The following is a 72089-nucleotide window of genomic DNA, read 5'->3' as shown; positions in this document are numbered from 1 at the left end:
TAGGCCATTTTGCAGGTAGCATAACGTCTTTTTCAATTCATAGAAGGGAGAGCCCAGTCTCTCCTGTGACATTGAGGTGGCAAATAGTTTTTAATAGCCTGTTCAACTTCGAAAAGCTTCACCCGATGCCAGTCACTGATCGCAATTTCAAATTTCGGGAAGCTTCGTTCAATCTTTTTAAGTTTTAAGTGCAGTAGGCCCCTATCTGCCCCCTTTGGAATTATATCTCGAACCTATTATAAGGTCTAGTGCGTTATGTCCTGGGATTCGGACGTGCTCAAAAAGAAAAGAAAAAACACTTTTTTTTATAGATGGTTATGAGGAGCAATATGAGTCTGAACTCCGTGTCATTCAGACTCAACCCTCTTGTTGCTTTGATATCTTTTTCGTTGTCGTTTGAACGTCGGCAAGCAGGCATGTTGCGGTTGCAATTTAAGTGAAATTTCTACAGTAGGCCTACAACATGCAACATGCTTGTTAGGCTGGGCTACTGTCTTGTACAGGTAAATGTTCAACAATTGCTGGTGTGCAGGCTATAATCAATTAGCTAAATCATTTGTCCAGCTGTTTTAAAAAAAAATTGTGCTACATTCAAACGCAAAAGGTGCTTTGATATCTTTTTCGTTTGAACGTCGGCAAATAGGCATGCTGCGGTTGCAATGAATGAGGATAATTGGTTCTATTTCGTTTCTCCTGTGCTTTCAGCACATGGATATTCATCACACGAACGTGCAGGTCGAGTATTAGTAACAACAAAGTCACCTGTGACCTGGGTGACGTCATCGATGTGCACCGGCACAAAAGAGAGGTCGACCCAGGAAGTGACCTCTTGAATCTTCTCGCGATTGAAGCAGGATTGCAGTTGGACTAACATGCTGAAGTTTCGCTACCCACAGAGGTTGGAGCTGTGACCAACTGGTTCACCCTCCTAGAGACTACGTTAGTCTACGTTATAATTCTTCAAACTGGTAAAGCCATTCGTTGATACTTTGCTTCGCGTCTGAGTGGCCTCGCTCGGGGAGCGTTGAGTTCTGCAAGGCGGTGTTTCTCGCCGCGGACTCGCGGGCGGAGGTTTTCAATGGCTAGCTCTCCGGTTCATCTAAGGTAAGTTATACGTTTATTACGACTTGTTGGTGATTTGTTTCGCTGCAGTCAACGGGTGTCGCCGGACGGTGTTTCTCGCCATAGACATTGTGTTTTTTTTTCTCAGTTGCCTGTTACAGGCGAGTCGTGGCAAAGTGCGCCATTTAAATTAAGTTGTGTTTATATATGTTTGGTATTGGCAGCGTGATATTCGCTCCAGAGAAGAGACAAAGCCAACATAATTTATAGATTGTTTAAGTTACACATCTTTGCAGAAATTGTTATTGTTTACAGCTGTATTAAGCTAGCTCTTAGCTTCCAAGACGAAGCTTAGGCAGTGGTACGGCGGTCTAGTCTGTCAGAGCCAGGGTGCACTCGCCGGTGGCTACAGCTTTATCTATTGATTGGCCTGGTGTTCTCCCGCCTAGCTACATAGGGCATTTTTCTGGACATGTACTCGTCCTGTGCCAGCTGTCGGGCCCCCCTTGAGCCAGAGGATGGCCACACGGAATGCCCCTCTTGCCTGGGGGTTGAACACCTGAGGCAGGGGCTGACGGAACAGGCATGCATGAATTGCATTTGCCTCAGTGTGGCAGCGCGGTCAGCTAGGCTGGCCCAGGTGGATCAGCAGCCCGGTACTTCCAAGGGCAATGGGGGGCAAGAGGTGGCGCCAGCCATGAGACCTGGCAAGCGCCAACACGGGGCTTCACACACAGCCTCTAGAGGTAAGAAGCAGAAGGCCGACTTAGCTTCTAAGGTGGAGAAGATGGCTGAGGAGTTTGAGCAGATCAAGACTCTGCTCACCGCCTTACGACCATCGGCGTTGAGTGTGCAGGGCAGCAGTGTTCTCGCTGAAACCCCTTTAGCCTGGCAGGATCAGCTATCTCCGCCGTCATTGTCACCCGTGGTCAGGGCCCAGGGCGAGGACGAGCTTTCTATCAGGGCTTCAGAGAGCTTAGAGTTGGGTGAACCTGAGCCGCACGAATCTGCCTCTCGTGACTCTCAGACCAGCTCCCACGCCGCCAGTCAGAGTACAGGGGCAGTGTCGGAGGCTGGTCGACCTTGAATTCAGCCAGCTTTAAAGGCAGCGTTAGCCCGTTTGGGACTGGATGCGGCGCCAGCGGCCGTGCCTAGGCAGAATGCCTTTTTTAGGGGCTCCACGCATCCCTCCACATTGGCGCTGCCGCCCTCGGCCCTGTATATTGAAGAGCTGCAGAGATGCTGGGCAGACCCTAGATGGCTTTCCCATCTCCCCAGGGACTGCAGGGCGCTAGCGACCATGCAGGGCGCACACGCCTATGGTCTGCAGAGCATGCCAAACATAGAGCCATCAATGGCAGCCCTGGTTCTGTCTCCCAATGAGGCTCTTAGACCTGTTGCCCGTTGCCCCCGGGCACAGTGCCGTGTCACGGATGACTTGATTGTCAGAAGCTATGACACGGCAGCACGTATGGGACGCATTGGAAATTCGATGTCCCACTTGATGCTGGCCCTCGCCCAGACGTCCCAGGGGGCCGACGAGACATCATCTCAGGAGCTGAGTGACGCGTCACTCCAGGCCCTCGCCTACATGACCAGAGAACTTGGGAGGCTAATGGCATATTTAACCCTCGCCCGCCGCCAAATATGGCTAGCCCAGTCTCCGCTAGCAGAGCCTGACAGAAGGGTGCTTCGCTCTCTCCCTGTCCTCCCTGGGGAGTTGTTTGGTCAGGCCGCACAGCAGGCCCTAGATAGGAGTGCACTGGTAGTACAGGCAAGACAGCAGTTTGCCAGTCTCCGTCGGGTGAGCCAGCCCAGGCACAGGGCTCCAACCTCAAGGGGGCCAGCGCCGGCGCTTGCACCATGGCCAGCTGCCCGCCAGGAGCCACAGCGCATGTATGACTTTCGTCGCTCCGCCACCTCCCGCACTCGCGGCCCTGCACAGGACACCAGAGCCGATGCACGTCGCCCCTCTAGAGACCAGAGGGGGCGGGCGGGCAGACGGTGACAGCTTCACACCGGCGGTCGGCAGTTTTTCCAGCCAGCAGCTCGAACGCTGGAAAACAATAACATCAGACCCCTGGATGCTGGCAACCTTGTCAGGGGGCTACAGCATCCAATTTCAACGCCGACCGCCAAGCTTCAGAGGGGTCAAGACCACCATCGTGAGCAACTCAGGGAAGGCCCTAGCCCTGAGACAGGAGATCAATGCTCTCTTAGAAAAGGGGGCCATTACGCCAGTCGACAGGCAGACACAGGAAGGTGGGTTTTACTCAACGTATTTCATTATTCCCAAGAAGGACGGCGGTCTCCACCCGATTCTAGACCTGAGATCTCTCAATGCCCACCTCAAGGTCCTGAAATTCCGTATGCTGCGCACTGTGGAAGTTCTCCAGAGCATTCAGGGGGGTGACTGGTTCACAACCATCGACCTGAAGGATGCATACTTTCATGTGCCGATTGCACCACATTACAGGCGTAATACAGGGTGTACCAGTTCTGCGTCCTACCTTTTGGCATTGCGCTAGCGCCTTGTGTGTTCACCAGGCCCTACCTTGACGATTGGCTGACCTGCGCCCAGTCGGAGGCTCAGGCCCACATAGATGCCGCTGCAGTGGTCGCGCATATCTCAGAGCTAGGGCTCAGGGTCAACCACCAGAAGAGCTCTTTGGTGCCCAGTCAGGAGACCGTGTTCTTGGGCATAGAGTTAGATTCACGGACAATGAGGGTAACCCCCTCAGTTGGTTGGCATGCTCACTGCTGCCTCATCCCTGGTCCCACTGGGCCTTTTATCGCTTCGCCCACTTCAAAGGTGGCTGAACAACCTCCACCTTCATCCGGCACAGCATGGGCACAGGCTAGTGAAGGTCACGCCCAGCTGCAGACAGCTCCTCTGCCCATGGAGGAGGAGGGGGTACCTGACACAGGGGGTTCCCTTAGGCTCTATCCCTTCCCGAAGGGAGGTCATCGCCACGGAAGGGTGGGGTGCAGTCTGGCAGTGCCGTACAGTCAGAGGCCGCTGGAGTCCACTGCAGCGGCAGCTGCACATAAATGTGCTAGAACTACAGGCGGTGTTGCTCGGCCTACAACACTTCCTCCCAGACGTGGCTGGCAGACACGTACTGGTGAGGACAGACAATACAACAGTGGTGTACTACGTCAACCATCAGGGAGGCACCAGGTCTCTGCAGTGCTTGGGAGTAGCCCAGCAGCTCTTGCTGTAGGCCCATCAACACCTTTTGAGTCTGCGGGCTATGTATCTGCCAGGCACTGCCAACAGAGCTGCAGATCTCTTGTCCCGTCAGAACCCCGACCCAGGGGAATGGAGGCTCCACCCAGCGGTAGTACAGACCATCTGGGAGCGTTATGGCAGGGCGGAGGTGGACCTCTTCGCCTGTCAGGAGTCAACACACTGCCCCCTCTGGTTCAGCCTCTCCGGCCCGAGTCCCTTGGGCCAGGACGCACTGGCACATGCATGTCCGAGACAACGGCTGTATGCATTCCCCCCTCTGCCGTTAATCCTGCCCACCCTGCACAGGATTACAGTGGAATACCACAAGCTGCTACTGATCACCCCTCGGTGGCCAGGGAGAGTTTGGTTTCCCAAGTTGCTGCAGCTACTCGATGGAGAACCCTGGGGCCTTCCAATGAGGAAGGACCTGCTGTCGCAGCTGGGTGGTCAGATCTGGCACCCAGATCCAGCTCGGCTGCAACCCTGGGTTTGGCCACTGAAGGACCCGACCCTCTGCTAGGGCTCTGTGAACCAGCAGTGGTCAGCACCATTAATAGCTCTCGGGCACCCTCCACCAATGCCCTCTACGCAAGCAGGTGGAGAATTTTTTCTGAATGGTGCCAAGCGCGGGGACAGGGGCCGACAGGCTGCCCTAGTGCTGGGCGGTATGACCAAAAATGTATATCACAGTATTTTTCTAAATTCTTACGGTTTCACGGTATATACACGCAGCGACCTCTCTCTGTCCCAACCGTACGGTGTTTTGTTCGTTTAAAAAGTGTTTGTCCGAAAGTTTTACGTGTTCGTCTCGTCTTACTACGTCGTACTACAAGTACAGCAGGCAGTTTTTAATTGACATCTGCAAAAGCAAGTTTTGCAGCGTTCTGGACTTTGCAACAGAGACGCTAAAGGAACTCGGACTACTCCGGCCTGCAACAACACCGGACTCGCCTGCTACTCCTCCCCCGGAAAGAAAGCGTCGGAAGCGGTGTGCGAGGAAGCAGAAGAGGGGCAAGCGCGGAGGCGTCCGGGCCAGGCTAGCGGCCAGCCCAACTCGCCCAGCCATACCATCCATTCTCCTGGCAAATGTACGATCACTGGACAACAAAATGGATCACATACGACTGCTGAGATCAACGAACCGGACAGTAAGTAACTGCTGTGTGCTCGTCTTCACTGAGACTTGGTTAAATGACAACATTCCGGACTCTGCTGTACAACTGGAGCAGCTAGCATGCTATCGAGCAGACAGGGCCATTGTAAAGGGAGGTAAATCACGAGGAGGAGGAATCTGTGTTTACATCCGTGACGAATGGTGCCGGGACACTGTAGTAGTATGCAAACACTGCTCACCACTGGCAGAGTTTATGATCATAAAGTGCCGTCCTTTTTACCTGCCAAGGGAAATTACTGCGATTCTGCTAGTCGCAGTATACATCCCGCCTACCAACAACAACAGTGATAAGAACGCGGCTCTTAGTGAACTGTACCAGGCTGTCAGTGAACAACAGACGGCACACCCAGACGGTTTCACCATCTTCACTGGAGATTTTAACCATGCTGATCTCAAAACTGTACTTCCAAAGCTACACCAGCATGTTGATTTTCCAACAAGAGGAGATAACATCCTGGACCTGGTCTACACTACACACAAAGGAGCATACAAAGCCACCCCCCTCCCCCACATTGGACTTTCAGACCATATCACTGTTATGCTAATGCCCGCATACAGACAAAGGGTAAAAGCGAACAAACCGGTTCGTAAGCAAGTAAAAGTGTGGCCTGAGGGAGCCTCCGATGCTCTTCAAGACTGCTTTGACACAACAGACTGGGAAATGTTTAAGCAGGCAGCCACTTACAACAACCGGACAGACATAGAGGAGTATACAGACACTGTAACCTCTTACATCACCAAGTGCATCGATGATGTGACCCACACAAAAGACATCATCACTCGGGCTAACTGGAAGCCATGGCTGACAGGGGATGTCCTCAGGCTGCTGAGGGCCAGAGACAAAGCCTACAGAGCTGGGGATGAAGCTGGCATGAAAACAGCGAGAGCCAACCTGTCCCGTGGCATCAAGGAAGCAAAAAAGGAATACACTCACAAGATAACCACCCACTTCAAAGACAGCAGGAACGCACAAAGCCTATGGCAGGGCATTCAGGCCCTCACGGACTACAAGCCCGCGCCACAGAGCTGTGAGAGCAACATCCCTCTGCTCAACAACCTGAACCGCTTCTTTGCTCGCTTTGAAGCACAAAACAGCACCTGCCCACAGAAGACCCATCCCCCTCTACATGAGCAGCCCCTGTGCCTCTCTGCCGACAGCGTGAAGAGGACACTTGCTGCTATCAACACCCGTAAGGCAACAGGTCCAGACAACATCCCAGGTCGTGCGCTGAAGGACTGCGCAGGGGAGCTTAAGGATGTCTTCACAGACATCTTTAACACTTCCCTGAAGCAAGCCATCGTCCCATCATGTTTCAAAGCTGCCACCATCATACCTGTGCCGAAGAAAACTGCTCCATCCTGCTTCAATGACTACCGCCCTGTGGCACTGACACCCATCATCATGAAGTGCTTTGAGCGGCTTGTCATGTCACATATCAAAGCCATTCTCCCCCCCACCCTGGACCCCTTCCAGTTTGCATACCGAGCCAAGCGGTCTACAGAGGATGCAATCTGCTCTGCCCTCCACCCAGCCCTCACCCACCTGGAAAAAAGAGACTCATATGTGAGATTGCTGTTTATAGACTTCAGTTCTGCATTCAACACCATAATACCACAACAACTCATCTGCAAACTTGACAAACTGGGACTCAGTACCTACCTCTGCAACTGGCTACTGGACTTCCTCTGTCAGAGGCCCCAAGTAGTACGTGTTGGCAACAATACCTCAAGCAGCATCACACTGAGCACAGGGGCCCCCCAAGGCTGCGTGCTCAGTCCGCTGCTCTTCACCCTGCTGACGCATGACTGCACTGCAACCTACAGCAACAATCACATAGTGAAATTTGCTGACGACACAACTCTGGTGGGTCTCATCACTAAGGGCGACGAGACTCAATACAGGTTGGAGGTCGACCATCTGACCACGTGGTGCAGGGACAACAACCTCCTGCTGAACGTCAGCAAGACCAAAGAGATTGTTGTTGACTTCCGGAGAGGTCACACCCAACACCTGCCACTGACCATCGACGGTGCTGTGGTGGAGAGAGCGAGCAGCACCAAATTCCTGGGGGTGCACATCAGTGAAGACCTCTCCTGGACCACCAACACTGCATCACTGGCGAAGAGAGCTCAGCGCCGCCTGTACTTCCTGCGGAAACTCAGGCGAGCAAGTGCTCCACCAGCCATCATGACCACATTCTACCGAGGCACCATTGAGAGCATCCTCTCCAGCTGTATCGCTGTGTGGGGCGGAAGCTGCACTGAATACAACAGGAAAGCCCTGCAGCGCATAGTGAACACAGCTGGAAGGATTATTGGTGCTTCACTCCCCTCCCTGAAGGACATTTACACCACCCACCTCACCCGCAAGGCGACCAAAATTGTGAGTGATGCAAGTCACCCCGCTCACAATCTGTTTGATCTACTGCCCTCTGGGAAGAGGTACAGAAGCCTGCGCTCCCGCACTACCAGACTCACCAACAGCTTCATACACCAAGCTGTAAGGATGCTGAACTCTCTCCCTCCTCTCCCCCCTCCACCCTCAGCTACAGTGGGCATCGCTTTCAAATGACCACTTCATTCGCGCATTACGCGGCGTGAAGCTGCGTGAAGCTTTAGCACCACTTTCAGCCACTGTGCGTCGCTCTGCCACTGTACATCGCTCTGCCTGCCGTCCCTTACATAGTTGTTGCGGAGAGTAATCCCAGCCTACGAATTCAATAACAAAATAAATCATGCATAATTAAACATTACCTCGATTTAGGCTACTTGGGTATGGCTTAAGGCTTGACTACACGAAAATCGAAATCGAAATTGGCTGTCTACATTATTGTCAGTGTTGGGGTTAACGCAACTACGCAAATCAAAACAGTGGTGTGATAATTGAGCCAGTAGAGAAAACAATGTTGTTGCCGATTTAATACTATCTGGCGACGTTTTTAACAGGCTACGCAATAGAGGCTTAGACAACTATGACCCACGTTTTGGTTTCGTAAATTAATTTGCCCTACTTCTTGACTGCAATGTAGTCAATTGACTGCTTGACATGTCATTTTTATTTTTCTGTACAATAAACAATTATATCTGCTTTATGCCGCAGAATTACATTCATATTTGGCTGACTGCAGACGCGCCATTTCCCGACGATATGATATGAGCCTGTTGCATTTAGTTAGATGTCCGAGTCACGCATAATGTTTGAAAACCACTGGCTCGTAATCACAATAATTTAACACACGACAGTTGGATAACCTACTTCACCATGTCCTTATGCCTACATTTTTGTGAGTAGCATAGAGATCGTTAAAAACAATAAAGTATGGCTCTCCGTTTGGGATATCGAAAACTTATATTTTTAATAGACTACCGTCGAAGATGCTGACTTGCAAAAGCCTCGGGATAACATGTTATCTCCACTATCATCAGTCATGCCCCTTGATCAAAGTGGGGAATGAAATAAAAGTTTGAGAACCACTGGCTTAACAAGTTACCTACAGTCCAGAACACAGAATCTGTTGCAATATTCTGATGATCGGCGATGATATCGGCAAATGTTGTCGCTTCTGTAATTTCGGCTTCATTGAAAATGAGGGCTTCCCTCAATGACCCTCCGAGAATAAATAAAGGTTGAATGAATGAATGAATGAATGAATGCAGACTTGCCCAAAATAAAGGCATGTGGTTTGCGCAGCCTACAGTAAATAACAGACCCGCCAGAATGTGCGTTATGATGCTTTTTTACGAGCAAGATGTTTTTGGTACCCTACGCACACTGCATGTTCTTAAATAACAATGATCATCAGTAATATTCGACCATTAATTTGGGTAAATGGGCAAGCGTGACCACCTTGATTGGCTGATTGGCTGATGATTGTAACGCGGGCATGATTCCAAACACCTCCCTTACGATGATGAGTGACAGGTCTCAGAATGCGTGCGCTACACAAGGACGGAAGATGATGAATAACTGGGGCCGTAGGCTATTCACAAAGGCTTTTATCTTACTACTAGGAGTAGGCTACTCCTAAATCGCACTTAAAGATTTTAGATTGGAGTTTTCTCTTAAAAGTTATTCACAAAGCCTTTCAGACAACTCCTAAACTAGGAGTGAGTCTTCGTGGCTATGGATGACGTCATTACTCATGCACGAGCTTGACTGAAGTGACCACCTTGATTGGCTGACGATTGTAACGCGGGAATTCCAAACACCTCTCTTCCGATGATGACTGACAGGTGACAGGTCGGAGAATGCGTGCGCTACACAAGTAGTGCGAAGGACGGAAGATGATTAATAACTGAATAAAAAAGCCTAGCCTAAATGAATAAAGAGTAAGGCAAAACAAATAGCTTAGTAGCCTAATGAAACATAGGCCTATGGATTGATGCAGTAGCCTACCTTTGCAACATTATTAAATTAATCTTTCACCATATGCCTAGGCTACGTTTGCAAAGAGAACATTTTAATTTGATTCACAATGAAACGTTACATTTCATTTACATGTTAACAATAAGTAGTTTTGGTTGTTGTTGGTGGCGTTATTGCATCCCTTTTATGAATGCAAAATTGTTCCCTCGCGATTGGAAGCTCCTGTTGCGCATAGGCTATTTCAAAACATCGCAACGTAAAATGCCACAAAAAAGCTGTTTATGAATAGGTCTTAGTGAGATAGGAGTCCTCTCGACTTAAGCTGTCCCAGACTTAGGTGCTACTTTTAGGTCTAAAATGCTTCGTGAATTACTTTTTGTGAAAAAATTAGGAGTCCTAAAGTTAGGAGTGACACGCCCATTATTTTTAGGAGTTGCTCCTAAATTCGCCAGTTAGGAGCTACTTTTAGCCTTAAAATTCTTTGTGAATACGGCCCCTGAATAAAAGGCCTAGCCTAAATGAATCAAGGCAAAACAAATAGCCTAGTAGCCCAATGAAACATACGGATTGATGTAGTATCTTTGTAACATTATAATTATTCTGTTACTATGCCTACGTTTGCAAAAGAGAACATTTTAATTTGATTCACAATAATGTTACATTTAATTTACATGTTGACAATGATTAGCCTAGTTTTGGTTGTTGTTGGCGGCGTTATTGCATGTTAGTTATGCCTACAATGCAAAATTGCTTCCTCGCGATTGGAAGCTCCTGTAGCTGCATAGGATTTCAAAACCGCAGGTTTGTGAATAGGTCTGTGAGTAAGGAGTCCTCTTGACTTCTTTTAAGCTGTCAGAGGTGGGAAGGTGTGATTTTTTGGGGGAAGGGCCTGATTAACTGGGCAATATTGTCTGATGGCCCCCCTTCCCCCCAGCCAACGTGAATCGGGTGGTTAGTTAATAGGCCTATCGTGAAGATTTTTCCTGCCATCTAAAGCACGAGCGCATCTGTGAGGCCAACACAACACAGACCCCGCTTCTCTCGCGTCAGTCACTGACATGAACGAAACACAGAACCCGCTTCTCTCACGGCAGTCACTGACAGTAACCTAGAATAAATGCATGGGGAAAAACACTTCCCCATGACAAAGACATCGTAAAACACTGAAAGTTAATATTTTGTCACTAGCAACATTCATCTGTCCTTTGTCAAATGTATTATGTTCCAAGTACCCTATGCGTAATTCTGCTTCATAAAGTTGAACAAATACATTTGCTTATTTCACAGAAAAATATAAATAGCCAGTCTACAGTGCAGAGTTGGTAAGTTATGGTAGGCCAACTTGCAGTGAACATACAAACAGGGGAAATTATTTCTCTTGCAGCTGAGTAGCCTCAGGTGCGCACGTAGACATAAGGCCGAACATGCAAGCGCCAATGAATCGTGCTCTCACGACAATCGCGCCGTTAAACTTAAATAGGTTAACATCACTCTAAGTTCGCTTTCAAGCAAGGAAAACGATGATTTGAAGACATCTGTTTCGTTGGAAGGACAAGGGGTAGCAACAGGGCAACACAGAGACAGGCCCGATGGCAGGGCTGTTATGAGAGTATTAAAATATGGGATATTCTACGGGAAAACATTAAAACGGCAAGACAGCGGGAAAAGTTAAAATACGTGATAAACACGGAAAAAGTTGGCATGCATTGTTTCGGTCCCGTGCACAGGGATTATTTGTCATACTATTAATGACATATGATTATTTGTGAAATTGTGCAAACAGGCGCAACACATTTGAAAAGGAAGGACTGGTAGCATGCAAGCTCACTGGAAATATTGATTTAAGAACTTTATCACAAAGTGTGTGGCTGTGGCGCGGGCGGAAGACAATTGGCAGGGGAGGGTCATGTCTTTTTTAACAATTCTGTCGGAGGGTCATTGAACAATTTCTAGCAGGCAAGAGAGGGTCATGCAACTTCCAACTGAAGCACTCAAAATTCCTCCGGTGGCCCCTTCAATAAATAACGATCAGTCCCTAGATTGCTGCTGGGCTATATGTCTTGGTTCATGTCTGTTAACAACTCATTGTCAAACGCAGCCTATCTCGCGGTTGCATCCATTACAAACAAACATGCAATGTGAACGTCTGGGATTGGGGAGAGCACTAAATGCTCTACTGAATAACCACGAAGTCAAACCTTTAAATGAAAAACAGTCTTTGATAATCCAAAAAAATAAACCGCTAATGAAGTAAACTTGTGACCATCAAAAATCGTTTATCGCTTGTAACTCCGTGATACCAGGACGTAACAGGAAGGCATTTGGCTGAGCAACGGAGGTTAATATGCTCCATGTTTTGTCCAAATGATGACTGTCTATCATCGTTGCACTCGGGGAAAACCGGAATGTTTCATTCGTCCCGTTTCAATCGTCCTGGTTGTACCTACTCAAAACGCAGATAGAACCTTATTATTCTAAGGTAGCGAAATAGCGTTCAGCATGATTCATGCCCAATTAATTCCCCCTGTTAAAGTGTTCGCCTTTGTAGTTTGGTTTCGTGATAGCCTATAAACGGCTTATGGCCAAATATGTGAAAACGTTAAAATACAGTAGGCGATAAAAGCGACCCGGAAAAGGCGACCCGGAAAAAGTTGACAGTGATTTTTTCATAATCACTTTGGAGGGTCATAGAAAAATGTATTGCTGGCGAGGGAGGGTCACGTCTTTTTGGACTAATGCTCCCAAAACTCCTCCAGTAGCCCCTTAAATAAATAACGAACAGTCCCTAATGAAGTAAACTTGTGACCATCAAAAATCGTTTATCGCCTTTAACTCCGTGATAACAGGACGTAACAGGAAGGCATTTGGCTGAGCAACGGAGGTTAATACTCTATATTTTGTCCAAATGATCATCGTTGCACTCGGAGAAAACCAGAATGTTTAATTTGTCCTGCATCTCTACGGCTGCAAACGGGATTCACTCGCAGTTAACCAAATATTTCTTTATTAGGGCAGGGCAGGCATATTTCTGGCTATTACATTATTTCTAAACCAGTCTGCTAAAGTCTGTAGTGAAGTCTGTGTAGGGTTTTCCAGGCTCCATTTCTTTTTACGAGACACCCTGCTCACTTGAGCCATCTACCGGTTGTTTGGGTTGGTGCAGCGTCTCACTGGAAAAAAACAAATTAAAGTCGCGTGATACCGCGTGATCCCACGCGCGGACCGCGAGTGAAGCTGGCCAAGTCGAAGCACTGCCCACTGTACATAACATCCTGGACATTGGACCCAAAATGGCCGCCTGCACTACTCCACTTGCACACTTGCACACTTGTACACTTTACAACTTGGTGTTGTTGTCCTGAAAACACAACACTTCTGCTGCTCTTACATAACTTGCACCACTATGCCACTTTCTTTCTTACTTAGGTCAAACAGAACTACCCAAGCCTTTTATTGGCCTGACTTTGCACTAGTATTTTATTGACTGTCTATGCACAATTTCAACCAAATTTTGCTGCTCTTATTTTTTTTCATTATTATATGTGCCCTCTTATTTACTTATTTACTTACTTTTTTGTTTACTTGAATGTTATGTTTGTCTGTGGACCTAAATTGGTAAAATATGTCTTGTCTTCACCGTGGGATAGTGAGAAACGTAATTTCGATCTCTTTATATGTCTGGAACATGTGAAGAAATTGACAATAAAGCTGACTTTGACTTTGACTTTGACTATATGACGGTATTTTTTTTTCCCATGCATAATCAGATGTTCACAGCATTTTCTACAGGTTGAGAGAGGAATTGCTGCAATACATTGACTGAGGATGGTCTATTTTACTGTCATGATGTAGAATAACTCCACACTAGTGGTAATGCAGTTTTGCATGGCCCCAGAAAATGATGCTGTTTACAAAGAGCCACTCATGATTCTAATGAAGAATGCGAAGACAATTGCAGTCAAAATACAGAACTTTTACTTTGCAAATTTCAAACATCTTGTAGCCTATAAAACCAATACAAAAAGTAGTGCAACTCAATACTTTTTTGAAAATTATACAATTTAAAATGAAACCTCTCTGCTAATATGCTTACTCTGTCAAATAGGCCTATCAGAAACATGCCTTATTGTGTGGTTTACATGACGTTAGTGGTAGGCTAACGTTAACTTCATGTGGATGTGGATGTCTTGTTAGCCTGCCATGAGCTTCGGTTCGGTTCGCTAGGCAAAACATTAACAAAAAAGTTTGTTTTGGTGCACTGATGACAGTCAGGATCATTTGTAACTAGCCAGCTAGTATTGCTCAGTGCATGTCTATAACATGCTTTACTTGCTACCTGGATAATTTCAGCGAATATTCTTAAGGTGAGATGAATGATAAGCTCATTAAACTTCACTGTGTTTGGTGGGTTGCTAACTAACGACATCCCCTACTAGCCAGCTAGCTACAGCTGTTGATTAATCTCAATAGAATTTTCGTGACGGTAAATCCCTTTCAATACAGTATCCCTTAACGTTTTTTCTTAACTAAAGAAACAATTTAAGGTATTCTGTGCAACACCCTTAAATAAACCTCTTATCTAAGGAGAAATTAAGCCTTAAGGGTCATACTTCAGGGGGAAAACTTCAGGTGTTTTGTGTTTACCCTCACTATGCCTCGCAGTGGCATCATGCGTGCGTGTGAAAAAAGTCCCGTCTGAAACACTGTCGCGCGGCGCAGCATTCCAAGCGTTGTGTAATCAAATACACCGGTATGGCGGTATATTAAAAATTCACATCATAATGAAAATACACACCAGTATACGGTGTGAACCGGTATACCGCCCAGCACTAGGCTGCCCCCTGCCAACCATCCTGCAGTTCCTTCAGTCACTTTTTGACAGGGGACTTACACCTTCTACCATCAAGGTGTATACGGCTGCCATCTCGGCGCGGCATAGCAGAATTGAGGGGAGGACGGTAGGGTCCCATGCCTTGGTGACCCGTTTCCTGAAGGGCGCTCTCCCGTTGAGACCCCCCCAACGGAGCCAGGTGCCTTCTTGGGATCTCCCTCTGGTGTTGCAGGCTCTCTGCAGAGCACCATTCGAACCTTTGAGGACAGCAGACATCAGCTGGCTCTCCTTGAAGACAGCCTTTCTCCTCGCCATAACGTCAGCAAGGCGAGTCGGGGAACTGCATGCACTTTCAGTCAGCGGGGATTGCCTGCAGTGGCATCCTGGAGGCAGTGGGGTCACTCTATGGCCGAATCCCTCCTTCCTTCCGAAGACCCTCTCTTCCACATTTGTCAACCAGCCTTTTAGCCTGGCAGCTTTCGAGACAGCTCAGGATGGAGGGTCAGACTTGAGTGCAGAGCTTTTATGTCCAGTGCGCGCCCTCAGGAGGTACGTCACAAGTACAGAGGGATTCCGCCAGTGCGATGCCCTGTTTGTCTGCCATACAGGGCCAAAGAGGGGTCAGGCACTCTCCAAGCAGAGACTGTCTAGGTGGATAGTGGACGCCATTCAGCACGCCTACAGGCAGAGTGACTCCCCAGTCCCTCAGCTGGTCCGGGCACACTCCACAAGGAGTGTAGCAACCTCGTGGGCTTCGCTGAGGGGCGTGCCCCTTTCTGATATATGCAGAGCAGCCTCCTGGGCATCAGGCTGCACTTTCACAAGGTTCTACAGGGTCAATGTTGTCCCCCATAACCCTCTGACAACAGCAGTGCTCCCAAGCTCGTCACAGCATCTCTAGAGATGGGTAGGCACTCCTCATGACTTTGTTGGTACTAGTCATCCATGTGCTGAAAGCACCGCCTCTGGCGGTCAGGAGAAACGAAATAGAACGAGGGTTATGCATATAACCATGGTTCTATGAGTTTCGGATGACCGCCAGAGCTTGGCCGTCACTCGGAGAGAACACAAGAAGATTGCCAAGAGGTCACTTCCTGGGTCGACCTCTCTTTTGTGCTGGTGCACATTGATGACGTCACCCAGGTCACAGGTGACTTTGTTGTTACTAATACTCGACCTGCACGTTCGTGTGACGAATATCCATGTGCTGAAAGCACCGCCTCTGGCGGTCATCCGAAACTCATAGAACCGTGGTTATATGCATAACCCTCGTTTTATCTGCGGATTTATTTTTTGCATTGTTTTTTTGAATATGACTCGCTCCAGTCTCAACAGCACGTCTACTTTTTCCACACGCATCTAAGTTCTAACACAAATCCCCTCTCGCTTTCTCGCTTTCCATCCCTGTGCACGGGGCTTTCTTAAAGGAGCTGCACCATTTTACAACAATTGCATCTACATTTTCATATTAGAATGTTTTGTCTGTTTAAGTGTAAGCTTAAACTACCGTGATCAATTTAAGTTCCCGTGCCCCCGCTGAAAGTCTTATCGTTACACTATCACATCTATAAGTAACCGTGACAAATAGGGTATAAGATATATAAACTCACGCTATTGTATTTTCATATATGTTTGGTAATGGCTCACTGCGTCATGGAAGCAGTTAAGTCAAGTCGCATCAAAAATAGTAGTGGCAGAACTCCCAAGTGACACCTTGTGGTTGTTTGTGTCAACTGCAGTTTGTGCCATTTCTGCTGAGAAAATGGGGTGCGTTATTCATGAAGGAACCCGTCCAAACTTAACTGGGACCCACTGTAGTGGCAGAACTCCCAAGTGCCGCCTGGTGGTTGTTTGTGTCAGTTGCAGTTTGTGCCATTTCTGCCGAGAATATGGTGCGTGATTCGTGCATGATTCATGCAGGAAACAGTCCAAACTTAACTGATACCCACTGTAAAAAGTGTCTCCACACAGGTCTTCAGTAAATAACTCAGCCAGCTTTCACAGGTAACTATAGACAGTCTTCACACAGAACTTTGAACTAACTCAGGAAGTATTCACAGGTACACTAAACAGTCTTTGCACAGGTCTTCAGTAAATCACACAGGCGGCATTCCCAGGAAATCTTCAGGAAACCAACACAAAAGTCCATAAACATCCAAAAGGAACAAAAGGAGAGTTCTTACAAACCAATCGCTGGTCCAAAATAGGTGCAAAGTAATCAATACCCACGTGTGAGAAGGGTGGTAGGTCAGGAGTGACTCGATCCTCTGGCAGGTCCGCCATTTTCTGTTCTCCGACTTTGACCTGCAATCTTCTGCAAAAGACACAAGATTTTATTACACTTCTAGCAGAAGAGTTAGGAGAGGCTAGCCAGAATTTCTGTCTGAGCTTTGAAAGCATATGATTCCTTCCCGAGTGTCCAACTTGTTGATGGATGTCACGCAGGATCAATTTGGATATGTGTGAGTTCTTGGGAAGGAGGATAGGATTCTTCAGACTCACCGGCATGGATGCTTGACTTATCCTACCTCCGATCCTCAGGATGACCTTGTCAAGGACTGGATCCAGTTTCCATATGGAGCTGTTGGCTTTGACTGGTTTGCCCATTCTCAAGAGTGTCAGCTCTGAATCAAAGTAGCACTGCTGCTCATAGCGAATGATTGATCTCTCTGCTTCATCCAGGTCCTCCACAGTGAAGCTTTGTCGGTCATCTTTGGCTTTGGAGGCCATGCTAAGGACCTTGCCTTTCTGACGTCGAAGCAGAAGGAGATGTCTGAGTTTCAGCAGCCATGCTACAGCTCTTTGAAGTTTATTCCATGAAGAATAGAACTGAATGAGGTTGGTGGTTGCATTAAGTTGCAGATTAAGGCAGTTTGCAGTGATTTCTTTCCTTACCTCTGCATCATTCAGAGGAATGTGGCCGAGATCTTCTGGCATTTCAGGCCACTTACTCTCCTTCCTTGACAAGAAGCTTGGGCTATGTAGCCATCTGGAGGAGTTCAAGAGTGGTTCAATGTGTAATCCTTCGCCCTGTATTGAGTCATTTAACCATATACCGACTTACGAAGATGAGTAATTAACACGAAAACGTTGCCTGGTGTCCCTTTAACAAGTGAGGCTTTTGTCGTCAAGTCCATGAATCTTTTATCCTCAACAGACATCTCTCTTTTTTCCTCATAAACCTTTTCAGGAAAGTCATTGTTATATTGCTTTATGAGCAAATCTCTGAGATTGCCCATCGAGATTCCTCAGTGGGTGCAAACCGTGTATTTCAACAAGCCTCTGTTCCTGAGAAATTCCAAGCTAAACAGTGGCTAGTTTTCATCAAAATCGCTGTTTTTTCTAGAAATGGAGATATAACGTCTTTCATGAAATATGAAGTGTTGCCTGTAAACTTTCCGGGAAGTGATCAGCTAGACCTGGCGAGACTGCCACCAAGTGATAGACCCACGAAAATGGCCTGGTTTTGACCTGACGTGCATGCGTCACTGATTCGACCCAAAGCGGCAACCGAGTTATGATAAAATGTCCAGATTGTGCGTTTTCGTGAGTTTTCGATCGTCATATATTTCATTTCCATTCATCAAAGAGTTCCCAAAATCACATATAAGGTGTGTTAGAGTGTCTAGTTTCGTAATTTAAAAAAAGCTAAAAACGTAATGTAGCACCCCTCTACTCTACTTAATAATAAATTGCACTTTAAAGTAAAAGGAGGTGCTTCTATGAGTTACTGTTAAGTTTAGGCCAGTTCTAGATTCGGCATTAAGGGGGGAGTAAATTGACAAGGACACCAGTATGTAAAATGTTATAAATAAATAATGCAGGTTTATTAAATGCAAGAATATCTTTTCTCTATGAGAAAAGAAGAGGAAATATTAGTAAATAGAAAATAAATAGTAAATAAATACAAACCCCTATAAAATAATAAAAGAGCTCTTAAAAATGCAAAGTATCAAATCAATAGTTAAAAACTCAAATGTCCAAAAGAAAAGAAATACCCGGGTAAGGTGGTGTGAGTGTACAATGTCAGTGTATGTGTGAAGGCTTATCTGTATCCAGGGAACAGATCCAAGGGGTTGGTTATCCAGTATGAAAGGGCAGTTCAAGGGGTTGGTTATCCAGTATGAAAGGGTAGAACAGTTCAATCGATCCAAGGGGACTGACTCGCCATCCAGTGTTCCAGTGTACATAAAAAACCAATCTGCATACAGCAGTTTGAGAATACAATTAAGGATATATATTCAATATCAAAGTCGTAAGATATCATTAAATTCCAATTGAACTACAATTCCAGTTCAATTAAGTCCTATTAACTTAGCTAGGCACAAACTATGACGTTAGCGTCGCTGGTAATGACAGAGAAGAGGTGCCGTTCTCACTCACACACACACAGGCTACTACTGTGCGTGCTCCTCTAAACATTCTAATACTAACGTCTCCTATCTCTTAGGAGTTCGTTACTACCAACGATCATATATTTAAAATCATGTAATTCAATATATTCATTAACAACTTCTCTATTACTCAAAAACATACTTAAAGACAATATTATTACAATAGCAGCACTTAAAAGAACAATAAAGTAAAAGCATCTCCGATTGGTTTTTAATTAGTTAGCTCAGTTTTCTAGCATGCTAATCATCCTATTGACTTGAATGCACTATCAGCTAACGGTGCTAATCACTTGCTAGCAGAATGCTAGCGAAGTATTTTAACTCACCGGAGTTCGAGGTTCAAACAACACAGGTCTTCAACAATCAGTAGAAAAATAGGTATAAGGAAAGGTAAGATGATTCAATACGATCAATAGATTTAGAAAAAGTTAGATTAGAGTTAGATAAAGTTAGTATTAATTTTCTTAAGAGGATTATCAGTAATGTCTAATCAATTTCATTCAAGTGGAGTCTCGAGAGTGAAAAACAAACCCATCACCTAGGAGATGACTATACCACAATAAAAGTATCTTAGAATACCTGCACTTTCAAGCAGACCAAAAAAGAAATACATATAATCATGTAAACTCAGCTTCTTGCTATTTATTACAGTGCATGGAAATGCACTGTACTGTTCTTCCTAGGCTTCTTCTTATTACAGTGCATGAAAATGCACTGTACTGTTCTTCCTAGGCTTCTTATTACAGTGCATGAAAATGCACTGTACTGTTCTTCCTAGGCTTCTTATTCTTCTGATTCTTATTCTTCTTCTAACGCACTTAATGCAGCTTTAACCGTTTAACGTAGAAACTTCATTCAAACTATGTTACGTAGGTCTTACTTAGGACATGGGTGCTATGTATTTTTCAGCTTTGTAACTTTTATACTTTTTAAACTATTAATTAAAAACTAATCAAAATTTCCCCATTGACTTAACATTATGATTATGACATCACAATACGGCCGTTAAGCAATTAGAATCCTATGGCAGGTGTTCGGGCCACCTGGATCAACTGCCAGTCTCAGGCTTTAAGCATACAAACTGGCCCTATTAAGACTACACATCCTGTTCAACTGCTTCCTCTGCCAAAAACTGTTTCAAAATAAAAGTCCTCACTACAATATTTCACTGTTAAACAATTTAACCCTTTAAACTACTGAACTGTTTAACTGTTCAGCCATTGTAACTGTTACTTATCATCAACTATGACTCCTACCCACTGTAGCTAGTTAGCATGGTTAGCATAGTTAGCATGTTAGCATTGCTAACATTGTTAGCATTTTTAGCAAAACTGCTAAAAATGATTAGCTAAGTTAGCTAAGTAACATGGTTATCATAGTTAGCATGCTAGCATGTTAGCATGCTAGTTAGCATTTTTAGCAAAACTGCTAAAAATGATTAGCTAAGTTAGCTAAGTAACATGGTTAGCATGCTAGCATGCTAATTAGCATAGCTAGCATAATTGCTAAAAATGATTAGCTAGGTTAGCTAAGTAACATGGTTAGCATAGTTAGCATGCTAGCATGTTAACATATAGTTAGCATAGTTAACATAACTAATCATTTTTAGCAGTTAAGTTAGCTAAGTAACATGGTTAGTATAGTTAGCATGCTAGAATGTTAGCATGCTAGTTAGCATTTTTAGAAAAACTGCTAAAAATAATTAGCTAAGTTAACTAAGTAACATGGTTAGCATAGTTAGCTTGTTAGCATGTTAGTTAGCATAACTTTTAAAAATGATTAGCTAGGTTAGCTAAGTAACATGGTTAACATAGTTAGCATGTTAACATGCTAGTTAAAATAGTTAGCATACCTTCTAAAAATGATTAGCTAAGTTAGCTAAGTCACATGGTAAGCATACTTAACATGTTAGCATGCTAGTTAGCATAGTTAGCATAACTACTAAAAATGAAAACATTAGCTAAGTTAAGTAACTTGGTTAACATTATTATCTTTGATAACATAGTTAGCATAACTGCTAGCAAACATTAGAGCCGTTCCAACTGTCAGTTATCGTCAATTATCTACCTAAATAATTTAACCATTTAAATTATCCACCTATTTAACCATTCAATCATTCCAACTATATTAAACCTTATCTACCAAGCAAATCATTTAACTATATAAACTATCCACCTATTTAACTGTTCAGTCATTCCAACTATATTAAACCTCATCTACCTAGCAATCAATATAGTTTGTTTGTACTCTGTTCATGCACTGTATTTCCTTCAGGAAATGCTTTTCTAGTTCTTATTCTTCTTCTAACGCATTTAATGCAGCTTCAACCGTTTAACGTAGAAACTTCATTCAAACTATGTTACGTAGGTCTTACTTGGGACATGGGTGCTATGTATTTTTCAGCTTTGTAACTTTTATACTTTTTAAACTATTAATTAAAAACTAGTCAAAATTTCCCCATAGACTTAACATGGGCTGATGACATCACAATAGAGCCGTTAAGCAATTAGAATCCTATGGCAGGTGTTCGGGCCACCTGGACCAACTGCCAGTCTCAGGCTTTAAGCATACAAACTGGCCCTATTAAGACTACACATCCTGTTCAACTGCTTCCTCTGCCAAAAACTGTTTCAAAATAAAAGTCCTCACTACAATATTTCACTGTTAAACAATTTAACCCTTTAAACTACTGAACTTTTTAACTGTTCAGCCATTGTAACTGTTACTTGTCATCAACTATGACTCCTACCCACTGTAGCTAGTTAGCTAAGTTAGCTAAGTAACATGGTTAGCATAGTTAGCATGCTAGTTAGCATTTTTAGCAAAACTGCAAAAAATGATTAGCTAAGTTAGCTAAGTCACATGGTTAGCATAGTTAGCATGCTAGCATGTTAGCATGCTAGTTAGCATTTTTAGCAAAACTGCTTAAAATGATTAGCTAAGTTAGCTAAGTCATATGGTTAGCATAGTTAGCATGTTAGCATGCTAGTTAGCATTTTTAGCAAAACTGCAAAAAATGATTAGCTAAGTTAGCTAAGTCACATAGTTAGCATGTTAGCATGCTAGTTAGCATTTTTAGCAAAACTACTTAAAATGATTAGCTAAGTTAGCTAAGTCACATGGTTAGCATACTTAACATTTTAACATTGTTAGCATGTTAGTTAGCATAGTAACTTGGTTAACATTATTATCTTTGTTAACATAGTTAGCATAACTGCTAGCAAACATTAGAGCCATTCCAACTGTCAGTTATCGTCAACTATCTACCTAAATAATTTAACCATTTAAACTATACGCCTATTTAACTGTTCAGTCATTCCAACTATATTAAACCTCATCTACCTAGCAACCAATATAGTTTGTTTTTACTCTGTATGATATTTTACATCATATTTTTGCATTTTCATGCACTGTATTTCCTTCAGGAAATGCTTTTCTAGTTATTATTCTTCTTCTAACGCACTTAATGCAGCTTCAACCGTTTAACGTAGAAACTTCATTCAAACTATGTTACGTAGGTCTTACTTATGACATGTGGGCTTTGTATTTTTCATCTTTGTAACTTTTATACTTTTTAAACTATTAATTAAAAACTAATCAAAATTTCCCCATTGACTTAACATGGGCTGATGACATCACAATAGAGCCGTTAAGCAATTAGAATCCTATGGCAGGTGTTCGGGCCACCTGGACCAACTGCCAGTCTCAGGCTTTAAGCATACAAACTGGCCCTATTGAGACTACACATCCTGTTCAACTGCTTCCTCTGCCAAAAACTGTTTCAAAATAAAAGTCCTCACTATAATATTTTACTGTTAAACAATTTAACCTTTTAAACTACTGAACTTTTTAACTGTTCAGCCATTGTAACTGTTACTTGTCATCAACTATGACTCCTACCTACTGTAGCTAGTTAGCTAAGTTAGCTAAGTAGCATGGTTAGCATGCTAGCATGTTAGCATGCTAGTTAGCATTTTTAGCAAAACTGCTAAAAATGATTAGCTAAGTTAGCTAAGTCACATGGTTAGCATAGTTAGCATGCTAGCATGTTAGCATGCTAATTAGCATTTTTAACAAAACTGCTTAAAATGATTAGCTAAGTTACATGGTTAGCATAGTTAGCATGCTAACATGTTAGCATGCTAGTTAGCATTTTTAGCAAAACTGTTTAAAATGATTAGCTAAGTTTGCTAAGTCACATGGTTAGCATAGTTAGCATGTTAGTTAGCATAGTTAGCATAACTGCTAAAAATTATTAACTAAGTTAGCTAAGTAATATGGTTAGCATAGTTAGCATGTTAGTTAGCATAACTACTAAAAATGATTAGCTAGTTCAGTCATTCCAACTATATTAAACCTCATCTACCTAGTTCAGTCATTTGAACTACATTAAACCTCATCATGTTGGTTGCCAATTAGCACATCATCTGTTTTAACAATATATTTCACACCATATGTTTTGCATTTTCATGCACTGGTAATTCCCTGGAATTGCGTTTTCTAGTTCATATTTATTCTATTTATATATTAAACTATTTATTGAACTCAAACTGTTCTAAAACTAAAGTTATGGTCTTAGTAACCAAACTTTAAGGTGGGTTACAGTAATATTACGTTTTTGGCACTCAACGCATGGGAAGGAAAAACTTAATATTACGTTTTCGGCACTCAATGAGTTAAATCGCCAACAACATTGTTTTCTGCAGAAGACTACCCAAGGCTACAGATTAATTCTGAACAGTTATTTCTCTACTGGCTCAATTATCACACAAGACATTGTTTTGATTTGCGTAGTTGCGTTACCTCCAACACTGACAATAACGCAGACAGCAAATTAAGATATTTTTTCGTTTTGTGGAGCGGCGCCGGTAGGCTATCAAAAGCAAATTTCAATTTCCGTTACCACCGTGTAGTCAAGCCTTAAGCCATACCCAAGTAGCCTAAATCGAGGTAATGTTTAATTATGCATGATTTATTTTGTTATTGAATTCGTAGGCTGGGATTCCTCTCGGCAACAATTAGCCTATGTTTAACGGTAGCCTCCTGCTTTTTCAAAAGGGGTGGCAGTCAGGCTACTGACAGAGCGATGTACAGTGGCAGAGCGACGCACAGTGGCTGAAAGTGGTACTAAAGTTTCACGCAGCTTCACGCCGCGTAATGCGCGACTGAAGTGGCCATTTGAAAGTGACGCCCACTGTAGCTGGAATTTTTTGCACTCTGCTACTGTGTGTTGGCATTGACAGAAAGTGCAGGTCGGTGTGCCAGCACTGTACAAAGTGTTGGTTTTCTCTGTAACCTTAGGTGGCTGCCTGGTTGCCTGCTCCTCAGCTGGTGTCACAGTTGTCACAAAGCTGCTGCCCCTTTGTGGTGTCCAGGGCTCTCAAGTTTTGAAGTTTGCAAGGAGTGAGACTTTGTTTCTCAGGGGGAGGGGGCGTGGCACTGTGCCCTCCCCCCTGATCGAAGTACATGAAAATCCTACGTCTGCTTGAACTACCCCCTCCCCGCCCGATCAACAGACCCACCCTCCCCATAACCCATCGACCCAGCTTCATGAGAGAGCACAAATTCCATTATTTCAAACACACTGTTTTATTTATTCTAAAACCCTATAGTAAATAATAATAAAAAATAATAACATAAATTATAATAATAATTTCACCCAAATGGGCCCTTTGAATAGCAGTGGCTCATTCTGCTCTAAACAAACAGAAAACAACCAAATGAGAAAAAGCACATTTAGCCCCAAAATGGTCTTTTGAACAGTGGTGGTTCTGTCCGTGTGTGTGTGTGTGTGTGTTTATGAGTGATGTGTGTTGTAAGTGTTTGTGGCAGATTTTGATGCCTTGATGACTGATACTGGGTGCTCCCATTTAAAGCACTGTGGTTCAATGTCAGCCATTTTCACAGTCATGAGGCCATCCTTAAAAATATTCTTGTTTGCAGTAACAGCCAAAAAAAAATAAAAAATGGGTCGGTAGTTAGGTCAATATTTTTTTTTTCAAGATTCAAAGTAAAAAAAAAAGTACAATTTTGGTCATGGTGATTACGTAGGTATGAATTTAAACAAATGTGCATATTGTGACGTAACTGACTGGGTCCTCAATCCGTGCCTTCAGGCGCATCACTGCAAACCTCAATCTGATGCAGGTTATGTAGACCAGCCTTTCTCAAACTTCTTTGACCTGAAGCCCAGTCATGGCAGACTTTGGGGTCATAGGGCTCATCTACACGTACCCAACCCCACGCCCTCCAAATCAAATTGTCATTATCACTATCACAATCATTATTATGCCTATATTGTTATACATGCACTTTCACTGAAATGTTTTGTGACATACACATCAGAGGACTGCTTTACTAATGTAAGTATAATTAGTTTAATTGATTTTGCATGGTTGCATGATGCTTGCATAAGAAAAGAAATACTTCTCAAAACAGCAACAATTATATGGGTGCTATTGTTTTGGGATGTTTCCCTCATGCAAGCATCATACATTGGTAGGAAATGGAGAAAAAAAAATAGCCTACATGTTTTTTAATGACGTTTAATTTGAATGCCTGAAGGATTCAGGAAACACAATACCAGCTTTTTTGGTGAGCAGATAGGCGTAAATCACTGATCTGTTGATCTTTAACAGATAGAAAGAAGGCTACAATAGCTTTTGGCCACGTTATATTCAAATTTGACTATATAATAGGCTACTCAGTGCTATACAGTGTATTATACAGTCTCTGCTCTGTTTCTATGGAAGTTCCAAAAATGAACGTTGTTGTCAAGTGTCGTTAAACAATTAAATAGCATTCAGCATTCAATAACAGGTTGAAGCGGAGCTTTGATACCAAACGTTATCGATTAGTTTCGGTTTCTCTCGCGCAGGCGCCTGCATTGAATGAACGCGCATACCATCACTTTATTGTATGGCTCCAATGACATCGATAGCAGAAACGTTTGTTTTCTTTTTTTGTCGGTCCGCGGTATCTTGATCAACTGCGCAGCAAATTATCAGACGAAGCACGGGACTAATTTCACTCCACGACTCCGCGGACCAGCAGTCTCCACGTTGCGGACCCACATCAAAACAAAACTATTTCCTGATTGGTTGAGAAATCCTATTTTCTGATTGGCCGATAGGTTATTTAACAGCAGCTCTCTGAGCTGAATGAGCGCACAGACAGCAACGTTGTGTGACACGTTTGTAAAATATAGCCCTTAGAAATTTCTGTGTGGTAGGCTAAAGTTAATAATTTCTCGGAGTGAGAAATGCCATGTGTGGCGTGTGAGCGTGTGAAGTCATTGAAATGTGTGTGTATCACGCTCAATGCGTGAGACTTGAGAGGTCTGGTGGTGTCTACAAGATGTCAATCTAACACGTGCATAGTTCTTTTGGGAAAATTCATACACTCTGGTCCTCCATGGTTCACGGAGTTTGTATGGCAACTTGGAAATGAGCAATTTAATTCATCAAGGTAATCCAAGTTTTGCATGGCTTTGTAACACTCTCTTAGAAATAAAGCATACGAATGAAGGGATTGGCAGTAATCAGGTTTTATAGATGTCCAGTTCAGTGCCTTCTCCAGATAGGAATTTGCTATTCTTATTTCATTTCCGAAATGTTTGCGCAATAGTTGTTTAGCCTCTGTGTAGCCTTGGCGGGCCTCCATATGCAAACAACTGTGGACTAGGTCCTTGACCTACCTACTGTTCTAGAGAGTACAGCCTATCTTGGCAGTTCCTAGTCTTGTCCTCAATAAGGTATTTAAAAGCATGAATAAAAGACTGAAAAGATTGTGGGTTACCGTCAAAGACTGGGACTTCTCTTTTCGGTAAGAGGGAAAGATTTTGTTGCCTCATCATGAGATCAATGAGGTTCTTCTGTGTTTGCAGCATGGCACAGTGGTCTCCTGTGGGGTCATTGCTTGAATCAACTTGTGGGCTTGATGAGGTTGCAGCTGCCCTAGAGCTGCCCTGCATATGCCGAACTGCTGTTTGGAACAGGGTTTTTGGTACTGCTTTCAGAGGTACAAAGTCAATTGCAGAAGCATCAGCAAAAGTGGGCTCAAAGTTTTCTTCTTTGCCTCTACGATAATATTCATTCATAGCATCTCCTTGTAGTTCTTCACTATCACTAAGTGCTCTGAGTTTAGCCTCTGCTGCTAACTGAGATTGCAACTCAATCTGTTCTTTCCTAGACTTTAGAGCAGCTTCTTCTCTCTCTAGGGCATGAATGGCCGGCAAAGCCTTAGAGCAGCTGTCCCCAACCACCGGGCATTCCTAACCGGGCCGTAGTCTACGACAAGAGTTTTAAAAAAAATGCATGCAAACTAAATAAACTCAATTTAATTTGCAATAATGTCACATTCGCAATAATACCCACTGACGATGGTGAGCCAGATACCTCAAAGAAAAAGAAGGGGTCATTCAATACAAAATATGACCAGTCATATTTAAAATATGGTTTCGCAGAGACCGGTGACTCGCATGCACCAAGTCCTTTATGTGTGGTATTTGACGATAGGTTGTCAAACGAAGCAATGAAACCATCAAAGCTAATTTGACATCTAGAGTCCAAGCATCCTACACTTAAAGACAAATCCCTTGAGTTCTTTGAGCGTAAGAAACGCGAGCAAGAAGGACAAAAAACTACATCGGTGAACGTGGCTGCGCTAAAAGCATCATAGTGGCTAGTCGGATTGCTAAATCTAAGAAGCCCTTTACTATTGGGGAAGAGTTAATTCTGCCTGCTGGTAAAGGCATGTGCAATGAACTCCTTGGGGAGGCTGCAGCTAAAAAAATAGCTCAGGTACTGCTTTCTGCAAGCACTGTCCATAGGCGAATTGATGATATGTCAGAGGATATTGAGGCACAGTTGTTAGAGAGGGTGAATGGGTCACCGTGGTACGCTATCCAAGTTGGTTGGTTGCAGGTCACTGGCCAGAGTGTTTGAGTTGCGAGAGCCGCTGCAGAGATTTCTTACAGAAAAAAAGTCACCGTTAGCTGCATATTTTAGTGATGAGGGCTGGGTGTCAAAACTCGCTTACCTGTGTGACATATTCGGGTTGCTTAATGACCTCAACCTGTCACTGCAGGGGAGAATGACGACTGTCTTTAAACTGGCAGATAAAGTCGCTGCATTTAAAGCCAAGCTTGATTTGTGGGTACGACGAGTGGATTTGATATGTTCCAAACAGTTGTGGGGGTTTTGGGAGAGACTGAGGCAGGGCCCTTTCTCTCGCAGCTGGTGCGCGATCACCTTGTTGCGCTTTCAAATGAGTTTGAGCGTTACTTCCCATCCTCCAAAGATCCAAGGCAAACCAATGAGTGGGTCCACAACCCATTTGTCAATATGTCCCGAATAGTCCTAACTTGTCAGCGCAGGAGGAAGAGCAGAGGAAACCTCTCTGGCGGATTTTTGGATGAAAACCAAAGCAGAATATCCCAAGATAGCCGTAAAAGCGCTAAAAACGTTGGCACCATTTTCCACCACGTGCGATCTATGCGAGGCCAGGTTTTCGGCAATGACTGCAACTAAGACCAAATTGTGCAATCGACTGGACATTTCAAACACACTGAGGGTGTCACTGTCTTCCATCATCCCCAGATGGAACCTTCTTGTTGCAGGGAAACAAGCACAGGGCTCCCACTGATTATTCGTAATGCACATTTAGTTCCCATGTTTTGTTACCATATTTTGTTAAGCATGTTCACACATGATAGATGTAGCTTCAAGTTGTTCAATTTTCATAGTTCATATTGTTCAATTTTCACTTCAAGTTCACGTTTTTCACATTTTTAAGAGTTTGTTACCTTCACTGTTCATACATAACTGGAGCTAGTTATTTTCAAGTAATGCATGCACAACACGGAACATGGAACTAACTGATTTGTTAGTTAGCACAAATGCAACCAATCAGGATCGAAGACTGAACACAGAGAAAGTTTAGGATTCTCACTGAGGCAGACTGTAGACTGGGCTTCAGCTGTACGGAGCTATTTTTCTAAGGTAAGGAAGGTAGCCTACCTTACATTGCTGAAGTTGCGAAGTTTAGCGAACTCCCGATTGATGCACGTTACTGATATGCTGTTTACTAGTTAGCCTACAAACTCGGGTGCTGCGCGTCAGGAGCTCTTTGCCTCCGCTTCGTCTGTTAATTGTGAATAACGAGACACCACAGCGGACGTTATCCCTAGGCCTACATAGTAAACAAGTCCTAAATTATACGATAGCGAACGTCAAAAAAGTCTAGTTGCTCCTTTTTGAAACGGACTGTCAAAAAAGACGCACCCAGGAGCAGCCGTAATGTAATCCGACCTTAACTAAATCGCGTCCTGAGCTGGCTATTAACGTGCCTTTTAGGCTCTCAAAAGTGTAGCTTATAGCCTACATATGGACACAAATTGCATGCTTAAATAGCCTAAGAACTATTTTAAAACTGTTTTGTTGAACTATTCAACAACACTTGCCATCACGCATGCACCTCTTCCTCTCCCTCTCTCGTGCTCTCTCTCCTCTCCCTCTCTCGTGCACGCACACACACACTCGATGGCAAAGCATCCTTTTTGTGACAAGCACATAGCCCATTGTGTAGGCCTAGTCTATGAAAATAATTGCCATCACTCAGCTCTTGGATTAACATGATACACAGGATTTACACTTGTGATGCAAGTTGATAGACAATTGTGTATCAAAAGAAGAAGAAAAAAGTTTGCATAATTAAATGCTTTTGAATAAAAATTTTGCAGCATATTGCCTTTACTATCTACCCCCCTTTTTGACAAAGTTGACATATCGGTTTTGCATATCGGTTATCGGCCTCCTGTTTTGGTAATAATTGATATCGGTATCGGCCCTGAAAAAAACATATCGGTCGATCCCTAGTTTGCACACACAATTTCAAACATTCCATTACAGCGGCGTTCATTCATAAAACCGCAAATTTACTCACAACCGATGCATTGTCCATTCATTGATTCCATCGATCGTTCCACTTCACAATCCGTAACAAAACTGTCCACATATAGAATCCTTTCGAAGCCGTCGGTCTTTACATTGTCGGAAGTTTTCCGACAATGTAATGGCTATTCCACCAAACTTTTTAGCCACATGAGGTAGATGAGGAGTTCTCCCGACACACATTCCAGAGAAGCACGCACGGAGAGTAGAATTAAATCTAAAGGTCGTCATTTATTCCACAGTCCAGTTGACTTCCAAGAAGTGAAAATAAAGGATGCAAAATACAGATAACCTAAACTGTATGTGCTATGCGTATGTGCTATGCGTACAGTGGGTACCAGTTAAGTTTGGACGGGTTCCTTCATGAATCACTCACCCCATTTTCTCGGCAGAAATGACACAAACTGCAGTTGACACAAACAACCACAAGGTGTCATAGGAGTTCTGCCACTACTACTTACTACGTTGCCAGCCGATTTTGCCGGGGCTTCGGCCCCGAATGTTTCGAGTGTAGCCTCGAATGTATTTTGCAAAGTTGACTAACAAATACACCATTATTCGGATCATGCATTGGAACTGTGAGAAGAGGTTGACCTATTTCTCAAATATAAAAGCATGACACAGGTTTCCTCTCACTCTCCTTCATGCAGCAGATCTAACTTGAACGTTACCTTAGGCTACCATAATTTGAAATGTAGGCTGCTAAGAGCGTGCGCATGCACGAGAGAGAGTCAGTCAGTTCCAGGGTTGGGCATGTCATTGTTTGCATTTCCTATTTAGTATAAGAAAGTTATAAGGAAATCATAAAGGCAATAAGGCAGGGGCGCCGGAACGAGTTTCAAAGTGCAGCCCAAAATCGTGTGCGCTGTATTTTCTCAAACAAAATGTGTGAAAATAGCCTGCGTAATTCTGCTTCATAAAGTTGAACAAACGCATGTGGTAATTTTATAGATAAATAGAAATAGCCTACTGCCATGCAGGCCAACTTGGAGTGAACTTACACACGGGAGATTCTTTCTCTAGTCGTAGCTGAGCAGAGTTGGGTGTAACGTGTCATTAATCACGTTACAGTTCCTACAGTGTGCGAGCAAAGATATAATAGTTGTAAAGGGCATGAATAAAAAAGGCAAAAAACTTCCTTTGCCGAACCCAAAATTTAAATAAGAATTTTATCTTAACGAGACAACTCTAAATATCAGAGTGGGATAGGTTGGGATATTGTATAAATTTCACTTAAATTGCAACCGCAACATGCCTGATTGCCGTTCAAACGACAACAAAAAATATATAAAAGCACTTTTTGCATTTGAATGTAGCACGAAAAAATGTTTTAAACAGCTGGACAAATGATTTAGCTAATTGATTATAGCCCGTAGGCCTACACCAGCAATTGTTGAACATTTGCCTGTACAGGACATTGACAGTAGCCCAGCCTAACAAGCAGATGTTGCAAAAGACGCAATTAATCAGAAATAAATAATGTAATCTGCATCGCTTTATTTAACAAACTGCAAGCAACAAGAGGGTTGAGTTCGCTGTGAGGCCAAACCCAAGAGCAGAGCCTATCTGTTAAGGCAGTGGATAGGCTATATGGTAACGAGCTGTGTGCGCCTGGAAAGACGATAGAAGATGCTTTCTGAATAGCAGCGAAGATGGCTCTGGTCATCCCATACCCTCCCCCACCCCCTTCTTTCACAAGCAGTGGGGGAGCGCGGGGCACAAAGTAACACTTTTTGGCTTTGGCTAAATATTTCTAAAATCATTTGAGTTTCACTAGTCACATGTTTTAACAAGCAACACTTATTTTTCATATGGAGAAATAACATATGCAGAGTCTAACCAAGGTCAATTTTGCCAAAAAAAGCCCTCAAACCTGAAAACACATGAGGCAAAAGTGCAAAACATCACAAAACTAACTAAACTAACACGCGCATATTGTGTTCTTGCAATCATTATAGCCTACAGTTGTAACAGCGCAACAGTGGTTTTACTCCCCGTATGTGCTCATTATAAAGAACGTCTAACGTGTCCCTAAAACAGCTATCGATTAATCACCAAACATCTTATAAACAAGTCTTGCCAGGAGCAACACCTTGCAAAAAATGATAACAATAGGCCTATAGGCCTTTTTATGGCTCTGCTCCTGCCTAGATTCGAACTCAGAACTGCCTGAAAGTTGCAGACCTGTTGCAGACCTAGAAATACGTGCATTAACCCACTCGACCGTCAGACAACGCTATCTGCTTCGAGTATGCCTATTAGGTAGGACTGTAGCCTACACTGGTTGCTGTGGCACAGTCTTGAGTGACCGAATTCGTTTTCCTTTGTCATATGAATGCTGTCATTTTGTTAACATTACTGTTAAGGAGATGCTGTAGGCAAAGGCTATATTTCAACCTCATTAGTGTTTTTAAAAAAATCAGAACTATTCACGAGGTTTCTGGGCCGCATATTTATGTTCTGTTAGCAAGCGAACTTCTCATGACTGCCGACAAAGTAGCCTACTGCCAGCTGACGAAGCTCTCATTTTAAAACATTACTGAGAGACAGGCACTGTACAATCAAGACATCTTGCCACTGAATCCAAAACTTTGTTTAACATTATGTACAAAGCTTATAGGCTACAGTGGACTGGCATGTTGCAGGGGCTGCTAAAAACACACACTGAAAACTCGGAACACAACAGCGGACTACGCTGCCCCCAAGCGGCTGCAGTTGTACTTACATTTCACCCAGCTGCGTGAATCACCTTGATCGTGAATGAAGTGACCGGGACCCACTGTAGCTGGCACACTGTCTAGACAGCCATTGCCTGTAATGCAAAGTGAAGTGTCTGAACTAACCTGTGACATCTCAGCATTTGAAGATGCAGCCCACTCAGCATGGCCCATGTACCGTTCCAAGCTTGAACGGATCAAGTAGGAGACGCATCAAGTAGGAGAAGCATGGACTACATGGACACTGGTGGCTCGGGGATGCCAAAACATGTGAGTAGTGTTCCTGTACAAGCCAAAGCTTACCTTCAGTGGAGAAACAGCCTGTCGGTCTCAAAAGGACTGGTGTTGTTCGGAGAACATCCTGTACAGCATGAGACATGACATAGGGCCAATCTCAATTCTCTATTTTACCCCTTCCCCTTCCCCCTTCCCCTTAGTTTTGCGCGTGCACGTGAGACGAAGGGCTATCTCAATTCTCATTTCGATCGAGGGGTAGGGATAAGGGCAAGGGTAGATACCCCTTAAAACCAAGTAAGATCGGGAGCTTACTTGAAACCTTTCTCTTACCCCTTGAAAAGGGGTAAGAGAAATACCCAACATACACTGCTCACACCGGAAAAATAGCACACCGAGAGATTCATTGACATGAAGTGTTGGCATTAATAAGGATTATAAAATTAAAATGGTAATTGTTTTATGTTGCATTCAATCTTGTGACCATATATTGAAGGTCCTGTTCTTCACGAGGAAGTTTTCAAAAAATCGCTGTTTTGTGAATGTTAACAGCACATCATTATTTGCGCGAATGTATCGCATTTTACATATTTCCATGTCTACCCCGCGAATTGGGAGCATACCATGTCAGAAATGTAAAGTCCAACAGCAGCTAAATTTTCTGAACTTTTTTACCGCTCGTCTGATATGAATGCATAGGCCTGCTGCCGACTCCTCGCATAGGCAGGTAGCGATTGCTTCTGATGTCAAGTAACGACCATTTGGATATTATTGTAAAATATGTTTACAATATGTTTACATAGCAAACTGCATGTTTATTTTGTCCCCCATCCCTGTTTCATTCACCCGGACCAAGGTAGGCTGCGAACGAACATAGGCACGTTCAGCTGTTGTTGAAATAATTCCTGAACGGTTTTATTCCGAGCTGAAAATGCAATTATAGCCTATTTGACAGACGACAGGTTGCTAGTGACAAAATATTAGCTTTCAGTGTGGTACGATCTCTGTAAATTACGTTAATTCAAGTGTTTCAATCATCCAGCTCTCCCTTATGGTTGGCTAGTGGTATCTCATTTCCAAGGGGAATATTCTTCACCCCTATGTCTTGCCACTCGGTTTCGAGGGACAAGGGCTAGGGTAAGATGAAGGGATAGGGGAAGGGGAAGGGGTAAAACAGAATTGAGATTGGCCCATACTCAACTGTCTGCATGATTGGCATCAGGGCATCACTTGCCTGCAGACCAGACCAACACAGAGGAAGAAGCCTCTGATAACACAGCAGTGTCTGTGAGTACAAAAAACAAAACTATCTAATTGTCATTGATTACTTCTCTCATTATCTGGAAAAAGCCCACCAGACATGACCAGCCAGACCACCTGTGCTCGTCTGAAGAACATATTTGCGCGATGGAGGTGTCCTGATGAGTTGTACACAGAAAACAGAGGACAATTTGCAAGCAAGAGGTTCATCTCACACTTTTAATGTTATTAGATTAAGACACTAGATGGCACTGTTGTATTACATTTCACAGAGTCGTATACGGAGGCGGTAAGGGGATCCACCAAATTATTTCATCTGAAGCATTGTTTTCCTCTTCCAAAAATTAAAAACGTCCTAGAGGCTACATAAACATAATGAACGTAGAAACTGAACGTAGAAAAATTGCTTATAATATAGGCTACCCATGCGTCATCATGCAATCAATGTGGGAACATGCATCAGAACACTTGACCTTCATCTGCTCCAGAATGTGCAACTCCAGGGTCAGACCTCTCACTAGGTAGACTATGAGATATTGCATCCATACTCATGCTTAATTCTTTGTTCCTCCTTAATTAAAATGTGTTAAGAAATGAAATGTATAGGAAATGTATAGGACCACGCAAACACAGTTCAAGGAATTATTCCTCAGTACATTCACTACAATATCCACAAAATCTGCAATCGTCAGACAAGCAAAGTCAAACACAGTAAAGTAACTTTCTAAGAGTAGAGTAGAATCTCAAGAGGTATCACTAGTAGCACACAAACATGAACGATTTTAAAATGGCTAGCTTCATAGACTGGGTTGTGCGCTGGATCCTCTGCACCCTCTGAGAGGTTTAGCTGTGCCTTGCGCCATGACACATGAAAATAAATGTCATAGAATGGTGGTTATTTGATGCTGGACTTTAAACTCTCAAAAGTGTTAATTGTGTGTGTGTGTCTGAATGTGTATGTGTGTGTGAGCCATCACATCTGGCCTCACATTACCCTGTTCTTGCCAGATTGGGATGTCTCTTTTCAGCCTGCTTTCGGCTCGTTAGCCCTTCACAATTAATCTCTGCACTTTTAATAAAACGGACAGTCAGAAAAGTATTGATCCCAACCAGTGGCAACGTCTTGTCTTGTCTCATCTCAGAGATTTAGCACTCCCAGCAGGGTTCAGCGATAAAAGTCCATGAAGTGGAGAGGAGGCGAAAGGAGAGGGGAGGAGGGCGCGACGTTCATGGCTGGGGATGATGTTTGTAAGCCCCATGCTGTGTTTGAAGTGAAAAATTGCACAACTAACCTCTTTAGCAAACGTGTTCACTGCAAACAGAAAAAGTAAATCCCCTGCTCTGCTCTCTCCTTTCTGTCTGATGTTGTTACATTTGTCACATTTAGAGTAGACCCCATCAGTAGAATTAGTGTGATTTCAGGTTTCTTTTAACTCAAAGGCGCAGCTTAAGGCTTATTAAGCTGGCTCATTCCTGCTAAGATGGATACTGGGTGACAGGCATTTTTTCCATCTATCTGTGTCCTCTCTTCTTGGTGTCCTCTTCTTGGAGTCGCACGGTTTTGGATCATCTCTGGGATGAGGTTAAATTAGCCGATGATCTGAAAAGCTAATTTGATGCCACATTAAGACTGTGAAATTGTGGTGAACACACACTTTTTCGCACTTGGACTCAAAATGTCCTATGGGAAGCCCTCATCCTTGTCGCCTGGAGAGAAAACCCACACTGACAGAGCTGAGGCCAGGCTAAAGTTGAGGTGAAGCTCTGTCCACCATGGGCATCCAGGCAGGCTCACACTGCTGCATTTCTTAGCTTTCTGTTGATACAACATGAGAAAAAAAAAACATTTGTGTCATGTCCGTGTAAGCAGACTAACCTCAGACATATGAATAAAATATCTGACAGTAAAAAGTCAACTGGGGGGTTTAAAAATTTTGAATGAATGAATGAATGAGCTGAATTAGTTTTATTCAGAATTAGTCTTCGTTCAGAGATGCGTGATTGATCTATGATGGGAGCTGTCTGTCTAGAGTTTGTTTTGTTTAGATCTAGATCTGTCTGAATATGTCTTTTTGGTGCCTTTTGCCATTCTTGTCTCATTTCTCAGGGTAGCTGGTATGGTCTACAGCCTGAGCAGTAGCTTCCTCTGACATGTTGAAGAGCTAGGGAGTTTGTCCGGCAAACTGCTTTAGCCCGCAGCACATGTTGAGACAAACTCTCGTTACACATCCGGGATGATTCCAGGGGGGTTCTTTAAGATTGCTTCAGTTTCTTTGATCCGGCTCAAAGTCAATTCGCACACATCCTAGAGAAGAGGTGAAAAGTCTGTCTTGTCAATCACATGCACCACACTAGCGTGCAGAAACACACTCACGCACACACACAGTGTGTGATCTTCAAAAAACTGAGCACCTCCTGTCTCTCTCTCTTGGCAGTGTCTGTGATTTATTCAGTAGGATTAGGAGTAGAGGATTCAGGAGTACGCTGGGCTATGCCTGTATGGTTGTATTAAAGATAAGCACCTTTTTTGATAGGGCCATATCCAGCTTTAATTACCATAACTGCAGAGATTTAAGCTGATGCACTGCTGTTTGCAAGAACAAACGGGGGAGAAGCCACTGGACTGTAATCCTTAGGCTGAGAGAAGAGAGGACAGAAGGGGTGCCTCTGAACCAGCCATGTCTCTCAGGGGACCAGCATCTTCAAAAGCTTGTCTGAGCTTCTCCACCTGTGCACCACTCAAATTCAGTTGACCAGCAGGGGAAGCTTCATGTGTGTGTGCTCCTGAAGTGCCCCCCTCGTTGTTGTTGCCTTTCTCACTGTTTGGCTTGTATATATTGTGCGTTGCAGAGATGTGTAATATGCCGTGTTTGCAAACCCTTTTTAAAGCAATTGAGACTAATCAATATAGAGTAATTGTAATCTCCCAAAACTATCATTATTACTCATATATTACATATGTTATTATGCCATTACTAGTGCAGATTGAGCTACTGACATTTAACAATAAAGAGCTGACATGTACCAGCAAATTCCTCTGGATAAACTCCTCAATTATATTTCATAATTCTCATCAAAGCAGGTCGAACTGCAACATACTAAAAATAAGACATCTGAACTCCACATGAACCAACCTCCTTCAGAAATAAACCGAGAAAGAGGACACAGCCAAGGGGAGGAGGATGAGGAGAGAACTGCACATGCTCTCCTGACTCTACAAGTGTTGTAGAACTTGGGATAACTGCTAGGCTTGTAGTGGCCTGGGCTTGTCTGGGGCACCCTGCATAGTGTGTGTGTGGTGATGGGTGGAGACTAATAAGGATGGCTGGGGATGAGAGCATACATGTGTCTTTGTGTGTGTGTGTGTGTGTACATGAATGTAATGTAATGATTTATGTACATAAACTAAAAAGCAGCTGTTTGTCTTTGTGCTTTTAATTGCATATGTTTTAATATGTCTCTTTGTTCTTTTTAGTGTTTATAAATGTGTTTTTATTGCTTTGATTGTGAGCAAGATCAAACATGTATCACTATTTTAACACCTCCCCTACTATCAAGAAAATACAGCTGCTAAGCTGAGTCACACTACAAACAGTCAGCTAAGCAAACCAGTTAACACAGCAGCAACTATGAGTTTAAGCAATTGTCCCCAATACCACTGCTAAACATAAAACACTTATATTAGTACTGTTATTACACCCTTGAACCAACCCTCACTTAAATCAAATCCAATAGTGTAGTGTTATTATCAAATAGAATGGCAAGTTTCAAATCCTCTCGGTGGAAGCGAAAACCCTTAAGGGAAAACCTCTTTTTTCGTTGTTTTTAGAGAAAAAAACCTTCATAAGGGAAACTCTTCTACTGCCCTGTTATTACAGCAACACTTGTTTACAACAAGCGAGAGGAGAAACTTTCCTTCAACTACACATATGCTTTTCCCATCCCCATAAATTCATCAAATGAGCAAACAGATCACATCAGAATTCCTGATGGGTGTTTTCAGATAGGGCTAGTCCTATAATATTCTAAGCTTCTACATGAAGATAGGTTACATGCTATAATTACCCTCTTCTCTGAAAACAAAGTAACACCAAACTGTTAATAATACATTCTCATTACACACAGTTTTTAGTCCATTGCTTGTTCCTCGGAGATGGCAGAGTGTAAATGCAATCGCAGATGTATTAGCAAATGTTGGATGCTGCGCTTCAAGTGTGAAGTATGTTACGAATGTTGCAATTCACAAAAAACAAAAGCCCTTGTCTTAGTTCTGCACTCCATCTCATATGCTCTGAGAACATTGGTGGCTTGGCTGTTGGACGGAGTGGAGTCCACACCCAATCCCACTTCATCAATGAAAGAGCTAGTTTAGCTTCCAACCAGCATACTGTATCCTAATTTTCCTCCTTTCTCCAATCCTCTATGAGGAGCATCAGTTCTGGCATCATTGGCATCACTGTCATGTTTCCATTTCCTTGTCATCTGTCCTGGCACTAGTATCTCCTTCCACAAGGGTTGCCATTTGCTTCATTCATCAACAGCAGAGGCATTTGTGATCCATTTCTCCCAGCCACTGTTTTAAGCACTATGGATCTCAAACAAGGAAGAAACAAAGAGAAAACAAGCACAAATACAAGCAAACCTATTCCTACAACTATTCCTATTTGTGCTAGCCATATTTCTAATCCTCCTAATGCCCCCTTAAACTATCTTTCTATCATTATTAGTTTTGCCATAGCTATGTTATGGGAATAAAAGTACTGCAATATACTCCTATGTTGACACACACTCCACTTTCTTTGGCTAATATCTGATCCAACATCATCCAGTGGTGCATAGCTACCCAGGAGGTTGCAGCCACCTGTTCTCTTAGTGCTCCAAGCACATAACAGACTGCGTTCATATGGGAAGATTCACCAATATTCCAGATTCCTGGTGGTTGATAAGATTTTGTCAGTCAATAATTGATGTGTTACCTGAGTCTTCTTTGTCGGCCTCACTTGTGAAAAAACAGTTGAATGGCTCATTTCCTGGTGGTTTGGTGGTATGTCATGGACTGGGATCTCTGCCGTTTTCTGTCCATTCCCTGTTTGTTATCAGGGCAGATGTTGCTGGGACAATGTCCCCCCTTCCTCACTGGATTCCTTGCCTGGAAGTCTACAATCAACAGGGGAACAGGAGCATACATGCCAGAAACACTATACCCACCACTGCCAGGATCATTTCTGTCCCCAGGCAGTATACTGTAGGTTGTTGACTCTTTTCCTGTAGGTCCTTCTGAAAGTCCTTTTCCTGCTTATAAATTGTTCTGTGAATTAATGACAATTATTCCATATAATTTCTCATTTATCCTTGGAGCTGATCCATCGAAGCAATGCATAAGGCATCAAACCAGTTTAAATCTGTTGAGGCACATATTTTAGCAATTCTCCCTTTTAACATGTCATTTGCCCTTATCATCTGAAAACCCCTATAAACCACTACCAAAGTTTCTTATTTTTATCATATCAATGTAATCAATCACTAAGTGTTTTCATGATCCTTCTGGGACCTAATGGTTTAGACAACACTATCACTTTCCTGATATTATGACTATACACATGACATCTGTTAGACTATCATCAATAACTTCCTGTAACTATGAAAATCAAAAAATCCTTCAATAAAAATATTCCTCTTTTCTACTCCCCCCTTGCGCATAGATCCCAAATATGCGCAAAGGAAAGCACCATATCAAGTACTGTATCTGTTGGGAAAGTATCTGGTTAGTGTCATGTAAATGTCACTAACCATTAAAGTTACAGTTATGGTATTCAGCAGACTCTTTTGTTTTCCAAAGGGACGTTCAACTAAAACATTAATCAAATAATGACAGTGAAAAATTATAAAAAATCTGTAACTCAAGGTAACAAATGTAACAAATCATACAATTTGACATTCTACCAGGGGTTCGCCCCCCTTTGTTACTGTGATTAACAGAATAGAGTTGGTGGACCTCCATTCCTTCCATGAAGACCAACATCTTTCCACCAGCTTTTCTATTTCTGAAATAATAAAACATTTTAATCTTCTGACAATGACTTATGATGATCCTAATTCCATCTATTCTCTTTTTGCATAGAGATTAAACAAATTTCCCTATAAGCATTGTTATTTTACTTATTGTCAATTTGGGATACTACTTTAAGACTGGTTATTATGTAAGCTATATTAATTAGATGTTCTAGGACATACAGTAATCTCATCATTCTTCAACATACCTTACTCCAATTTTCTGCATGTCATAGACTTTTATAATGTTTTATTCTTCAAAAACTAAGCTTACCTCTATTCCTAATTATTCTAACCCTATACTACTTTATCTAGGCTATCTAAACTATTAGTAAATCCTAGTTCTATTTTCTTATTCTATCAATCCTATTTCTCTGCTTTCTTTATTTTATCTATGGCTTTCTTTATCAAATGTTATAGTATAGTACGTAAGATCTTTTGGCTTCACATTAGTTACATGTAAAGCAGATATTATCATTTCAATTTTCTACAAACTTTATTTTTCCCATTAAAGCTAAATCATTCTATTCCTTAGACTTGTTGAGTGTGAGTGACCACTAGGGAACTTCCATGATCTAGAGGTAATATTGTAATGTGTAACAGTCCCTAGGACATAATCAAGTTAGTCTTACCTACTTACACCACCACCTATCCTGAAAAATTAATGGAGTGTCATTTGACATTAAAAATAGCAGTGTTATCACTTTGTCACTTAATTTGATTAAAACATTTGCATTTACAATTAATTAAACAGTAGTCACTTCTATTCAAAATAACAATCAAAATATAATAAAGGTAAGAATAAGAGTAAATCATACTTTAAATTTGCTTAACAAAGTATTTACCTACTTACCCTGAGATGTCTTAACTACCTTCTCTGTACCTAGTCAGGGCATCGTTGGGTATCAGGTGGGCTCACCCATAAGATAGTCCCTCAGCATGGTTTCCTCATCAATTCCCTTTGATAGTATTGGTATACACCTCCTGTAGAATTCTCTAGGCCTCCTTAAAACTATGCTATTTCACAAGGGAAGAGGAAGGCATGCTCGTTGGGCTCATCCTTCAGTGCCTGGGTGTCTCCTCCCTCTCCCTGTCCTGTTTCTTTTGTCCACTTCTTTGACAGTCAACACAAACTGATGATTGTCTTGATTCAGATGTCCATTCTCACATGATGCCTCCTCTGTAATTTCCTCTCACTCTGCCTTAGTTATTCCCATCTTGTCTGAGTCTTCACCCCCACTGACGTGGAGATTGTGGCTGCCATGGGCTTGACTGTGCCCACTATAATAGGTATCCATAGGCCAGTAGACTGACAGGTTTGGGAACACCTGTGATGGTTGCTCCTACTGCCATAGTGTTGAGGATGGTGCTGCTACTGGTTTCCCCAGACTAGAAGCCTTAGGTCACCATAGGTGCCTGTATTGTCTTTTTGATGCTGCAAGCGCTTCCATTGCACTTCCAAGTTCCCTCTGTTGCTCTCCAGCTTGCCACTGTTGCCTTAACAAAGGCCTCAGAGTCCTTATCTCTTTTCAGTTTGTCGCTCAGCACTGTTGTGCTGAACTTGCTCAGAACTCAGTCAGGACAGGGAGTACTTGGATTAACCCCTGCACATCAGCATGTCCTCACACGGCTGGTAATGAGCCTTTCCCCCCTTATATATAAGAGGCAGCATTACATTTACTGTTTAGCTGGAGGGGATGAGGAAATCATGCTGCAGGCAGATTGTAGTATTTACTAGATTACTCTCTATCTATCATCTACTTTATCTTGCCCTTTTGTAATTTACCATTAACTGTACATTTTATCCCTTATATCTTCCTATAACATCTGCATCTATTATTATTCCTACAGTTATGGTCACTCACTCCCAAGTCATCTCCTTACTTCTGCCTCTTATCTCCTATTGTATTAATCTATCAAGATGTCAAGATGTTTTTGAGCATTTTAAATACCTCTTTCTCCTACTACTTCCACTATGACTGACCTATTCTTCTTATAGCTCTACTATTGTGTCAATTTTCATGTAATCCCTGACCTTTGTAACAGTGCTAAATCCATTAATTCTTGTATAGGCCATAAATCTGTATATTTCCTCATTCTCTCAACCACTTTTCTGCAACACTTTTTCATTGTACTGTTTACCAACTGATCCCTTTTACTTTAGCCTGGGGTTTCTGTAACACTACTTATTACCTTATAGGTGACTATCAAATTTCCATACTTACTTGGTTGACCATGGCATTCCCTTTACCATTAGTCAGCTTACCCAGTTTCTCTAAACATTACTAGAGTAATTATCTTATATAATTCTATACTTTTGAGGCTCTTACTGTCCATATGCTGCATTCCACAGTGAATGGTCTAATATATTATGCCATTCCTCACTACCAAAACATACTTCCAGTTAATTTTATCACTTAAGCCATTGAAGTATAATTCCCCAGTTGTCTCCATGTATTTTTTATATCCTTTAGCACTGTAACTTTATCAAAAGTGTAATATTAAAATTTACTAAATGAATTTTATGAAATTAACTTTATCATACATTATCATACCTCAACATTCAACATTCATTCTTGAATTTCCCCTTTGGGATAAATAAAGCATCTATCCCAACCTCTAGCTATAGGTAAATAAGTATCCTTAAACCTTTCCTTCAGTAGAAATATACTATACTACATATACAGTCTCTAAGTATAAATTTAAGTATAAGTGTAGGCTAGATATACTTAAAACCCTTATGTATACCAAGTATAAATCAATTTACCATTTCTATGATTTTTACACAAAAAGTTTAAGCTATGCATATTCTTAGTTAGAAATAAATAGACCCACAGTACATTTCACAAACTAATTTAGCTAAGGAAGTCACTACTCAGTTCCCTCTGTGCTGAGCCCCCATAAAACCCCAACAGCAAATTAACTAACTCCCCATATAACCCTATAACCACTTAATTATAACAGTATTATCTAAATTATAATATAGCTATGCAAATAACAAATGATACTCTAGGGCCAAGCAGCTTAGCACCACTTTCCATCAAATAACCCCACAGTGTTAACAACAATTGCTGCCTTATACCATATGATTCTTCAACCCATTTGACAGGTAGAAACTAAATATCCCCAGAGATCTTCTGAAACCATCAATATCCCCATCATCTAGATTGTTAAATATAAAGTAGGAATCCAAAACATTTTAAGTCAGTCAGAGTCAGTCTTTTTCAGTGTTGCCGTTATTTCAAATATTAACCATTTTTTGATTATTATCATATGTCAGTTGATCTTGGCTTATGCAACCAGTGATGTGGACAATACAAAACCCCTTTTCCAACTCTTAACAAAAAAGGACTATGTGGGAAGGCTATAACCATAGCCTATAGCCATAAACCTTTTCCACATAGCAGGACAGCTCTATAACCAATGACCTTGCCCAAACCACCTCTTCAGAGCTAAACAGTCACCTGTACCTTTAACTGTAAATGTACATGGAAACAATACCTGATCTTATTGTATATTAACACCCATAACACCACAAGGTAGGATGTTACTCATAACACACATACTCATGACACACATACCACAATACACCAAACATATAACTGTAATATGAGTTATTGATAAACCTTATTGAGTTCCTGTATATGTCTAGAACATTATCCAAAGGAGTCTTAAATTCAATTATTTTTCCCCAATAACACTGTGGTCCTCCATGAACTATAATCCATCACAAAATCTTTCTAAAGCATACCTAAGCTTCAACAATGTTACCATGAACCAAATTAACTTCAATACTGCTATCCAGTGTAGTAATGCCAGTTGCTGACCCAGCTTTAGCCTAATAATGCTATAGCTCTTAGCAACCTAGCCTAGTCATGCTAATAGCTAAGCTATTTAATTTAGACCTATTATTAATACTACTATCATGATTATCATATTCTTAACAATGCTAATTTAACAGTTGAACCTACCACCTACTGATAAGCTAATATACTGTATATCATTAGTAGGCTACCACTAATATAACCTATCAATTGTCAACATACTACTACTACTAATACATAATATATCTTAGTCAACACTGGACACAACAACACTTTTCCAACACCTGGAACCGCCATCAGCGTTCACCCCAAATCCTGGATCTTAAAACTCTATATTTAACCATGATGGGCCTACTTATGCATCTGTCAGTTGGTCTACTCATCCACAGCATAGCACAGATGTGATTTTTCCCACTAACTCTCTCTAACTTGTAATAATACTCTTATTATAAACAAGGCTAACTTGAAATGACCTTTTAAGCATAACAGAAACCTAAAGAGACTAGCCTAACCAACCTATACACTATACATTATGGGACTACTACCATAGTGAATTATTTATACACGTAAGCTATATGACTAAAGTATGTAAACACTAATATCATTGCCTTTTATCCAATATCATGAAAATCTTTTAACATAGAACTGTAGAGTCTTTTAAAGAAAATCAAAAACTAGCAGAACTGTATCTGTTTCTCTCATTATTGCAAATTCAATTCTTTTTAAAAGGTTAAAGTGACTACCCTGACAGCCCCAGTGTCAAGCAATGAAGCTATTCCTCTTTTGCCTTGCCCATCTATTATGGTAATATTATATTCTCAGCAAGCAGCACTCCACTTCTGCAGACAACTGCCCACTGTAATTCAGAACCATTCTGTTCTGGCGTTACCAACCTTTCAAAACCATTTCCCCACTACCACATTCTTATTATCAACCATTTCTAATATTTTGATCATGGAAGACCAAGACATTCAACCCAACACTTTGCAGTATTAAACATTCCCCAAAAATCTTTCAAAGTGAAATATTTTCCAATATTTCCCAGTTCAACATGCCTTAACCATCTCAGACCTACATCCTTAGTCTCCAGCATACCTTTGCTCTGTTTACACAAGCCCCCACCTTTTCCTATTTCAACCAGCAGCTCCTCTGCCTGGTATCACACACACACACACACACACAGCCTCTTCTACTTAATCACAAGTTATGCAAGTATATGACGTCTTTTACCAATGCTCTGCCATGGACTTCTAATTCTACCAGCAACATATACTAAAAATCAAGTATACTTCCATTCAACACTTCTTTGTATTCTCTTTTAGCTTTACATCCACAACTTTTACACAACATTATTCCAGGCACCAGGTGCCTTACTTGGTCATCCACTCGCTCTATCAGATATCAGCTGTACTCAACTTGTTAGTATATTATTTCCTCCACATGCAGGAAATGAGGTCTTCACATGCAGACCTTTCAGCTTTTCACATGCAAAACTGTTACTTTTATCTCTGTCATTCCTTCTCATGCAGGAATTGAGTTAGTTCTCCTCATGCAGAACTTAAGTTTTCCCCATGCAAAACTTTTTCATTTGGTTATAGCATTCCTTCACATGCAGGAATTTAGTAGTTCTCCACATGCAGAACTTTTGATTTTACACATGCAAAATCATTTCCATTAGTGTACACACAAATGCTTACCATAATCTGCAGTATTAATTCCTTGGTCTTTGTTTTAGCAAGATTCTTTGACTGGAGGACGTTTTAGACAAGTATTCATAACTCAGTGTACAGCCTGATCAGAGGAGTCTAGCTGCTATTAAGCAAAAGTTGCTCACCTTAGTTTAAGTTGCGCATCAGCCTCTCCCCTGACCAAACCCAGACTCTGAGATGATGCCTAAATATTGTCCTTTCCAACTCCTGGCTGGCTCGCCAATTATGTGGTGTCAAATCCAAATTAAATAATACAACATCAAAAGAAGTCCGCACACTGTGGATGTATACTGCAGATGATGGCTTTAATGCACTCCGGAGCATTAGTGAAGCAAGCAAGTAAGTGAAAGCTAAGCTAAGCAAAGTGAGCTAACATCCTCTGGCTGTTGTCCAGCCTTTATACCCCTTCAAGTCATCCCAGACAAGACAGTCTATGTTTACAGATAACTGACCAAGTAATATACTTCACCTTTGCCCTCTCATCCTGTTATTCATACATTCTTTAGGTTTTGCCATTCTTTAGGTTTTGCTTACATTTCCTGGCACCAAACCTTATCTATGCCATTTTCTGCCAGGCCTGCTCTTTCACTTAAACCAGTGAAACCAGCCTTCCTTTCCCACACTGAACATACTACAGACTTCAGTTTCACAAAACAATGATATTACACAGAATAAAGATACTACATAAAAGATATATAAACTAAAGGATATATTTCAATAAAGCCCACGACACTCACTTCCAAATGACATCAGGCAGTGTGAATCCACTGCCCAGTTTAAACAGGAACTGAAAACCTATCTCTTCAGACTATCCTATCCGGATTATGATAGGGCTAAATTGACTATATATGATAATTTTTCTTCTATTTGTTTTATCTGTGAAGCGACATTGGGTGTCCTGAAAAGCGTTTTAAATAAAATTATTATTATTATTATTATTATTACTTTGCATATCGATGATGTCATCACCACACCTCAGCTGCTCTCGACCTGACACTCATTATAGTATTGCTTAGCAATAGTAGTTTTATTTTAGGGCTGTCAAAAACGTATTTACTCAAGTTTACAAAGGATGTCTTTTTTCCAATTTACTAAACATGACTCTTTACAACACAGCTGTATGTCCATGTTTGCATAAATCACACAAAATCTAACAAAACTAACACACCACCAGACTTCCCTGAAGACTTACGTAGTATGTAGAACTACTAACTAGTAGTGATGTGCTATAACAGAAATAGTACTGTTAAGTGTATGACCTACCTACAGCTAAAATATGTTTTGTTTAGTTTGAGAAGGAGCTGATTTTCAAAATTTCTGGCATCCAATCTTGCCCTTCTTGGGCTGAAAATCAGTCCAGCAGTGCTAAAGAGACGTTTGCATGCAGCAGAAGCTGGTAAGGCAGTGTTGATTTTAAGAGACAATTTGCAAACTGCAGAATAAGATTGCAGTATCTCTTTGTTGTCTACTTTAGAGGCAATGTACCCTTCTAGCTGTTTAACACTTTCCTGCCCATGAGTTGTCGTCATACTTGAAAAGAAGTCATTGTCATTTGAAGCACTTGATCCATTGGCTGGTGACTGATGTGAAAGTTCTTCCTCCAGATGGTCCTTGATGTAGGCAAGTCCTAATAACATATATTGGGACAGATATATTGGGACAGGCAGAAATCATGTTATATAAATGATAGGGCAATGCCGGTGTACAGTACAGAGGAAAAACTAGATGTACCGCATAGCGGTACAAAATATGACCGCCGCTCAGTCCTGTACATCCATTCCGCGAAAATAAATCACACTTCAATTTGTCTCCATCTTTTACTCCATCCCCCACTCTTGAAACTTTTGTGTATGCTTGTTTGGCATGCCTGAGTGTGTGTGTGCGGCTGCACAGAAAGTAGCCTACTTGTGCTGAAAAGGTGAATAGATTGTAGAATAGCCAAAGAAGATGTAGCATTGTTATAAAACCTTTAAAATCTCTAAACAATCACAAGTAGGGCAGGTCATCACAGTTCATCCATTGCAACTGGATTGATGAAAGGTCACTTACACCTGTAGGCTACATTGTATTTGGGAAAAGCAAAAGGTATCAGCATAATGTTATTTATTTATTTATTTATTTTTTATGTATTTATAAACAAAAACATCTCTGTCAGTTCCATGCCGTTTTCAACAGCTATCAAAAACAAAGGTCATTTTTGGATGGATGGATTTTTTGTTAATATTTCTTCTTCTACATAAGATTTTAGTCATCTTTAGTTCATGTAATACTTTATTGTCAATGCACAAATTAAGTAACAGTAGTCTGAAACGTTATTGTTAATGCACAAATTAAGTAACAGTAGTCTGAAACGAAATGCTGTTTTACATCTAACCAGTGGTGCAAATAACTGACATGTCCAAATGGGCCTTGATGAAATGCGTCGCTAGACTGTTCATACACATTTTAACGGGCCAAAGTTGAAGAGCTTTTGTCCGTTATTGTTCGTGCAAATATAGGCTGATTCATGTTCCCTTGCATTGTGTAACTGAGGTCCATGGCTAGTCTGGCTTTCATCAGACCAAGCTCAATCTTTTAAGAAATCAAAAAATAAATAGCGGGCAGATCAGGCTGGGTTCACCCAGCCTAGTCCATAGGCACCCGATATTGTTTAATTTTCAGATTGAGATATACACGCTCTGGCTATTCTAAATGCAAAAATGCATTAGGGAGTTATGACAAAACTGTAACTAACAAACTAGATCCTAATAGAAAGCTGTTAGCTTCCCTAAGCTACAGGTAGGATTATAAGGTAGGCCTATTTACAACATAAATTGTCAATAGGCTATGCTGGCGACACAAATAAAATCTCCTTTGGAAACCAATGGCTTACGACTTACAGTATCAAGCGGACTTAAACTGCCATATCGTGGCGAAAAGTTGTAATAACATTCACGCAGTTCCATTAGTCAAGGAAAGCGCGAATGAAGTAGCCACTTCTAAATGGGACCCACTACACAGTAGCTTAAGGTGTGTTGCTAAAGCAGCCATAATGAAATGAAGGTGTCATTGTTTGGATACTTCACACACACGTGCTTTTTAATTTCACAGACTACAACTACCAAGCTGGAATCAAAGCACATCGATTCCCCTCTCACACCCTGCACGCACTTAAAACAAAATAAACAGGCGTCTCAGTCTCACGCATGTATAGGCAAAACTGTATCAGACCGGTGTAACGTTGGTAAATCTTCCATTGCACAGAATGATTTTGTAGCACGTGCAATAAATGACAGTCGAAAGATACAAACAGTGCTGCTATCAATTTGCTTGGTATAACCGCATTTATAGTTTTCTACAAATGCAATCAATCAAATGGGCCTCCATCACTCAACCAACGCTAACGGTAACATTACCTAGGTCCTTATTGATATTACAAGATTAACGTACCTGCAGTAAAAACCAAGCATGTCCGATAAACATCCTCACTTCATCCTCACTTACACTTCATGTGAACATCGTCCTGTCCTTATTAGAGGTTCGCTGCGGTAAATTACAGTCCTTGTAGGAAGTGTCCATTATTTTTTCAACCCACTTTTAACTTCCAAAAAAATTACGTCTCACTGCAACGATGCGCCATCTAGTGGACAAACGACTACTTATCGCCAATACTGAAAATGCAGCCATGATGATTATGATGAATATTTTGGCTTTCTTTTGATCCTATTGAATTTGTAATTATGTATCGGCCGTTCTAATACCGATAGTATGTGGGTGCCTGTGTGTGTGCATGTTTATATGTGTGCACCGCCATTTACAGGCCAATGAGTGTACAGTCACTAAATGTACACATAACCTAATTTTTTTAAAAGAAAAAGAAAAAAAAATCTGACTAAACCTATATGACCGCCGCTTCGCTGCGCGGCGGTCATAATAATTAACTAATTTGGAGCAACATGCACAGTTATGGATAGGCAGCTAAAGCTGACATATGAGGGAAAAGATCAGTTTCTATGCTCCATTAGATCAGCTTTACTTCCCTGGCCACAACTCAGTCTAGGTTGTGTCAAATGTCCTTGTTCTTTTTCCTGAACAACATGAACAGCATGTAGTACTTTGAACAATAAGGCTATGGGGTCCATCTACATCAAACTTGCCTTTTAGGCCAGGTCACAACCCCCCATTTTTAAGTAAATAAACTTGTTTAGTTGTTTAAAAAACTTGTTTAGTTTTTTTGTTCACTTTTGTTTTGTGAACTAAGTGCATGACATCCGAAATAAAAATGCAACAAAACATATGTACATACATAGATACATACCTAGGTTTAATAGGTTCTCATCAGGGGGGTATTCCAGAAAGGAGGTTTAACAAACACTGAATTAAAACTTAACCTCTGGGTTGTCTGAACCTGTGGCTACTAAACCCGAGCTGTCGGTTCCAAAACACCGGTTACCAGTTAGTTCAATCAACCCTGTGTTAGATAACCTAGAGTTGTGCGCGTTCACGGCAAACTTATAAAGGCATCATCTATTGAGAGTCGAAACCATGAGTGAAACTGGCGAAACAAAGAGCACCGTATTTTTCAGTGGCGGAGTAGCAAGTTCTCCTCGAGGCTTACAAGGAGGAGAGAACTGTAATAACAAAAAAAGAGCAATACTTGAGCGTCTGCCAAGGAACGAGACCTTGCTTGGCAGAGAATAGCCTAACTGACCGTGTAAATGCGTACGTTTAGGATAGCCTATTTAACCTGTTGAGGAGTGAATTATTTTCCTGGTTCCTTCTAGAATTCTACGCAAACAATCTATAGTTTCAGTGTTCCTTATACAGTCTATGGGGAAAATCTCTGAGGGTAATTGTGACATCATAATGTGGAACTCTTGGTTCGCGAACATTCTAATCACATATTTGTGATATTCGTACTCCTCAACAGGTTAATGTCAAAAGCACAATTAAATAATTCAGTGGACATTACGTATTGTATTGACCGCTTTCGCGCAGCGAAGCGGCGGTCATATAGGTTTAGTCAGATTTTTTTAAATTTGTTTTTAAATTTTTTTTATTTTTCGCATGCCCAAATTTCCGTCAATGATTCCCGGGACACTGAAAGACCGGGGTACACGAAACTTGGTGGGCATGTAACCCCACATGGATAGCATGGAACCATCGTTTTTCGTTTTGATCTGTAGCCCCCCCGCTGGACTGGACCCCCCGAAAGGAGGGTAGGGCAGACACAGTTTTCTGTGAATATCTCGAAAACCGTAGGGTTTAGGAGGACCATTTTTTTTTGTATGTTGATCTCAAGGGGCCATGTCAACCCATTCCATAACCACTCATTTCATGTATAGCGCCACCTAGTTAAACACAAAAAAGTAAAAATGAGGTGTTGTAATTGAAGGTATCTGTGACCTAACATAGTCAAAACTGCACGAAATTGGAAGTGTAGGATCATTATGACACCCTCTGTATGCACGCCAAGTTTTGTGGAATTCCATTAATGGGGGGCCACACAATAAATTAATTTATGTTACTATACACCAACTGGCCTGTAGGTGGCCGGAGACAGTTTTCTGTGAATATCTCGAGAACCGTAGGGCCTAGGAGGTCCACCTTTTTTATGTATGTTGGTCTTAAGGGGGCATGTCAACCCATCCCATTACCACTTATTTCATGTATAGCGCCACCTAGTTAAAAAATTAAAAAGCAAAAAATTTGGTGTTTTCATCACAATATCTCTGGCTGACAAGGTCAAAACTGCACGAAATTAAAAGTGTAGGATCATTATGACACCCTCCGAATGCATGCCAAGTTTTGTGTACTTTCGTTCATGGGGGGCCTTACAATAAAATAATTTATGTGTACATTTAGTGACGTACACCAACAAGGATTCCCGGGACACTGAAAGACCGGGGTACACAAAACTTGGTGGGCATGTACCCCCACATGGATAGCATGGAACTGTCATTCTTCGTTTTGATCTGTAGCCCCCCCCCCCGCTGGACTGGACCCCCCGAAAGGAGGGTAGGGCAGACACAGTTCTCTGTGAATATCTTGAGAACTGTAGGGCCTAGGATGACCAATTTTTTCCGTATGTTTGCCTCCAGGGGTCATGTTAACCCATTCCATGTGCACACACGTGCATAAACAGATACACACGCACACACATACATTTACAGTAATCATACGTATGACACATACTCACACAGTAGACATATGTACGCATGCATGCACATGCAAAAACACACATACGCAGGCAAACACACAAGCACGCACATACACACACACACACCCACACACATAAACATAAATTTGTACACGCACACATGCACACAATTCAAGAATTTTTCCCGTCATCTACTCCCTGAATTTTTGGTCATTGATACCCGGGACACCGAACCACCGGGGTACATGAAATTTGGTGGGTATGTAGCCCCACTAGACTTTTACGGAAAAATTTCATTTCGTCCCCGGGGACCACCACCACCCCCCACTCCCCCCGTGCTGGGCCCCCTGAACCGCAAAAAAAAAAACAGTTTTTCCTAAATAACTACCTGAACCGTGGCACTGAGGATGAAGAATCTTTTATGGTATGTTGGTCTCAAGGGCCCACATCAACCTGGCTCATAATCACTCATTTGTAATTTGCACCCCCACCCCCCGGTAAAAAATGAAAATGCAATATTATTCTGCTTTAATCGCCCCTATCTTCAGTTAAGATGTTCAGAACTGCACCAAATGTTATGTGTATGATTGACCTGGCATTCTCTGGGGGTATGCCAAGTTTCGTAGAATTTCATCCATGGGGGGGTCTAAAAAAATTAGGTTATGTGTACATTTAGTGACTGTACACTCATTGGCCTGTAAATGGCGGTGCACACATACACATGCACACACACAGGCCCCCACATACTATCGGTATTAGAATGGCCGATACATAATTACAAATTCAGTAGGATTAAAAGAAAGCCAAAATAAATATTCATCGTCATCATCATGGCTGCATTTTCAGTATTGGCGAGAAGTAGTCGTTTGTCCACTAGATGGGGCATAGTTGCAGTGAGACGTAATTTTGTTGGAAGTTAAAAGTGGGTTGGAAAAAACAATGGACGCTTCCTACAAGGACTGTAATTTACCGCAGCGAACATCTAATAAGGATAGGACGATGTTCACATGAAGTGTAATTCCCATTTCTTCTTGAAGCCGAAATAAATCTGAGGATGTTTATCGGACATGCTTGGTTTTTACTGCAGGTACGTTAATCTTGTAATATCAATAAGGACCTAGGTAATGTTACCTTTAGCGTTGGTTGAGTGATGGAGGCCTTTGATTGATTGCACTTGTAGAAAACTATAAATGCGGTTATACCAAGCAAATGTATAGCAGCACTGTTTGTATCTTTCGACTGTCATTTATTGCACGTGCTACAAAATCATTCTGTGCAATGGAAGATTTACCAACGTTACACCGGTCTGATACAGTTTTGCCTATACATGCGTGAGACTGAGACGCCTGTTTATTTTGTTTTAAGTGCGTGCAGGGTGTGAGAGGGGAATCGATGTGCTTTGATTACAGCTTGGTAGTTGTAGTCTGTGAAATTAAAAAGCATGTGTGTGTGAAGTATCCAAACAATGACACCTTCATTTCATTATGGCTGCTTTAGCAAAACACCTTAAGCTACTGTGTTGTGGGTCCCATTTAGAAGTGGCTACTTCATTCGCGCTTTCCTTGACTCATGGAGCTGCGTGAATGTTATTACAACTTTTCGCCACGATATGACAGTTTAAGTCCGCTTGATACTGTAAGGCGTAAGCCATTGGTTTCCAAAGGAGATTTTATTTGTGTCGCCAGCATAGCCTATTGACAATTTATGTTGTAAATAGGCCTACCTTATAATCCTACCTGTAGCTTAGGGAAACTAACAGCTTTCTATTAGGATCTAGTTTGTTAGTTACCGTTTTGTCATAACTCCCTGATGCATTTTTGCATTTAGAATAGCCAGAGCGTGTATATCTCAATCGGAAAATTAAACAATATCGGGTGCCTATGGACTAGGCTGGGTGAACCCAGCCTGATCTGCCCGCTATTTATTTTTTGATTTCTTAAAAGATTGAGCTTGGTCTGATGAAAGCCAGACTAGCCATGGACCTCAGTTAAACAATGCAAGGGAACATGAATCAGCCTATATTTGCACGAACAATAACGGACAAAAGCTCTTCAACTTTGGCCCGTTAAAATGTGTATGAACAGTCTAGCGACGCATTTCATCAAGGCCCATTTGGACATGTCAGTTATTTGCACCACTGGTTAGATGTAAAACAGCATTTCGTTTCAGACTAGGCTACTGTTACTTAATTTGTGCATTAACAATAACGTTTCAGACTACTGTTACTTAATTTGTGCATTGACAATAAAGTATTACATGAACTAAATAAAGATGACTAAAATCTTATGTAGAAGAAGAAACATTCACAAAAAATCCATCCATCCAAAAATGACCTTTGTTTTTGATAGCTGTTGAAAACGGCATGGAACTGACAGAGATGTTTTTGTTTATAAATACATAAAAAATAAATAAATAAATAAATAAATAAATAAATAACATTATGCTGATACCTTTTGCTTTTCCCAAATACAATGTAGCCTACAGGTGTAAGTGACCTTTCATCAATCCAGTTGCAATGGATGAACTGTGATGAACTGCCCTACTTGTGATTGTTTAGAGATTTTAAAGGTTTTATAACAATGCTACATCTTCTTTGGCTATTCTACAATCTATTCACCTTTTCAGCACCAGTAGGCTACTTTCTGTGCAGCCGCACACACACACTCAGGCATGCCAAACAAGCATACACAAAAGTTTCAAGAGTGGGGGATGGAGTAAAATATGGAGACAAATTGAAGTGTGATTTATTTTCGCGGAACGGATGTACAGGACTGAGCGGCGGTCATATTTTGTACCGCTATGCGGTACATCTAGTTTATTAATTGTCTATATGTTTTCCTTTCTTTGTACTGTACTTGTTTTAATTATAGGTTTCAATCTTCAATGTGTCTGAGATGTTGTTTGTCCATCTGTCTGGTGAGCCAAAGACAAATGTCCACTGTGGTGTAGGCTAGCTAGCCTACATTAAAGATTTATTTTATTCTAATCCACCATGCGTAATGTATGGATGGAGAATGCTTTTCAAGTAGCCTATATTTAGGATTCAGCTGAAAAACTCCTAGCACTCTTGAAAAACTTGTTTGGAAAAGAATGGATAGGCCATCATGTGATGTCGTGGTCTTATCGCCCTCTCACTGTGAATTGTACGGATGAATATTACATGATTTTGTGCTTCTTTGTCAATCGGACCTTCGTCAAAATGAAACGCCATTGTGTGACAAGTGTAAAAACAGCGGCCTGGTTGAACATGCACTGAAATAACCGAACATAATTGATCATAACCTGAACAAAACCTACCCCCTACCAGGCTAAGTTTTCAGCTTTCTGGAACTGAAATCCCAGGTTTACCGTTTACTCTAGGTTTACATACCAAGTTAAGTTCAGAGCCTATGTTACCATAGTTACTTACATAGCCTGATCATATTTGAGCGTTCTGGAACTTAAAATCCCAGGTTTACCGCTAACTCTGGGTTAACATATCCAGTTAAGCCAGTAAACCTGCTTTCTGGAATACCCCCCAGATGTCCAAGCTGTTTTACATTTCGGGAGCAGGATGGCAGCAGCAATAAACTCTGGTTCTGCCATCATGTCTTTAAAGCGCTTTTGTAGTCCCTCTAGGGCTGCATCCACCAAAGGTTTGCAGTACCTGGAATTAGAGGTGGGGGAGAGAGAGTACAATATCACAACATTTACAGTGTGCATTTACACTGAGACAATGACAATAACGACCAGAGTGCGGTAGCCTACACCACATCTTATATACAATTACGGACCCTCGACTGACGGACTGGAGAAGGGGGCAGCTGGCGGCAACGGGAACGATCCTTCAGTATTTTCTATTGCCGAGGAATAACCTCTTTTAATGACTATTGTGGTAGAAGGAGGTGATGATAGTGCCCCTCGCCTGTGACGTGTGTGTGTGTGATGAGTGGTGACGCTGATCGGACTATAATTGTCCTCCATTTCCCCTTACTTAAAGGAGAATTCCGGTGTGATATTGACCTAAAGTGTGTTGAAACATGATACCGAGTGTGAACGTATGTCTCATAGCTCATCTCGGCTTGTCACCTGCTCTTAGAAATCTGGCGCTAGTTAGCCGATGCTACCAACAGTTTTTCGATGGGGGTGCCTCGGGCATCGGCCTAGCCATGCAAATAAATCACTGTTTTACACCATTTACGAGGCTCAAAGTAGCTCCATACTTCATTAGACTTCCGAGGGCCTTGACATTTAAAATGAGACATTGAGAACTTTGAAAAAGACACATCAAATGGGTATTTTGATTACTTTCAGTCTGGTTTTTCGGGCAAATCACAGCACTGAAACAGCTCCCATTAAAGTTTCCAATGACATACGCCTCAGCACAGATTCAGGTAAAACATCAGTCCTAGTGCTACTGGACCTTATTGCAACATTTGACACTGTTGATCACAATATTTTACTACACAGACTAGAACACTAGGTTGGATTTACAGGCATAGTTATCAGCTGGCTAAAATCATATCTGCAAGAAAGGAGCTTCTTTGTTGCCATCGGAAACTGTACCTCAACACTAACATCCTTGACCTGTGGTTCCCCCCAGGGGTCGATCTTGGGGCCACTATTTTTCAACCTCTATATGCTCCCACTTGGACAAATCCAAAATAATTTGATTTCATATCATAGCTATACAGATGACACACAAATTTACTTAGCTCTGTCACCAAACGACTATGGTCCTCTTGAATCTATGTGTCAGTGTATAGAACAAATCAACACCTGGATGTCTCAAAATTTTCTTCAGCTGAACAAAGAAAAAACTGGAGTAATTATATTTGCTAAACAGGAGGAAAGACTTAGGGTTGCCACTCTCCTTGACACAAAAGGGTTGAAGGCAAAGGATACTGTTAAAGCAACACCAAAGAGATTTTTGTACCTTAAAATAATGTTTCCAAACTCTTTTCAGTGGTTCATCAACTCATAACAGGATGAAACGGCACTTCCGCATTCGGTCTGCGGCCCTCTATCGGCTATAACCGCACTATGTAAATTTGGGTCGTCGCGTAGCGTTTTGTAGTCCGAATGAGACTACAAATGTGACTTGTAGTCTCATTGTAGTCCGAATGAGACTACAAATGTGACTTGCTAGCTAGGCAAGCGTTACAAAAGCCGATAGGTGGAGCATCCTGCAAGGCTCTGGGTGGAGCATACTCGGCAGGTACATATAAATGGAAGATACCTAGCAGCCAGGTAGCTTTTCGATTATCATTATGACGGAGCCTGCAAGGAAAAGGAAGGGTTTGTCGGAGGAGGCGAAGAAAAGAAAACGGGAGCATGATATAGAGAAAGAGCTCGAACTAGAGTGAATATTGGACCAGCTTCGTTGGCGAGAGCTGAAGGAGGCTACAAGATGCAGTGCTGATGGTGACTTGGCTTTGTTGCTGCTGGACTTGTAAGTAATAATAAGTAATATAAGTAACTAGAAAAGCATTTCCTGAAGGAAATACAGTGCATGAAAATGCAAAAATATGATGTAAAATATCATACAGAGTAAAAACAAACTATATTGGTTGCTAAGTAGATGAGGTTTAATATAGTTCGAATGACTGAACAGTTAAATAGGTGGATAGTTTAAATGGTTAAATTATTTAGGTAGATAGTTGACGATAGCTGACAGTTGGAATGGCTCTAATGTTTGCTAGCAGTTATGCTAACTATGTTAACAAAGATAATAATGTTAACAAAGTTACTATGCTAACTAGCATGGTAGCATGCTAACCATGTTACTTAGCTAATCATTTTTAGCAGTTTTGCTAAAAATGCTAACTAGCATGCTAGCGCTAGCATGCTAACTATGCTAACCACGTTACTTAGTTAACTTAGCTAATCGTTTTTAGCAGTTTTGCTAAAAAGGCTAATTAGCATGCTAACATGCTAGCATGCTAACTATGTTAACCACGTTACTTAGCTGACTTAGCTAATCGTTTTAGCAGTTTTGCTAAAAATGCTAACTAGCATGCTAACATGCTAACTATGCTAACCTTGTGACTTAGCTAACTTAGCTAATCGTTTTCAGCAGTTTTGCTAAAAATGCTAACTAGCATGCTAACATGCTAACTATGCTAACCATTTGACTTAGCTAACTTAGCTAATCGTTTTCAGCAGTTTTGCTAAAAATGCTAACTAGCATGCTAACTATGCTAACCTTGTGACTTAGCTAACTTAGCTAATAATTTTTAGCAGTTTTGCTAAAAATGCTAACTAGCATGTTAACATGCTAGCATGCTAAACATGCTAACCATGCTACTTAGCTAACTAGCTACAGTAGGTAGGAGTCATAGTTGATGACAAGTAACAGTTACAATGGCTGAACAGTTAAAAAGTTCAGTAGTTTAAAGGGTTAAATTGTTTAACAGTAAAATATTATAGTGAGGACTTTTATTTTGAAACAGTTTTTGGCAGAGGAAGCAGTTGAACAGGATGTGTAGTCTTAATAGGGCCAGTTTGTATGCTTAAAGCCTGAGACTGGCAGTTGGTCCAGGTGGCCCGAACACCTGCCATAGGATTCTAATTGCTGTGATGTCATAAAGGCCCAATGTTAAGTCAATGGGGAAATTTTGAGTAGTTTTTAATTAATAGTTTAAAAAGTATAAAAGTTACAAAGTTGAAAAATACATAGCCCCTATGTCACAAGTAAGACCTACGTAACAAAGTTTGAATGAAGTTTCTACGTTAAACGGTTGAAGCTGCATTAAACGCGTTAGAAGAAGAAGTATAACTAGAAAAGCATTTCCTGAAGGAAATACAGTGCATGAAAATGCAAAAATATGATGTAAAATATCATACAGAGTAAAAACAAACTATATTGGTTGCTAAGTAGATGAGGTTTAATATAGTTGGAATGACTGAACAGTTAAATAGGTGGATAGTTTAAATGGTTAAATTATTTAGGTAGATAGTTGACGATAACTGACAGTTGGAATGGCTCTAATGTTTGCTAGCAGTTATGCTAACTATGTTAACAAAGATAATAATGTTAACAAAGTTACTATGCTAACTAGCATGCTAACATGCTAGCATGCTAACTATGTTAACCATGTTACTTAGCTAATCGTTTTTAGTAGTTTTGCTAAAAATGCTAACTAGCATGCTAACATGCTAGCGCTAGCATGCTAACTATGCTAACCACGTTACTTAGCTGACTTAGCTAATTGTTTTTAGCGGTTTTGCTAAAAATGCTAACTAGCATGCTAACTATGCTAACCACGTTACTTAGCTGACTTAGCTAATTGTTTTTAGCAGTTTTGCTAAAAATGCTAACTAGCATGCTAACATGCTAGCATGCTAACTATGCTAACCATGTTACTTAGCTAACTAGCTACAGTGGGTAGGAGTCATAGTTGATGACAAGTAACAGTTACAATGGCTGAACAGTTAAAAAGTTCAGTAGTTTAAAGGGTTACATTGTTTAACAGTGAAATATTGTAGTGAGGACTTTTATTTTGAAACAGTTTTTGGCAGAGGAAGCAGTTGAACAGGATGTGTAGTCTTAATAGGGCCAGTTTGTATGCTTAAAGCCTGAGACTGGCAGTTGATCCAGGTGGCCCGAACACCTGCCATAGGATTCTAATTGCTTAACGGCTCTATTGTGATGTCATCAGCCCATGTTAAGTCTATGGGGAAATTTTGACTAGTTTTTAATTAATAGTTTAAAAAGTATAAAAGTTACAAAGCTGAAAAATACATAGCACCCATGTCCTAAGTAAGACCTACGTAACATAGTTTGAATGAAGTTTCTACGTTAAACGGTTGAAGCTGCATTAAACGCGTTAGAAGAAGAAGAACTAGAAAAGCATTTCCTGAAGGAAATACAGTGCATGAAAATGCAAACAATATGATGTCAAATATCATACAGAGTTAAAACAAACTATATTGGTTGCTAGGTAGATGAGGTTTAATATAGTTGGAATGACTGAACAGTTAAATAGGTGGATAGTTTATATAGGTAAATGATTTACTTGGTAGATAATGTTTAATATAGGTGGAATGATTGAACGGTTAAATAAGTGGATACTTTAAATGGTTAAATTATTTAGGTAGATAGTTGACGATAACTGACACTTGGAATGGCTCTAATGTTTGCTAGCAGTTATGCTAACTATGTTAACAAAGATAATAATGTTAACCAAGTTACTATGCTAACTAGCATGCTAACAATGTTAAAATGCTAAGTATGGTAACCATGTTACTTAGCTGACTTAGCTCATCATTTTAAGCAGTTTTGCTAAAAATGCTAACTAGCATGCTAACCATGTGACTTAGCTAACTTAGCTAATCATTTTAAGCAGTTTTGCTTAAAATGCTAACTAGCATGCTAACATGCTAGCATGCTAACTATTAATTAAAAACTGTTCAAAATTTCCCCATAGACTTAACATGGGCTGATGACATCACAATAGAGCCGTTAAGCAATTAGAATCCTATGGCAGGTGTTCGGGCCACCTGGACCAACTGCCAGTCTCAGGCTTTAAGCATACAAACTGGCCCTATTAAGACTACACATCCTGTTCAACTGCTTCCTCTGCCAAAAACTGTTTCAAAATAAAAGTCCTCACTATAGTATTTTACTGTTAAACAATTTAACCCTTTAAACTACTGAACTTTTTAACTGTTCAGCCATTGTAACTGTTACTTGTCATCAACTATGACTCCTACCCACTGTAGCTAGTTAGCTAAGTTAGCTAAGTCAGTTACAAAGCTGAAAAATACATAGCACCCATGTCCCAAGTAAGACCTACGTAACATAGTTTGAATGAAGTTTCTACGTTAAACGGTTGAAGCTGCATTAAATGCGTTAGCGGAAGAATAAGAATAAGAACTAGAAAAGCATTTCCTGAAGGAAATACAGTGCATGAAAATGCAAAAATATGATGTAAAATATCATACAGAGTAAAAACAAACTATATTGGTTGCTAAGTAGATGAGGTTTAATATAGTTGGAATGACTGAACAGTTAAATAGGTGGATAGTTTAAATGGTTAAATGGTTAAATTATTTAGGTAGATAGTTGACGATAACTGACAGTTGGAATGGCTCTAATGTTTGCTAGCAGTTATGCTAACTATGTTAACAAAGATAATAATGTTAACAAAGTTACTATGCTAACTAGCATGCTAACATGCTAGCATGCTAACTATGCTAACCATGTTACTTAGCTAATCGTTTTTAGTAGTTTTGCTAAAAATGCTAACTAGCATGCTAACATGCTAGCGCTAGCATGCTAACTATGCTAACCACGTTACTTAGCTGACTTAGCTAATCGTTTTTAGCGGTTTTGCTAAAAATGCTAACTAGCATGCTAGCATGCTAACTATGCTAACCACGTTACTTAGCTGACTTAGCTAATCGTTTTTAGCAGTTTTGCTAAAAATGCTAACTAGCATGCTAACATGCTAGCATGCTAACTATGCTAACCATGTGACTTAGCTAACTTAGCTAATCATTTTAAGCAGTTTTGCTAAAAATGCTAACTAACATGCTAGCATGCTAACTATGCTAACCATGTGACTTAGCTGACTTAGCTAATCATTTTAAGCAATTTTGCTAAAAATGCTAACTAGCATGCTAACATGCTAGCATGCTAACCATGTGACTTAGCTAACTTAGCTAATCATTTTAAGCAGTTTTGCTAAAAATGCTAACTAGCATGCTAACATGCTAGCATGCTAACTATGCTAACCATGTTACTTAGCTAACTTAGCTAACTAGCTACAGTGGGTAGGAGTCATAGTTGATGACAAGTAACAGTTACAATGGCTGAACAGTTAAAAAGTTCAGTAGTTTAAAGGGTTGAATTGTTTAACAGTGAAATATTGTAGTGAGGACTTTTATTTTGAAACAGTTTTTGGCAGAGGAAGCAGTTGAACAGGATGTGTAGTCTTAATAGGGCCAGTTTGTATGCTTAAAGCCTGAGACTGGCAGTTGGTCCAGGTGGCCCGAACACCTGCCATAGGATTCTAATTGCTTAACGGCCGTATTGTGATGTCATAATCATAATGTTAAGTCAATGGGGAAATTTTGATTAGTTTTTAATTAAGGCGAGACACTACAGGTGAATAGGGTAATTTTTTTAAAAAGCAGATATCACTATGAAACTTCCCCAATTGATTACTTACATTAATATGAGAAAAAAATGTATTACAAGTTTGCTGTAATTTAATGTTTACATATGCAAATTAGGCATTATCTAATTAAATATGCGCTAATTTGCATACATTTTAAGGCACGAAACCTGAGCATTGGATACAGCCAAGTTCAAAATTATGTTTTCATTGTGTTCAGATATTAGATGGGAAAACATTTACAGAGGGATTTATGAATATCTACTTTTGTTATCCTGTAAATCAGAAAATGATGTCACTAGCCCTAAAAAATCGCTTTTTTCCATGTTTTTAGGCACAAAATGTCATCTAAGTCAGGCTAGGAATAATATATCAACAAACCCCTCTGTAGAAATCTCCGACATATAGTTAGGCATAAATCCAGAAAGTTTGGTGTATGTACGTGCTTCTGAAGTGGAGTTTTTGAGCTCAGAGTGTGAGCGGAAACTCATTTTGAGAAAACAGCCTTGAAAGACAGCTAATGAGATTCCGTTCTCAGCCTAGACTCGCCTTTGAACTTTTGCGATTGGTTGCTGATACAAAGGAAGTGTCCATATATGGATCACATAGCGTGATACAGGAAAAACAGAGCTTTCCAACGGTAGTACACATGTTATGTTTTGGACCACGGTCGCGGGAGTGCATGCAAGGTTAGAATGCTAACTTTTGCTGAATTTAGGAGAAATATACAGGCGCGAGTAGACACAATATAATGAAATAAACACCTAAATGTGTAAATCGGACTTTTTTGTTGTAGTAGTGTGATAGAATACATGCTAAGGTAACATACTAGCTCAAAATCTCGAAATTGACCAGTGCATGAAAAAACTATGTTTTCACCTGCCGTGTCTCGCCTTAATAGTTTAAAAAGTATAAAAGTTACAAAGTTGAAAAATACATAGCACCCATGTCCTAAGTAAGACCTACGTAACATAGTTTGAATGAAGTTTCTATGTTAAACGGTTGAAGCTGCATTAAATGCGTTAGAAGAAGAAGAAGAACTAGAAAAGCATTTCCTGAAGGAAATACAGTGCATGAAAATGCAAAAATATGATGTAAAATATCATACAGAGTAAAAACAAACTATATTGGTTGCTAGGTAGATGAGGTTTAATATAGTTGGAATGACTGAACAGTTAAATAAGTGGATAGTTTAAATGGTTAAATTATTTAGGTAGATAGTTGACAATAACTGACACTTGGAATGACTCTGATGTTTGCTAGCAGTTATGCTAACTATGTTAACAAAGATAATAATGTTAACCAAGTTACTATGCTAACTAGCATGCTAACAATGTTAAAATGCTAAGTATGCTAACCATGTGACTTAGTTAACTTAGCTAATCATTTTTAGCAGTTATGCTAACTATGCTAACTAGCATGCTAACTATGCTAACCATATTACTTAGTTAATCATTTTAGCAGTTATGCTAACTATGCTAATTAACATGTTAACTATGTTAACTATGCTAACCATGTTACTTAGCTGACTTAGCTAATCATTTTAAGCAGTTTTGCTAAAAATGCTAACTATGCTAACCATGTGATTTAGCTAATCATTTTAAGCAGTTTTGCTAAAAATGCTAACTAGCATGCTAACATGCTAGCGCTAGCATGCTAACTATGCTAACCACGTTACTTAGTTAACTTAGCTAATCGTTTTTAGCAGTTTTGCTAAAAATGCTAACTAGCATGCTAACATGCTAACCATGCTACTTAGCTAACTTAGCTAACTAGCTACAGTGGGTAGGAGTCATAGTTGATGACAAGTAACAGTTACAATGGCTGAACAGTTAAAAAGTTCAGTAGTTTAAAGGGTTAAATTGTTTAACAGTAAAATATTATAGTGAGGACTTTTATTTTGAAACAGTTTTTGGCAGAGGAAGCAGTTGAACAGGATGTGTAGTCTTAATAGGGCCAGTTTGTATGCTTAAAGCCTGAGAGTGGCAGTTGGTCCAGGTGGCCCGAACACCTGCCACAGGATTCTAATTGCTGTGATGTCATAAAGGGCAATGTTAAGTCAATGGGGAAATTTTGATAGTTTTTAATTAAAAGTTTAAAAAGTATAAAAGTTACAAAGATGAAAAATACAAAGCCCACATGTCCTAATTAAGACCTACGCGTCAATGTTTGAATGAAGTTTCTACGTTAAACGGTTGAAGCTGCATTAGCTGCGTTAGAAGAAGAATAATAATAACTAGAAAAGCATTTCCTGAAGGAAATACAGTGCATGAAAATGCAAAAAATATGATGTCAAATATCATACAGAGTAAAAGCAAACTATATTGGTTGCTAGGTAGATGAGGTTTAATATAGTTGGAATGACTCAACAGTTAAATAGGTGGATAGTTTATATAGGTAAATAATTTACTTGGTAGATAAGGTTTAATATAGTTGGAATGATTGAACGGTTAAATAAGTGGATAGTTTAAATGGTTAAATTATTTAGGTAGATAGTTGACGATAACTGACACTTGGAATGGCTCTAATGTTTGCTAGCAGTTATGCTAACTATATTAACAAAGATAATAATGTTAACCAAGTTACTATGCTAACTAGCATGCTAACAATGTTAAAATGCTAAGTATGCTAACCATGTGACTTAGCTAACTTAGCTAATTATTTTTAGCAGTTATGCTAACTAGCATGCTAACATGCTAATTATGCTAACTATGCTAACCATGTTACTTAGCTGACTTAGCTAATCATTTTAAGCAGTTTTGCTAAAAATGCTAACTAGCATGCTAACATGTTAGCATGCTAGCATGCTAACTATGCTAACCATGTGACTTAGCTAACTTAGCTAATCATTTTTAGCAGTTTTGCTAAAAATGCTAACTAGCATGCTAACATGCTAACTATGTTAACCATGTTACTTAGCTAACTAGCTACAGTGGGTAGGAGTCATAGTTGATGACAAGTAACAGTTACAATGGCTGAACAGTTAAAAAGTTCAGTAGTTTAAAGGGTTAAATTGTTTAACAGTGAAATATTGTAGTAAGGACTTTTATTTTGAAACAGTTTTTGGCAGAGGAAGCAGTTGAACAGGATGTGTAGTCTTAATAGGGCCAGTTTGTATGCTTAAAGCCTGAGACTGGCAGTTGGTCCAGGTGGCCCGAACACCTGCCATAGGATTCTAATTGCTTAACGGCTCTATTGTGATGTCATCAGCCCATGTTAAGTCTATGGGGAAATTTTACTAGTTTTTAATTAATAGTTTAAAAAGTATAAAAGTTACAAAGTTGAAAAATACAAAGCCCACATGTCCTAAGTAAGACCTACGTAACATAGTTTGAATGAAGTTTCTACGTTAAACGGTTTAAGCTGCATTAACTGCGTTAGAAGAAGAAGAATAAGAAGAAGAAGAAGAAGAAAAAGCCTTGGAATAACAGTACAGTGCATTTTCATGCACTGTAACTAGAAAAGCATTTCCTGAAGGAAATACAGTGCATGAAAATGCAAAAATATAACGTAAAAAAATCATACAGAGTAAAAACAAACTATATTGGTTGCTAAGTAGATGAGGTTTAATATAGTTGGAATGACTGAACAGTTAAATAGGTGGATAGTTTAAATGGTTAAATTATTTAGGTAGATAGTTGACGATAACTGACAGTTGGAATGGCTCTAATGTTTGCTAGCAGTTATGCTAACTATGTTAACAAAGATAATAATGTTAACCAAGTATGCTAACTAGCATGCTAACAATGTTAAAATGCTAAGTATGCTAACCATGTGACTTAGCTAACTTAGCTAATCATTTTTAGCAGTTATGCTAACTAGCATGCTAACTATGCTAACCATGTGACTTAGCTAATCATTTTTAGCAGTTTTGCTAAAAATGCTAACTAGCATGCTAACATGCTAGCATGCTAACTATGCTAACCACATTACTTAGCTAACTTAGCTAATCATTTTAAGCAGTTTTGCTAAAAAATGCTAACTAGCATGCTAGCATGCTAACTATGCTAACCACATTACTTAGCTAACTTAGCTAATCATTTTAAGCAGTTTTGCTAAAAATGCTAACTAGCATGCTAACATGCTAGCATGCTAACTATGCTAACCATGTTACTTAGCTAACTTAGCTAATCATTTTTAGCAGTTTTGTTAAAAATGCTAACTAGCATGCTAACATGCTAACTATGCTAACCACATTACTTAGCTAACTTAGCTAATCATTTTAAGCAGTTTTGCTAAAAATGCTAACTAGCATGCTAACATGCTAGCATGCTAATTATGCTAACCACGTGACTTAGCTAACTTAGCTAACTAGCTACAGTGGGTAGGAGTCATAGTTGATGACAAGTAACAGTTACAATGGCCGAACAGTTAGTAGTTTAAAGGGTTAAATTGTTTAACAGTAAAATATTATAGTGAGGACTTTTATTTTGAAACAGTTTTTGGCAGAGGAAGCAGTTGAACAGGATGTGTAGTCTTAATAGGGCCAGTTTGTATGCTTAAAGCCTGAGACTGGCAGTTGGTCCAGGTGGCCCGAACACCTGCCATAGGATTCTAATTGCTTAACGGCTCTATTGTGATGTCATCAGCCCATGTTAAGTCTATGGGGAAATTTTGACTAGTTTTTAATTAATAGTTTAAAAAGTATAAAAGTTACAAAGTTGAAAAATACAAAGCCCACATGTCCTAAGTAAGACCTACGTAACATAGTTTGAATGAAGTTTCTACGTTAAACGGTTGAAGCTGCATTAAATGCGTTAGAAGAAGAAGAAGAACTAGAAAACGCAATTCCAGGGAATTACCAGTGCATGAAAATGCAAAACATATGGTGTGAAATATATTGTTAAAACAGATGATGTGCTAATTGGCAACCAACATGATGAGGTTTAATATAGTTCAAATGACTGAACTAGGTAGATGAGGTTTAATATAGTTGGAATGACTGAACAGTTAAATAAGTGGATAGTTTAAATGGTTAAATTATTTAGGTAGATAGTTGACGATAACTGACAGTTGGAATGGCTCTAATGTTTGCTAGCAGTTATGCTAACTATGTTTCCAAAGATAATAATATTAACAGTTACTATGCTAACTAGCATGCTAACATGCTAGCATGTAAACTATGCTAACCACGTTACTTAGCTAATCATTTTTAGCAGTTTTGCTAAAAATGTTAACTAGCATGCTAACATGTTAACTATGCTAACCACGTTACTTAGCTAACATAGCTAATCATTTTTAGCAGTTATGCTAACTAGCATGCTAACATGCTAGCTATGCTAACCATGTTACTTAGCTGACTTAGCTAATCATTTTAAGCAGTTTTGCTAAAAATGCTAACTAGCATGCTAACATGCTAACCATGTGACTTAGCTAACTTAGCTAATCATTTTAAGCAGTTTTGCTAAAAATGCTAACTAGCATGCTAACATGCTAGCATGCTAACTATGCTAACCATGTGACTTAGCTAACTTAGCTAATCATTTTTAGCAGTTTTGCTTAAAATGCTAACTAGCATGCTAACATGCTAGCATGCTAACTATGCTAACCATATGACTTAGCTAACTTAGCTAATCATTTTTAGCAGTTTTGCTAAAAATGCTAACTAACATGCTAACATGCTAGCATGCTAACTATGCTAACCACATTACTTAGCTAACTTAGCTAATCATTTTTAGCAGTTTTGTTAAAAATGCTAACTAGCATGCTAGCATGCTAACATGCTAGCATGCTAATTATGCTAACCACGTGACTTAGCTAACTTAGCTAACTAGCTACAGTGGGTAGGAGTCATAGTTGATGACAAGTAACAGTTACAATGGCCGAACAGTTAGTAGTTTAAAGGGTTAAATTGTTTAACAGTAAAATATTATAGTGAGGACTTTTATTTTGAAACAGTTTTTGGCAGAGGAAGCAGTTGAACAGGATGTGTAGTCTTAATAGGGCCAGTTTGTATGCTTAAAGCCTGAGACTGGCAGTTGGTCCAGGTGGCCCGAACACCTGCCATAGGATTCTAATTGCTTAACGGCTCTATTGTGATGTCATCAGCCCATGTTAAGTCTATGGGGAAATTTTGACTAGTTTTTAATTAATAGTTTAAAAAGTATAAAAGTTACAAAGTTGAAAAATACAAAGCCCACATGTCCTAAGTAAGACCTACGTAACATAGTTTGAATGAAGTTTCTACGTTAGACGGTTTAAGCTGCATTAACTGCGTTAGAAGAAGAAGAATAAGAAGAAGAACTAGAAAAGCATTTCCTGAAGGAAATACAGTGCATGAAAATGCAAAAATATGATGTAAAATATCATACAGAGTAAAAACAAACTATATTGGTTGCTAAGTAGATGAGGTTTAATATAGTTGGAATGACTGAACAGTTAAATAGGTGGATAGTTTAAATGGTTAAATTATTTAGGTAGATAGTTGACGATAACTGACACTTGGAATGGCTCTAATGTTTGCTAGCAGTTATGCTAACTATGTTAACAAAGATAATAATGTTAACAAAGTTACTATGCTAACTAGCATGGTAGCATGCTAACCATGTTACTTAGCTAACTTAGCTAATCATTTTTAGCAGTATTGCTAAAAATGCTAACTAGCATGTTAACATGCTAGCGCTAGCATGCTAACTATGCTAACCACGTTACTTAGTTAACTTAGCTAATCGTTTTAGCAGTTTTGCTAAAAATGCTAATTAGCATGCTAACTATGCTAACCACGTTACTTAGCTGACTTAGCTAATCATTTTTAGCAGTTTTGCTAAAAATGCTAACTAACATGCTAACATGCTAACTATGCTAACCACGTTACTTAGCTAACTTAGCTAATCGTTTTCAGCAGTTTTGCTAAAATGCTAACTAGCATGCTAACATGCTAACTATGCTAACCATGTGACTTAGCTAACTTAGCTAATCATTTTAAACAGTTTTGCTAAAAATGCTAACTAGCATGCTAACATGCTAGCATGTTAACTATGCTAACCATGTGACTTAGCTAACTTAGCTAGTCATTTTAAGCAGTTTTGCTAAAAATGCTAACTAGCATGCTAACATGCTAGCATGCTAACTATGCTAACCATGTGACTTAGCTAACTTAGCTAATCATTTTTAGCAGTTTTGCTAAAAATGCTAACTAGCATGCTAACATGCTAGCATGCTAACCATGTTACTGAGACTATGTCTCAAATCGCGTACTTCTGCACTTACAATACCTAATTTGAGTGCATGAGGGTGTTCACACTGAAAATTCCAACGACACGAAGGGCGCTGCAAGTTCCCGGATGGTGCACTCATAACGGTCAAAAAGCTGAGTGTGCAACGCTGGACACTTTTCGCCCTTAACGGACGCCATCTTGGCCAAATAGCGGAAGGGGAGGGAGCGTTTTCAAACTCGTGGTAATCGCGGTTGAGAAAGCTGAAGCAGCAGCAGTGGAAAACAGACTTTACGGAGGTACAAGCAAGTTATAACATAAACGGTTCATGTTTTGACACAGTATGACCATGTCACTGTCGAATTGAGGACGCCAATAAAGTTATATTAAAATGTTTGCGATCGTCATTTCCGTGAAGTGCACGGAGTTAGTGTTTGATATGAGACAATACTATTTTGTTAAAATTTGCGCACTCCGCCAGTAAGCACACAGTGCACATAGTGTACTACACAAAAGTGTACTCACATAAGTACACCAATTGAGACAGACTCTTAGCTAACTTAGCTTACTAGCTACAGTGGGTAGGAGTCATAGTTGATGACAAGTAACAGTTACAATGGCTGAACAGTTAAAAAGTTCAGTAGTTTAAAGGGTTAAATTGTTTAACAGTGAAATATTGTAGTGAGGACTTTTATTTTGAAACAGTTTTAGGCAGAGGAAGCAGTTGAAAAGGATGTGTAGTCTTAATAGGGCCAGTTTGTATGCTTAAAGCCTGAGACTGGCAGTTGGTCCAGGTGGCCCGAACACCTGCCATAGGATTCTAATTGCTTAACGGCCGTATTGTGATGTCATAATCATAATGTTAAGTCAATGGGGAAATTTTGATTCGTTTTTAATTAATAGTTTAAAAAGTATAAAAGTTACAAAGGTGAAAAATACAAAGCCCACATGTCATAAGTAAGACCTACGTAACATAGTTTGAATGAAGTTTCTACGTTAAACGGTTGAAGCTGCATTAAGTGCGTTAGAAGAAGAATAATAATAAGAAGAAGCCTAGGAAGAACAGTACAGTGCATTTTCATGCACTGTAAAAAGCCTTGGAAGAACAGTACAGTGCATTTTCATGCACTGTAATAAGAAGAAGCCTAGGAAGAACAGTACAGTGCATTTTCATGCACTGTAATAAGAAGAAGCCTAGGAAGAACAGTACAGTGCATTTTCATGCACTGTAATAAGAAGCCTAGGAAGAACAGTACAGTGCATTTTCATGCACTGTAATAAGAATAAAATGCCTAGGAAGAACAGTACAGTGCATTTTCATGCACTGTAATAAAATGCCTAGGAAGAACAGTACAGTGCATTTTCATGCACTGTAATAATTTTTCCCCCAACGGTGTGCATAGATCTGTGTACAATAACGTTACATTGTAGATTGTTTTATATATCGACTGGCTCAATGTTAGTTAAGGCGTTGGCTATTTTGCTAATATGTAACCATCGCTAAGCACGTAAGTTTGTGTTTAGGCGTTTTTCTGCCGCTGCTGTTCTGAGCTGAATGCCGTGAAGGATGACAATAACTCCCAAAATCACCCCAAATGTTCTGTCGTTCCCAAAGTTGTTCATTCTTAGTTTGTGTTTAGTGTTTATGATTGCTAGCGTTAGTGAGGTTGTGAGTTGATTTTTGGCGATGGAGGATATTTGACTGGGAAACTTATGTTTGCGACTCGCGAGTGAAAATGTGAGTGTGCAAGCATGTCATGCACGTTAGTGATGTGAGGTTTACAGATACTAAACATGCCGACTTTACCCCCCCCGCGCTACCAGACACTGCAAGTAACATTGACACCTAGCAAAGCCACACACACACAACCACCACAGCTGCCGGTGTCTAGCGTTACTGAGGAGTCTGACCATAGGTAGCGTATTTTTTTTCAGGACTAGAACTATCGTTTTTCAGTCTGCTTTGCAGATCTTTACGATTTTTGCTCATAATCAATTTTCTTTTGTTGTGTAGGGATGACTTCACAGTCCAAGATGTACAACCGCTGGACACACAAGAAGTGAGTGTGTTAGAAGCCAGGTGGGTCTGCCTCATACTGACACGATGGTTTGTAGACTGTACTGGTTGCTTGTTGACTGAACATTCTTTTTCAATCGTTTATTTCTACTACTTGCAGCATGCACTCTATGAGTATTGCAGAGGAGGAGTGTGACTCCAGATGAAGAAGCAAGGAACGATTTGAGAAATAGCATGTAAGACTTGCTCATGATTTTTTTTTTCTTTCTATTTTCTCTCTTTCATGAATGTTCAAGTCTGGCTATCTGGCTAACTATCTATCTGATCATATGTGCAGCATTGTCATGGATGAGCGGTGGACCAACCCAAGGTTCTGTGAAGATGGGGACAGTTCTGAGGAAGATGATTTCCCCTTTCTTCAGATACGGTATGTTGTGTATTGCATTTAGAGCGAGAACAGTAGTTACAGTGATGGTAGTTACTAACTAGTCCAGGAATCCATGTTTTTTTTTTTTTTTAATCTATCTGCAGTCCTGGAGGTGCAGCTGACATTGAACAGCTGCACGAGATCAGCCTGGATGAGGCCGTGCTTGATGTTGCGATGCCTACTGCCCCAGAAGATGATGTGAGCAATATTCCAGACTCACACATGGTTGATTGTGAAGATGACCTGGTTGGCAAGAGTGCCAGTATTGTTTATAATGAAAACCTAAAGACGCTGGCCACCTACCTCCAGTTGCCTATACAGAGGTGCAGCAACTTCAACAAGGTTACAGGGACAGCATGCGCTGCAGGACCACTGTTTTAGGTGACCCTGAAACCTAGGGGAACTGGTGTCATCTTGGAATGGGTAAGTCTTGTAACTTCTCTAAT

General features: G+C 40.8%; 3 long non-coding RNA genes across 3 annotated transcripts; 1 reads left to right on the top strand and 2 right to left on the bottom strand.

Annotated features, from left to right (window-relative positions):
- Nucleotides 1–18463: 18463 nt before the first annotated feature.
- Nucleotides 18464–19584, bottom strand: LOC121693279. The gene is made up of 2 exons (XR_006025451.1): nt 19386–19584; nt 18464–18866 (listed from the first exon to the last, which is right to left on the bottom strand). It is a non-coding gene; the product is annotated as an uncharacterized LOC121693279 (long non-coding RNA).
- A 20173-nt stretch (nt 19585–39757) lies between these two features.
- On the bottom strand, nt 39758–42238 carry LOC121693282. The gene is made up of 2 exons (XR_006025454.1): nt 41127–42238; nt 39758–40266 (listed from the first exon to the last, which is right to left on the bottom strand). It is a non-coding gene; the product is annotated as an uncharacterized LOC121693282 (long non-coding RNA).
- A 14894-nt stretch (nt 42239–57132) lies between these two features.
- LOC121693288 lies at nt 57133–71643 on the top strand. The gene is made up of 4 exons (XR_006025459.1): nt 57133–57376; nt 71214–71279; nt 71377–71452; nt 71554–71643. It is a non-coding gene; the product is annotated as an uncharacterized LOC121693288 (long non-coding RNA).
- The last annotated feature ends 446 nt before the right edge of the window (nt 71644–72089 follow it).

This window comes from Alosa sapidissima, chromosome 19, assembly GCF_018492685.1.
Source record: "Alosa sapidissima isolate fAloSap1 chromosome 19, fAloSap1.pri, whole genome shotgun sequence".
Taxonomy (NCBI): Eukaryota; Metazoa; Chordata; class Actinopteri; order Clupeiformes; family Clupeidae; genus Alosa; species Alosa sapidissima.
Note: the sequence above shows the minus strand (reverse complement) of the source record. Positions and strands in the feature narration are given on the sequence as shown.